This window comes from Platalea leucorodia, assembly GCF_965183815.1.
Source record: "Platalea leucorodia genome assembly, chromosome: W".
NCBI lineage: Eukaryota > Metazoa > Chordata > Aves > Pelecaniformes > Threskiornithidae > Platalea > Platalea leucorodia.
In genome coordinates, this window is record NC_138859.1 from 12783381 (window position 1) to 12855469 (window position 72089).

Consider the following 72089-nt stretch of genomic DNA (forward strand, 5'->3'; position numbering starts at 1 on the left):
CTCCTTCATTACAACAACTTTTCAGTATCTTGAACATCCTTGGGTAGTTAAGATATATCTATTGATAGTTCTTGGGAATATTGTTTCGGTTTTGTCTAAGGTTAATAAGCATTTTAAGAATATCATCCAGAGATCTGCCCCAAGGCTGGATAGTTATGAGTGGCAGGGTGTGTGGGAGAGTATGGGCAGATGCCTAGGACGGTGGGCCCCTCCAGTGTTTTGGAATTTCACCCCTGAACAAGTGCAGAATCCTGAAAAATTAGTAGAACATTTAGAGAAAGTATGCTGTCATCCTGACAATTCTAGGGAGACACAAATCACTGCAACATGCTGGGGCCTGGCCCATGCCTATTGAGCCATATTAAACACTATTCAGAACCCTCAAGGGGAAGAGAAGGTCTCTGGATCTGACAAACAAAACGACGGGCGCTGTGGTTATGCCAGCCCCGGCAACAGGCACTGCAGCTATACCGGTGCCGGTAACAGGCACTGCGGCTATACCAGACCCCATGACAGGCTTCGTGGCTATGCCAGTCCCGGTAACAGGCACTGTGGCTACACCAGAGAACCAATCTGTACCAGTATCAGTCGCCCCTATACAGAAGAAAAAATACACGAGAAAATCAACTCGTTTAGTAAGGGCTGATGATGAACCAGGGCCATCACAAGAACAGGAGGAGGAAGAGGCAGAACCCAAAAATGAGATGGTAACAACCCGATCTCTGTCCCTGAGTGAGCTGCGAGATATGCGAAAAGATTTTAGTCGTCATCCAGGCGAGCACATCATCACTTGGCTGCTCCGATGCTGGGATAATGGGGCCAGTAGCCTGGAATTAGAGGGTAGGGAAGCCAAGCAGCTGGGATCCATTTCTAGGGAAGGGGGCATTGACAAAGCGATTGGAAAAGGGGCACAAGTCCTCAGCCTCTGGAGGCGACTTCTGGCAGCTGTGAAGGAAAGGTATCCCTTCAAGGAAGATTTTTTATGTCACCCAGGCAAGTGGACCACCATGGAGAGAGGTATCCAATACCTGAGAGAATTAGCCGTGCTAGAGGTGATGCATAATGACTTAAACAATAAGCAGTTATCCAAAGATCCAGATGAAGTCCAGTACACACAACCCATGTGGCGGAAGTTTGTACGGGGCGCACCATCATCGTATGCAAACTCTTTGGCAGTAATGACCTGGAAAGATGAAGAGGCACCAACAGTGGAAGGATTGGCTGGCCAACTCTGACAATACGAAGAAAGTCTCTCTTCCTCCCTACGGGCCTGCGTCTCGGCTGTGGAGAAACTGCCTGATGTGATAGATGAGAAATTGTCCCGGGAGTTCCAGTGATTCAAAGAGGACATGTCCTACTCATCACCTGTACGGACCAGTATCTCAGCCATCAGGAGTAAGCATCCCTCTCTTCAGGAGAGAAGATATAGTGGATATACACCACGGGCCACCCTGTGGTTTTAGCTGCGTGTAAGAAATGTTTTGTTAATCTCTCAGATTAACAGCAGTTTGTATATCTAACCGTGGTAGAAGTTTCATTACCCTTTATATTCCCTGGCTTTCCGGAGATTAACTATCATCTTGGTTATTTTATAGATCCAAACTTTAGCACCGAGTTCTGTATAGCTTTGCTGTATGAGTTTTGAAAAGTTGGTTCAGCTATCCATACTACACTTTTCTCATTTGTAAAAACTGGGACAAATACTGTATTTTGAAATTACTGTAAGGTAACTGTTAATATTATACATTTTTGGCAGTTAACTGGATTTAGACTTTAAACTTTAGTTTAACTTGAACTTTTTAAACTTAAGGTTTCATTTCTAAAGTAATATCTAGTTTATACGGTAGACTTTATCATTGGAAGTGGTTGCACTGGCATGCATAAACCAGAAATGTGAATTTTTGCATTATTGTATATGCAATTGTTTCTTTATATATGTGCCATCTTGAAAGAGAGGTGATCAAGAAGCAACGGTGGATGAATTGGCTGGCCAACTCCGACAATACGAAGAAAGTCTCTCTTCCTCCCTACGGGCCTGCATCTCGGCTGTGGAGAAACTGCCCGACGTGCTAGCTGAGCAATTGTCCCGGGAGTTCCAGCGATTCAAAGAGGACATGTCCTACTCCTCACCTGTACAGACCAGTATCTCAGCCAGTAGGAGTAAGCGTCCCTCTCTTCAAGGGAGACGATATAGTGGATATACACCACGGGCCACCCTGTGGTTTTAGCTGCGTGACCACGGCGAGGACATGAGGAAGTGGGATGGAAAAATCTACCTCGACCCGAGAGGCACGAGTATGTGAGTTGCAAGGAAAAACAATAACACAAGAGGGTTCTTCCAGGAAAATTGCTGCTCCAGTTTCCAGTGAGCAGCTCCCCAGACAGAGCAGAAGGGCTGATTTTGCTTCCGATCTTAATAAAGGGACTTTTGATTCGCATTGACAAGAAGTGAGTAACGAGTGCTGTGACCAGGACTAGAGGGGCCCTGCCTCCAGCCAGGTGGAGGAAAGGGACAACCGGGTGTACTGGACCGTGTGGATTCGATGGCCTGGCACATCAGACCCACAGGAGTAGAAGGCTCTAGTGGACACGGGTGCACAGTGTACCCTCATGCCATCAAGCTATGAAGGGGCAGAACCCATCTGTATTTCTGGAGTGACAGGGGGATCCTAACAGCTGACTGTATTGGAGGCTGAAGCGAGCCTAGGCGGGAACGAGTGGCAGAAGCACCCCATTGTGACTGCCCCAGAGGCTCCGTGCATCCTTGGCATAGACTACCTCAGCAGAGGGTATTTCAAAGACCCAAAAGGGTACCGGTGGGCTTTTGGCATAGCTGCCTTGGAGATGGAGGAAATTAAACAGCTGTCTACCCTGCCCGGTCTCTCGAAGGACCCTTCTATTGTGGGGTTGCTGAGGGTCAAAGAACAACAGGTGCCAATCGCTACCACAACAGTGCACCGGCAGCAATATCGCACCAACAGAGACTCCCTGATTCCCATCCATAAGCTGATTCGTCAACCGGAGAGCCAAGGAGTGAGCAGCAAGACTCGCTCACCTTTTCACAGTCCCATATGGCCAGTGCGAAAGTCTAATGGAGAGTGGAGACTAGCAGTAGACTATCGGGGCCTGAAGGAAGTCTCGCTGCCGCTGAGCGCTGCCGTGCCGGACATGCTAGAACTTCAATACGAACTGCAGTCAAAGGCAGCCAAGTGGTATGCCACCATTGACATCGCGAATGCGTTTTTCTCAATCCCTTCGGTGGCAGAGTGCAGGCCACAGTTTGCTTTCACTTGGAGGGGCGTCCAGTACACCTGGAATCGACTGCCCCAGGGGTGGAAACACAGCCCCACCATTTGCCATGGACTGATCCAGACTGCTTTGGAACAGGGTGGGGCTCCGGAACACCTGCAGTACATTGATGACATCATTGTGTGGGGCAACACAGCAGCAGAAGAGGTTTTTGAGAAAGGGAAGCAAATAGTCCAAATCCTTCTGGAGGCCGGCTTTGCCATAAAACCAAGTAAGGTCAAGGGACCTGCACAGGAGATCCAGTTTTTAGGCATAAAATGGCAAGATGGGTGTCATCAGAGCCCAATGGATGCGATCAACAAAATAACAGCCATGTCCCCACCAACCAGCAAAAAGGAAACGCAAGCTTCCTTGGGCGTCGTGGGTTTTTGGAGAATGCGTATTCCAAATTACAGTTTGATCGTAAGCCCTCTCTATCAAGTGACCCGGAAGAAGAACGATTTCAAATGGGGCCCTGAGCAACGAGAAGCCTTTGAACAAATTAAACGGGAGATAGTCCACGCAGTAGCCCTTGGGCCAGTCCGGGCAGGACAAGATGTAAAAAAAATGTGCTCTACACCGCAGCCGGGGAGAACGGCCCTACCTGGAGCCTCTGGCAGAAAGCACCGGGGGAGACTCGAGGTCGACCCCTAGGAGTCGGGGATACAGAGGATTCGAGGCTGGCTATACTCCAACTGAAAAAACGATATGAGCAGCATATGAAGGGGTTCGAGCCGCTTCGGAAGTGGTCGGCACTGAAGCACAGCTCCTCCTGGTCCCCTCTACACGTCATGCAACTGATGCTACGTGGAGTAAGTGGGTCGCACTGATCACACAACGGGCCCGAATAGGAATCCCCAGTCGCCCAGGAATCTTGGAAGTGATCATGGACTGGCCAGAAGGCAAGGATTTCGGAATATCGCCAGAGGTGACGCGTGCTGAGGAGGCCCCACCGTATAATAAACTGCCAGAAAATGAGAAGCACTATGCCCTGTTCACTGATGGGTCCTGTCGTCTTGCGGAGAAGCATCGGAGGTGGAAAGCTGCTGTATGGAGTCCTGTACGACAAGTTGCAGAAACTGCTGAAGGAGAAGGTGAATCGAGTCACTTTGCTGGTCAATGTCCGACTTAAGCCAAATTTGGAAGAAACTAACATATGCAATCGGTATGTAAATTTGACTATGAGTCAATCATCTTATCCCCATAAATAGTGAGCAGCCCAAGAGCCCTTTAAGCTCTCCTGCACGGCAGCGAGCTGCACGCCAGGATCTCCCCTTGAGTAGGGACACCTCTCAAGGTTCCTCCTTGAGGTTGAGAGATTCCTTGCCACGACAGATCCTCGGTAAGTGACTAATAGCATGCTAAACTTAGCGGGCTGCACCAGACTCTCCCTCTGAGTGGGACGTCTCTCAGAGCTGCGAACTCTTAAGTTTGCATGAGCTGATCTCCGGCACTCCTTGCTCCTCGAGGTTCAACTTTCGCCCATTGAGACAGTCATTTAAAGTGAGTATTTCACTAAACCCAGCGGGGAATTTTTATTGGTGCCTTTAACTGCGCATATTTCAATAGGCACCTTTAACTGCGCATATAATGAGTATTTAGGCCTATTGTGTGTGTGTGTGAATCGATTCAAATTATTATAGTAAACCTCATTTAATCACTTTGTAGATGCTAGTTTAATTAATGATTAGTTATTGCTAAATTTTTGTGATTCTCTCCTTGCTGCAAACAAACCTTAAACTGCTGCTAAACATATAATCCCTAGACATAAACCGTTGACCAAGTCTGAGACTAGGATTGGATCCAGCCGCACCTAGGCTCCTCTCTGAGAAGGACTTTAGAAAGCAAGGGGGCCCATTCTGAACCTCGTGACTCAATGGGAGGGCTCCCCTTTTCCTCCTCCGTGTATTTTCTTCGGGCTCGATTTCCTCTTTCTTTCAATTTTTATATATATATTCCATTCATTTAATAAGTAATAGAGCGAACCTTGCCATCGAACGCTGTTAAATCACACTTTTATAAATTTCTATTAAAATCACTATTTGCAAATATCTTTGATGGTGATTTTTAAGCGGCCTAACCACTCATCCGTGACAATAGTATAGCTGAAATAGCAGGGAAATTACATACAGGCTGGATATACACTAGTTTCTGTGGCGAGGCTAGCAAGTGACTCAAAATGCACTGGGTATCCTTGAGACTGAGCAAATAATAAAGATAATCAATAAGTATCCATGGGCTTCCGTGATCTGTATGAAAGAAGGGCAGAATGACAAACATCAGAATATTTTGGTGAAAAAAAAAAAAAATTTATGACAGTGTTCTTGTGCTTTTTAAAATCACTGTCGTGGATGGAGTGAGAGTGCACTTGTAAGAGCAATATGTTTATTGATAACAAAGTTTGATAGTAAATGCGACAGTGGTTTAACAAGATTTGATGGCAAGATATACTTGATTATTTACTGCATGGGGACAGGGTCAGACAAGACTGTCAGGGAGACCCTCCCATTGAGTCATGAGGTTCAGAGAGGACTCCCTTGCTTTCTAAACTCCTTCTCAGAGAGAAGTCTAGGTGCAGCTGGATCCAATCCTAGTCCCAGACTTGGTCAACGGTTTATGTCTAAAGGATTATATATGCGCAATAAATCCTTTATATCACTTAGCTAAGACTTCAAAAGTTTAGCATGCTATTAGTCACTTACCGAGGATCTGTCGTGGCAAGGAATCTCTCAACCTCAAGGAGGAACCTTGAGAGGTGTCCCTACTCAAGGGGAGATCCTGGCGTGCAGCTCGCTGCCGTGCAGGAGAGCTTAAAGGGCTCTTGGGCTGCTCACTATTTATGGGGATAAGATGATTGACTCATAGTCAAATTTACATACCGATTGCATATGTTAGTTTCTTCCAAATTTGGCTTAAGTCGGACATTGACCAGCACTGTGGTTAGGTGGACACATTGCCATAAATTAGCCCTTGGCTATTGCATTGTTATCTGTCTCCCCCGAATCCACTTTGAGCTGGATGCATCCATCATGACTGCCACTGGTGATTATCGCTTGAGCAGGGTTACGGGAAAAGGTCAAGTGGTGGTGGGGGGGGGTGTCAGGGGAAGCACACCGCCACAATCACAGATACTTAATTTGATAATTGATCATGCTTAGAATCTTCAGCAATACAGGAAAAGCAATGAGGATTAATTGGACAGCAAAAGACAAATTTCCTGACACTCTCCTAAGGTGTTGTCTTGATTGGAAATCAAATTCCTTGCCTGGTAAGACAGCTTTGGAAGTCACAAACAAATCCTGACGTTTTCTTGGCTCAGTGCAGATTTTTGTCACCTTAATATTTATCAGACTCAAGCTAAGACCTCTTGAGCATTGGCTAGACATGGTATGTTTACCCCTTAATCACATAACTGAGTAATTTAGGTCCGTTACTCAATCTATTCTTAGCCTTTCAGAGAATGTATTTAGAAATTTTACCATCCAAATTGTGACCCGAGGACAGCGTTGGCTCTGCTTACAATAGTCTGTTATGCTCATCTCAGCCAGCATATAATACAATGACACAAGCCCTGCAGAATCTTGCAGGTGTCAGATGGCCTGGAAACATACTGGAAATATGAGTGATTCATCCAGCGTTCAAAGTTTTTCTCCCTCAGGCCAAAGGAACAACAGCTTACATGTTTATGGGAAATGCCAGGATTGCACACTAAAAAGCTAAGTGGTCTTCAATCCATTCTTTTCACCCAAAATATATTTCACCCAGATATCCTCAGATAAATCTTTTTCCATACATTCAAATTATTTTAGTATAGGCCTGGTGTGATCTTGCAGACAGACCAGGACTGTCAGCCTATCGATCTCTCCATTGGTATATCAGGGATAGAGAGGATGGAACCTCTAAGGCTACTTAAAAACATCTGAATTGTTTTCTTGTCATACGTTCCACTGATTAATCAGAAGGCAGACTGTATTCACTACCACAGGAACTATAATTTCCATTTTTTAGATTCATGTAGGTATTTTGTCTGTTATAACTGAATGTGTTTGTGGCTTCCCCTGTCTAGTTACAAATGTTCTTGATTGACTGAGCTGAAGTGTGGATGTGGCTAAACATATTGCTTCCTCTTTCCTTGAATAACATCTTCCAATGCTCCACTATAGTCTTGATATTGCTGCACAGCTCAGTACACTGTATTCAGAGCCAAGTAGGCATTTCCTTTATAAATCTATTTTGAGGAATCTCAAAATATTATGACTTGACGTTTTCACTCTTGTCCTCAAAGAAAATATGATTTTTGGGGAACTGCTTAATAAAATTATCTTTGTTTAATTATGAGATATTAAGCATGAAAAAAAAAAATATTAAAGTTAGAAATATTGCTTGCATTTTTGCACTTAACGCAAAAATCAAATACTTTTAAAAACCTCTTAATTTCTCACAGCTACAAATTGTTCTTTCTGTCACCAGGATAATTTTCCCTATCCCCATGTACTTGGGTGGAGCACCTTAGAATATGGTTTCTGTAACCAAACAAATTGAAGAATTGCTTTGTAAACAACTAGAGAGCTGCAAGCACCATCATTCCTAACTCATCCAGCCTGCAAGACAGGACTGCTCCAATTGTCTCTCATGTTGCAAACTGTTTTTTATCTCCCACAGAGACTACTGATTACTTTCATAAAATTTTGTAAAATTATTATTACTTAAACTTAGAATTTTCTCACTACAATGTCACATTTAAATTGGAAACTTAGGTTTTGTATCATCTGAGCTTTCAAAGAGGGATTCTTGAGTATTACCAACATAATTTTTCTCCATTAAGTTCATTCTGCCTTTCACGTAATCAGACAAACTAACTTTGTCGGTGTATTTGTTTGCCCAAAAGGGAGAAGATTAACTTTTATGAATGATTCCTTTCAAAGAAAGATTGATTTATATTTAAAATACTGGGTCCCCTCAGCAGTAAGTGAGAGATTACATTACATGTACAGTTTATCACACATTTGTAAAGCTTACCACATAGTAATAACTCCTGGTTTCAGCTGGGATGGAGCTAATTTTCTTCCTAGTAGCTGGCATAGTGCTCTGTTTTGGATTTAGGATGAGAATAATGTTGATAACACACTGATGTTTTAGTTGTTGCTAAGTAGGGCTTACACTAGTCAAGGACTTTTCAGCTTCCCATGCTCTGCCAGGTGCACAAGAAGCTGGGAGGGGGCCCAGCCAGGACAGCTGACCCAGACTGGCCAAAGGGCTATTCCGTACCGTATGACGTCATGCTCAGTATATAAACTGGAGGGAGTTGGCTGGGGGACAGTGATCGCTGCTCAGGGATGGGCTGGGCATCAGCCAGCAGGTGGTGAGCAATTGCATTGCACTTGTAAGAGCAATATGTTTATTGATAACAAAGTTTGATAGTAAATGCGACAGTGGTTTAACAAGATTTGATGGCAAGATATACTTGATTATTTACTGCATGGGGACAGGGTCAGACAAGACTGTCAGGGAGACCCTCCCATTGAGTCATGAGGTTCAGAGAGGACTCCCTTGCTTTCTAAACTCCTTCTCAGAGAGAAGTCTAGGTGCGGCTGGATCCAATCCTAGTCCCAGACTTGGTCAACGGTTTATGTCTAAAGGATTATATATGCGCAATAAATCCTTTATATCACTTAGCTAAGACTTCAAAAGTTTAGCATGCTATTAGTCACTTACCGAGGATCTGTCGTGGCAAGGAATCTCTCAACCTCAAGGAGGAACCTTGAGAGGTGTCCCTACTCAAGGGGAGATCCTGGCGTGCAGCTCGCTGCCGTGCAGGAGAGCTTAAAGGGCTCTTGGGCTGCTCACTATTTATGGGGATAAGATGATTGACTCATAGTCAAATTTACATACCGATTGCATATGTTAGTTTCTTCCAAATTTGGCTTAAGTCGGACATTGACCAGCAAAGTGACTCGATTCACCTTCTCCTTCAGCAGTTTCTGCAACTTGTCGTACAGGACTCCATACAGCAGCTTTCCACCTCCGATGCTTCTCCGCAAGACGACAGGACCCATCAGTGAACAGGGCATAGTGCTTCTCATTTTCTGGCAGTTTATTATACGGTGGGGCCTCCTCAGCACGCGTCACCTCTGGCGATATTCCGAAATCCTTGCCTTCTGGCCAGTCCATGATCACTTCCAAGATTCCTGGGCGACTGGGGATTCCTATTCGGGCCCGTTGTGTGATCAGTGCGACCCACTTACTCCACGTAGCATCAGTTGCATGACGTGTAGAGGGGACCAGGAGGAGCTGTGCTTCAGTGCCGACCACTTCCGAAGCGGCTCGAACCCCTTCATATGCTGCTCATATCGTTTTTTCAGTTGGAGTATAGCCAGCCTCGAATCCTCTGTATCCCCGACTCCTAGGGGTCGACCTCGAGTCTCCCCCGGTGCTTTCTGCCAGAGGCTCCAGGTAGGGCCGTTCTCCCCGGCTGCGGTGTAGAGCACATTTTTTTTACATCTTGTCCTGCCCGGACTGGCCCAAGGGCTACTGCGTGGACTATCTCCCGTTTAATTTGTTCAAAGGCTTCTCGTTGCTCAGGGCCCCATTTGAAATCGTTCTTCTTCCGGGTCACTTGATAGAGAGGGCTTACGATCAAACTGTAATTTGGAATACGCATTCTCCAAAAACCCACGACGCCCAAGGAAGCTTGCGTTTCCTTTTTGCTGGTTGGTGGGGACATGGCTGTTATTTTGTTGATCGCATCCATTGGGCTCTGATGACACCCATCTTGCCATTTTATGCCTAAAAACTGGATCTCCTGTGCAGGTCCCTTGACCTTACTTGGTTTTATGGCAAAGCCGGCCTCCAGAAGGATTTGGACTATTTGCTTCCCTTTCTCAAAAACCTCTTCTGCTGCTGTGTTGCCCCACACAATGATGTCATCAATGTACTGCAGGTGTTCCGGAGCCCCACCCTGTTCCAAAGCAGTCTGGATCAGTCCATGGCAAATGGTGGGGCTGTGTTTCCACCCCTGGGGCAGTCGATTCCAGGTGTACTGGACGCCCCTCCAAGTGAAAGCAAACTGTGGCCTGCACTCTGCCACCGAAGGGATTGAGAAAAACGCATTCGCGATGTCAATGGTGGCATACCACTTGGCTGCCTTTGACTGCAGTTCGTATTGAAGTTCTAGCATGTCCGGCACGGCAGCGCTCAGCGGCAGCGAGACTTCCTTCAGGCCCCGATAGTCTACTGCTAGTCTCCACTCTCCATTAGACTTTCGCACTGGCCATATGGGACTGTGAAAAGGTGAGCGAGTCTTGCTGCTCACTCCTTGGCTCTCCGGTTGACGAATCAGCTTATGGATGGGAATCAGGGAGTCTCTGTTGGTGCGATATTGCTGCCGGTGCACTGTTGTGGTAGCGATTGGCACCTGTTGTTCTTTGACCCTCAGCAACCCCACAATAGAAGGGTCCTTCGAGAGACCGGGCAGGGTAGACAGCTGTTTAATTTCCTCCGTCTCCAAGGCAGCTATGCCAAAAGCCCACCGGTACCCTTTTGGGTCTTTGAAATACCCTCTGCTGAGGTAGTCTATGCCAAGGATGCACGGAGCCTCTGGGGCAGTCACAATGGGGTGCTTCTGCCACTCGTTCCCGCCTAGGCTCGCTTCAGCCTCCAATACAGTCAGCTGTTAGGATCCCCCTGTCACTCCAGAAATACAGATGGGTTCTGCCCCTTCATAGCTTGATGGCATGAGGGTACACTGTGCACCCGTGTCCACTAGAGCCTTCTACTCCTGTGGGTCTGATGTGCCAGGCCATCGAATCCACACGGTCCAGTACACCCGGTTGTCCCTTTCCTCCACCTGGCTGGAGGCAGGGCCCCTCTAGTCCTGGTCACAGCACTCGTTACTCACTTCTTGTCAATGCGAATCAAAAGTCCCTTTATTAAGATCGGAAGCAAAATCAGCCCTTCTGCTCTGTCTGGGGAGCTGCTCACTGGAAACTGGAGCAGCAATTTTCCTGGAAGAACCCTCTTGTGTTATTGTTTTTCCTTGCAACTCACATACTCGTGCCTCTCGGGTCGAGGTAGATTTTTCCATCCCACTTCCTCATGTCCTCGCCGTGGTCACGCAGCTAAAACCACAGGGTGGCCCGTGGTGTATATCCACTATATCGTCTCCCTTGAAGAGAGGGACGCTTACTCCTACTGGCTGAGATACTGGTCTGTACAGGTGAGGAGTAGGACATGTCCTCTTTGAATCGCTGGAACTCCCGGGACAATTGCTCAGCTAGCACGTCGGGCAGTTTCTCCACAGCCGAGATGCAGGCCCGTAGGGAGGAAGAGAGACTTTCTTCGTATTGTCGGAGTTGGCCAGCCAATTCATCCACCGTTGCTTCTTGATCACCTCTCTTTCAAGATGGCACATATATAAAGAAACAATTGCATATACAATAATGCAAAAATTCACATTTCTGGTTTATGCATGCCAGTGCAACCACTTCCAATGATAAAGTCTACCGTATAAACTAGATATTACTTTAGAAATAAAACCTTAAGTTTAAAAAGTTCAAGTTAAACTAAAGTTTAAAGTCTAAATCCAGTTAACTGCCAAAAATGTATAATATTAACAGTTACCTTACAGTAATTTCAAAATACAGTATTTGTCCCAGTTTTTACAAATGAGAAAAGTGTAGTATGGATAGCTGAACCAACTTTTCAAAACTCATACAGCAAAGCTATACAGAACTCGGTGCTAAAGTTTGGATCTATAAAATAACCAAGATGATAGTTAATCTCCGGAAAGCCAGGGAATATAAAGGGTAATGAAACTTCTACCACGGTTAGATATACAAACTGCTGTTAATCTGAGAGATTAACAAAACATTTCTTACTGCATGCCAAATAGATCCTGCAGTGAGCTCCAATTTTTCCAGCAGAATGACATCCTTCAAGCCAGCCTTAGCCAAGTGATAGGCTAGACTCACACCAACACAACCATTTCCAGTGATCACTGTCTGCTCTGTCTTTCCCCAAGAAAGGAGATGGGGTTTCGCTCCCGGGAAAAAAAATTACAGACAGTTACAAAAAGACAGTTGCACTTTTGTTTATAGCTCCAATCATAATATAACTTGGTCCCTGCTTGGCAGTCTAAGTGACACACCTCACTTAAGACCTAACCTGGTCATTCTTATCTTCTTTTAAAGTAAATGTTCTTAAAGGGTCATATACATAAACAGTAGTAATACAAAAAGCAACGCAAGGTTGCTTCCACTCACAACTTTAAATCTTTGTTATTTGTCCAATATACCCTTATGCGTAGAACCTAGTTCTCAATGAGAAACTGTACCCCTGAAATGACAGTGTCAAAACCTGGCATTTCAAAAGTGCTATAGTATATGCGACACAAAGAGAAAGTCTTTAAAAAAATGTCTGCTTAGTAAAGCTCCTTAAAATATTTCTAAAGCCAAATGTCAGCAGACTACATCAGTCTACGTGTTCACGAACAATAAAACTGAATATATATTTTCACATCCCGTCTATTTTGACATGTTCTACTTTGCTCGAGTCAAAACACTATAGAAACAGGGTTTTGTCAATGGCTCACACCTGCTACTACACTACGCTACAGTTTCACAACCCCTTTAAGCCAGCATAAACCAGGACTGCTGCCATAGGCAGCCCCATTCTCACTGTCTTGTCTGATCCTCCTCTCTACTGCCCCTCCCACAGACAGCAAGCCAGATCAGGAAATTTATCCAAATTTTAAAAAGCCATGTTTTTGGATGTAAGACAAGGTAGGACCTCTTAGTACAGCAGCAGTACAAACTACTGTGAAACCACAGTATCATCTTTCCCTTCAGGACACTTAATCGATACTCAATTTTTATCTCCCCCTCCTTGTACATTTGCTTTTGCAACGCCTCTGGCAAAAGGCTGTCTAACGTGTAACTAGTCTTCCACCCATCCTCCATTCAGAAATCAAAGCTATTAGTTGCATGTATTATGAATGAAGATCTTTTAAAATAATATGACATGTTAAATGCAAATGCAGGAGGAATATGCACCATGCGGCAACGAATGAAAAGGAAAATAAATGGGAGCACTGGACACCACAGGTTTTCTGTATTTGACCCATACACACTTCTACGTGTTCTTTTTTGAGATTACATATTCATTTTTGCAAGTTAACAGTAACCTGTTTACTAGCCAGATGCGAGACACTTACCCCAGCTCCTCTATCAAATTTTATGAGGATAGTTAATCAAGGTCAAGCGTGGTTTTCTCATGCTTCTTTTATGCTTTGAATTTGAGACTTCCTCACATGACTTTCCCTTCGGCTGGGGCTGCACGGCTAGAAGGCGCGTCCCCTGGGTGGTGGATAGGGGATCCCTCTCTGGAGGGTGCACCGGATAAAATTGAAGAAGGTGCCGCGAACCAGCGCAGCCTAAGGGAAGGCCACCCTGACAGAAAAACCACTGGCCCTCCAAGTCATGGGGGTTGGGCAGGAGGCCAACTACCTCCTCCCGGAAGAAGAAGAAAAAAAAAAAAAAAAAAAAAAAAGCTGCAGAAACGACGAGCATCAACTCGGAGATGGAGAAAATCAGTAATGAAGTGAGGAGGAGGAGATGGAACTGGATCGGTCGTGTCTTGAGGAAAAAACCAACAGAAGACTGCGCTGTGGCCCTTGGGACTCCAGAGCACGCAGCCGCAGACCGATCGAAGTGGAAGAACGATGTTCGCGCCTTGTGTGCCTCCTGGCACTGAGAGAATTCAGATCAGATCAGATCACATGACTTTCAGCTCTTTTCAAACGTTTTCTTTCAAACGCAGGAGCCTGGTAAGAATCCGGGGAGCACCTTTCCTGTGAACTACGCGGTTCACCCAGATGTTTGCTCGTGCCAGGTAAAATAGGTCATTTTGTGCTCATCGCTATGGCCCAGAACACAACAGGAGGGATCTCTCTATACCAGGTCAGCTACTTACCCCGGGCTGAGTCTGGTCTTTGACAGAGAAATGCGAGGCACGGGGGGAGGGGGGGGTGGGAAATGCACCTCCTGCCCACAAGGAGAGGCCTTCGCGGCCCGGTGACCCTGACCGGCACCTGGTGGAGCACTGCAGGCCGGCAGAAGGAGCTGTATTCCCCTTACCTTCCCCCCCCCGCCCCCCGCCAGATAGCTTTACACTTCTGGGGCCGCGCCCTGGGGCAGCACCGCCCGCGCGGAGGCCACGCGCTGAGAGCCGTGACCGTTAACAGCTCCTCTGCCAGCGCCTCCCCACCGCATCCCGCCCGGAGCTCCTCACCGCCCCCGCGCCCAGCCCGGCCCGGCCCGCGCGTGCCCGCGCCGCCGCCGAGGGGCCGCAGGGCAGCCGCGGCGGCGGCGGGGGGGGGTCGGGCCGGCCGCCGCGGCGGGAGGTCGCAGCCGTCGCAGGGCTCTCCGCAGCACCGCGCTCATCCCGCGCGCAGCCCGCCCGCAGCAGGGATGGAGAGCGCTGGCCAGCCCCTTGGCCGAGGGGGCAGCCCGGAGGAGCTACCGGGCGCCTCCCGATCCCCACCCCCAGTGCTCGTCCCCGAGCCAGGCGGGGGCGGTGGCGGGAGGGGGCGGGTCAGTCCCGGGCCGTGCCAGGGCGCCCCGCGGAGGCAGGGGCCGGGCCGGCCGGGGGTGTCGCTCGCAGCGCTGCTCACCGCGGCCCGCCTCCTCCCCGCGTTATAAAAGTGCGGGCTGAGCGCTCGGGTTATCTTCTGCTTCGTGCCGAGTCGTCTGGGTAGTCTCAGGTAGCCAGCGTCCTTTGGCGAGGAAAATGCTGCCGATCAGGAAGACCACGAAACAGGGCAAAAGGATAATTCCCCCACCTCCCTCCCCTGCTCGGCCCCGGTCCCCTGCTCTCGGCGGGCCCGTTCCCCTGTCCGGCGTGGGGGCAGCGGCGGGCGCTGGGAGGGGTGCCCCTGCCGCGGTGCGGGCGCTGCCCTAGCGGGACCACGCGGTAGGGCAGAGGCAGCCTCGCGCCGGTGCTGCGAGGCGCGCAGGCGGGGAGCGGCGGGAGCTTCCCAGCGGCACAGGGCAGAGCTCGACTCTGGGTCGGGCTGGGGCTCCGCTGTACCCGGCCGCCTCTCCCGCCCCCTCGGGGTCCTGCCCGGAGGCTTTCCTGGGGAGCTGCTGCAAAACTGGCACAACCCGCAAACCGCACTTAACCTCCAAGTAAGGTACTCGGTATTTCTGCGGGTAAGGGCATATTGTGAAAAGCTAAAGTAAAGACGTAATAATAACTATACCTATTCAGCATCAAACCATTAAAGACATTTGGACACTGTTATGAGATAGATAGATTAGATTCAACTTAATGCTGTAACAGCTCACAGAATCTTGATTTCTCTCAACACATAGATTGAAGCCACCAAAGTTCAAAACCATTTTGCTTAATATTATTTGATATGCAAACTAAGCAGTGCTCACAACACATTAAAATTGTAAATATTGTAAGCATAAACCTTCATTGGATGGGATTCCTGTCTCCAGCGTCCTGACAACTCTAAAAGCCCCAAATTGCTCTTCCCTTTATTTATATGACTGAATACCAACAGTGTTTGTAATAGGAGCGCAGTCTCCAATATATGCATGCCCTTCGCACTCTCATTTAGCTAAAGAAATAAGCCAGTATAAAAGGTTATTCAGGCATCAGCCATTCTGGCCATCAAGATAAACATTTGAGCAATATCTAAATCAGACTCTCTGACATATACCAGTACTGCTACCCTGCAGTGCTGCTTGGGAGGGTCAGTGGAATCATGTATTCTACCTTCTGTTTGGAAGGACAGTATTATTAGTAGGACACTGGACACTTCTTACTCAGAACTGTTTTTATTTGGTTTTATATGTAGCATATAAGTCTAGAGTAAGAGAACAGAAGGATATGGGAAGAAGTCTATGAACTCTATGCCTTTCAGGTAGCTCAGTTATAAAGGAAGGAGGTGAGGAGGTATTTGTTCTGCTGCTTATTTTTTGGCACATGCCACCTAACTTCAGACACCTAGCAGAAGGCAATTGCCCTAGGTTCTCCTACAGGCAATGGACAGAGATAAGCCTTTCTTGAGGGCTCACTTAAGATCTGAATAGTTATTTTGAGATGCTTTTTTTCTCTCCACCGATGGAAAGATAGGATATAGGTAGACCAAGCAGGCTTTTCACTTATATGGTTCGGTTACATTCTTAAAGTTGGTTGGGGGAATATCTTCATACAGTCATTTGCACTCCTTCCGTGGATAGATGTATGGACTGTGGTGCAACTTTGTTCATGGTAGCAAAAGTGAAGCAGTGAAAAGATGGCTCAAAAAAGCCCTGGTTAGCTTTTTACAGATACTATTTCTTGTTATTTAATACCAGATCTGTGTACTACTGGATCACTTGACAGTACAATTTTGATCTGGATTGGGCATGAGCACACAGTTGTAGTTCTCTGGGGCAGAACAAAACAATGTTGATGCTGAACTCATGCTAGCTATATGCTGTTTGAACCAATGGTATTTTATCCAGTATAGATAAAGTAAAAATGGTGTGAAGAGATGATATCAGACCTATAATAAAGTCCGCAAAAAAGTTATTTCCATTTTGAGCCAATCTGAACTGACAAAGTAAGTTTAAGCACTTTGTGCTTTATAGTTATGTCACCTGCTATTAGATGCCCTGATGCTAGGTTTAATATATCACAATATATTATATATTAAGATACCACAATCTATTCAGTCATGGCTTATGTTGCTTCTGTGTGTCAAAAGTGAAGATTATTTTAAAGTGCAGTTTAAAAAAGCTAGAACTGTGAAGGGAAACTGCTGTTAAATCCTAGAAGGGACTTGAAAAAAAAAACCTGTTGATTGTAGTGCATTTAAATATATCTATATATTGTGTCAACATGTATCTATTGTAATGTAATCTTCAGTTAACAAGCAACAACTGAGGTTGCTTATACATTTAAGATTTTTTTTTTTTGTTTTCCCCTCTGCACTCCTGTTCTCTGCATATTAAACTTCTGAAGCAGGCTCTGTCTGTAAAAGATTCCTTGGCAGGCAGAGGAAGCAGGGACTCAACCAGTGATCCCTTGGGTGCCTTTCTCTGGCCCCATTTGAGGCATTCTGTTACAACTGCAAATTAGTTAATTGCAAACACAATCTTTACAAAGCCTCCTGACATTTACACTTACAACAGAATTGCCCTAATAGACAGGCACGACTTGTAGACTTATTGAAAATTACTGAGTTTTGGAGACTGAGTATTGTAGATTGAGTTTTGCCCTGGTCCTGCTGAAATAAAGATAAAAGCTTGCACTTTTTCTTAACGTTGTAAAGTTAATTACGTCAATATTTTGGAAAGTCCAGAATGTGCAATGGAATGTGATGCAGACATCTGCAAGCCAACACTTGGCCTAGCTCATATATCTGCACAGCAACACTGTGCAGAGAAGCCCCATCACCTTGCTGCTATGTCAGTGCCTGGGCCAAAAACGCCGACCCTCTCAGCCAGGCTTTGTGGCCTCCAAGTAGCCTTACACTGCTATGCTTGGTACTGGAACTGGCATAGTTGGCACAGTGCACCTTCTTGTTGGAAAGGCATACTCTCATGCTGCCTAAAGGGCAGTGCTGAGATGTTATAAGTGTTTTTCTTTCCTGGATGTATGGTGTGAGATAATTGAATGAATGAAGGAGAAATTATCAAGAAAGATAATCTACTAAAGGTTGGAGGCTAATTGTTAAAAAACCCTTCCTCTCAACACAAAAAAACACACTCAACTCTATGTCCGCAAGGTGCTTTTTTTTCCCCTACTCCCTCAAATTTCATCTACTGAAACGCTAGTAGGCCATCAGGAAAAGATAACTATGGACAGCAATTTCAGTCTTACCTTTGATTTTTTAAAATCTTTTTCTGTACCCACTACCTTTGTTAATGTAATGGGTCTGCATTAATCCACTTTTTAAAGTCAAATAGAATTATGTTTGTAATCTACTGGCAGAATTTAGTACTATTTAGTATAACAGCAAGGTACTTTTTTGAAAATTTGAACAATCCAATGAAGCAATGAAAGGAATACAAAAAATAATATGTATTAGGTGCAATCAATATATTTTGTATTCATGTTTTTCATTTTACAAAAAAAAATAATTACCACTTTCCTTGTGTTAGTGTAGAGTTCAAGGCAGAAGCAAGGTTAATCACAGGGTGCTGTAAGGTTTGTAATTTGGCATCTTAAAACATTTCTGGGCTGTGCAAAAGAAGCAGGATTTTCTTTCATTTTGTAAGTCTAGGTAAGGAAACCCAGGCCAGTGAAAAGTCTGTCAGAAAATGGAGGCCAGCATTCTGAGATGTGTCTTATTTGCTAGGAAAATGTTACATGCTTACTTTTTTTGATGCTTGTTGTGCCATCTTGTGTCACAAGCTACTTGTGCTGAGGCTCTGTCATGATGGCATTTGTAGCTAAAGAGCAAATGAGCTAATGAAGAGGTCAGTGATACTAGTGTTTCATTTTAAAAAGTTTCACATATATTTTACAGGAGAATTTGAGACTGTGTTTTACTTTCATAGGAATGGAATTAGACCATTGACTTCTAGTTCTGGGGACTATATCTCTGGAATACAATAAACTGAATAATTAAAAGTCTTATGTAATATATATGCATATATTAACGCCTTATGTTGTAAAACAGATCACCTACTATTCTTTAAAGAGAATTTCAAGAAGGAAATGGATTACTTCTTATTATTATGGCAAAGATGTTTCTGGTAGCCCACAAATAATTATATCTGCTTTGCAAATACAGGAAATGTCAACAAAGGAAGCCCACAAAACTGAAGAACTGTAATTATTAACCTTTCTTCCTGCTTTCTGCAGGGTATTCTAGAGCGTTTAGATGCTGGAGAATTTGTGATTGGAGATGGAGGATTCGTCTTTGCTCTTGAAAAGAGGGGGTATGTAAAAGCTAGGCCTTGGACTCCCGAAGCAACGGTAGAACACCCAGAAGCAGGTCAGTTTTACTGGGAAATGGTGATTCTATAGTGAAGGTAAACATGGTTGGATAAATAATAAATATATAGGAACTTGTAGTGGGTTGCTTGACAATGTAGAATTACACACTGTTAAGAATAGTCTAAGAATCTATAGACCCCCTAATCATCGTACCCCTTATTCTTGCTCTAACACTGGTCAAAAGCAGTTGGTTGGGAAAGAATATGAGTAGTGCAAACATACAGTGATACCTCTCCAGAATGCTTTCCCAGTCTTCAGTAATTTGTAACCCAGGGACTTTTTGACACAGATATGGTATCTTTGTATTTAATAACATTCAGTGATTTCTCTCTCATGGACATGTCCAGTCTGTCCTTGAGCTGATATCAAGTTTATCCTTCACAACATCTTGTGACAAAAAATTCTGCAGTTAACTATCTGTTTTGTTGTGTTCTGACCATTATAAATGAATACAGTTTGTTTATTAATTCCTTCAGGAAAACGGCAGCTTTTAATAAACAATGGAATGGAAGAGGAGTATTTAATGTATCTGGCTCCACTGTGAAATGAGGATTGATAAACCTCATAAGAACCTAAGAATTGCAATAAAATTGCATCAGTTGCTGTGCCAAGGGTGTTAACTCAACTTCTGCCTATCCCATTTAATGGAGTGACTGTCTACAGTGGAGGGGGGCAAAATGAGCAATCATTCTATGCCTTACAGCATAAAGATTATAGTGTTTAGCATAAATAGTGCAAAAGCAGGTGCTATTATCTATTTATGTATGCTTCATTACAATAAAGCATTTGCCCTAGTAATATCATGTGCAGTTAATCCCACAAGCTAATTCAGAATGTCCTGGGAAAAAAATTTTCTTTGTTCTGTCTTAAGTGTATGTCCTTCCAAATTAGTCTTTTTCCTCTATAAAGGGGGAAGAAGGAAGAAGAGGAGAAGGAGAAATAGAGATCTTAGCCCTCTCTATTACATTGCTTTGTACACCTTACCTATTTTTTCCCCTAATCCTTCTCAGCCTTCAAGTGTTACTTTGTGTAGCATGCCTAACTTAGGGTCATGGACAGCCTTAGATAATGCAGTGCTCCAGCAAAGGTTTAAAGGGTGATGACCTAATTTGTTGAACCTCATCTCCCAAAAATACATCCTATCACCTCTCTCTTTCTCTCCACCTGTACCTTTTTCTGCCCCTGCGCATTCCATCTTACAAATCGTAGCGCTTATACCATGCTCTTTGTTTCCCCTTTGCTTATTTCTTTTGTACCACAAAAGTCTTTGACCCTCTCCACATGCCTTCTCAGGAAGTGTAGGTCTCGGTCCATGGGGAATGCAAGACATTACCTTACATAGAGGCAGTTGCAGATGGCTTAAATAGGCTAAATTGGCACACAGATTTGTTTTAAACAAGTGATCAGTAGTCATAGGTTAGCCCAGCCTTCTAAGAATTACTACTGATTTGCTAGAACATATTGCTCATGCCTGTAACATAACACTTTTATAAGCCCTTTGTAGGCTATTTATAAATACACCCTTAACTGGAAATGTGTTCATTTCTTTCAGTGCAGTGTGCTGCCTCCCCTCTGTTATTGCTCTTTGCTCCTGCATGCTCAAGGGTCATGTTATTTTGAAAGCAGGTGTAAAGAACAGAAGGACCAACTGTCTGAGCCAGCTGGTGTAAAAAACCATACAACTACCGGCCCTTCTTGTCTTTGTAAGGAATGAGGGAGGTTCTGAGATTGCAGCAAGGAATGATGGAGGAAAAAAAAAAAAAAAGAAAGAAAAAAAAAAAAAAGTGAGTTGAAGGCCATTATCTCCGTTACAAGGGAGGAGAAGTTTTGCCAGACTGACAAGTTTAGAAATGAGATCTAAATATTTCTTCTGAGCCAGATCAGGTATCTGAGCTACTGCTCTGTACTGAGCAATATGCATATGCACTTACTGCCCCCATCTGCTGTTAGCTTAAGTCTGTGTCTTTTGTGAAATGTCCAACTCATGGTAGATTGAAATGAAAACTCAGTGTTGTATGTCTGACTCCTAAAATGCATCAAATTTAATAATTGTTTAGCCTCATATGTGGCTGTTACCTCATTTCTCAAATAGTGGAAGAAAACATAGCTTCAGTAACATGCTAGAAGTCACACAAGAAGTAAATTAGAGTGGTTTGGGTTTTTGATAGCATCATGCAGACTACTGTGGGCTTGATAATACTAAGTGTATTCTAGTGGTAAAAATGATTTGCCTGGGATTGAATGAGATTCAGGCTGATACTTTACTTATAATGCTATTCTTTCCCTCCAAATGCAGACCCATTCAAGAGTCTGCTGTTCACATACCTGATAGTTTGGGATATAAAGTTCCTTATTCATACGTGTTAGATTATGTTTCATTTGCCTACCAATGTCTCCATCCTTATTCACACAAATCCCAAACATTCTTCTAGGAATGCAGGAACCATATTTAAAGAGCACTAACCATGGGGGTAAATAAATCTAGTTTATTATGGAAATGTCATAAAGCATTTGTGAAAATATTTGTAGATTATTTTTTCCTTTTCACATTTCCTGACTAGTGTTCATCAATGATTTTTCATGGGGGCGAATAGAAAAACAAACTACAGAACACTAGAAACATACAGAGACAGTCCTTTTAGTTGGGCTCAGTAGCCTGTTTTAATGATGTAGGAAAAAGAATACTCTCTGCACTAGGAATGTTTTGACTGTGTAAAGGCTGTAAAACTGAAATTTGATCCCGATAGTTCAGGCAAATTCCAGGGACTCTTTGAATTGTAGCTCTGCTAGAATCTATGTTCCTGGATAGTTCTTTGTGACTGCTGTGTTAAATCACAGTGTGGTTACCCAAGGCTGTAATTAGAAATGAAATACTGTACTAGTAGAGAAAAGCAAGGGACACCACACTGTTCCTTCACTGAAAGCAGATGTGCTGCTGTGTGTGCAGATTGACTCTAGCAACTCAGACTACCGTTTGAGCTTCTCTGGCATAGAATGCTGTGTTTGTTGTAGCTGAAGGCAGTAATTTTATTCTCGTGACACATTAACATGTTTCCCTAATGACACAGATTGTCTGTAGACAATGAGGTATGATGAACCAAGACTTCAGGAAAGCTTTTCCAAACATCTGCCATAGAAACTGCAGTGTTCTCATGTCTCTATACAATATCTAGGGAATAAATTATTCCTGTATTTGCTATAAGCTGTTGAGCGTTTTAACTCTGTTTTACATGATAAGTAGTGTTCTAGAAATTATTATAATTATTGTTTTGTGGGTTGTTGTGGTTTAGCCCCAGCCACCAACTAAGAACCACACAGCTGCTCGCTCCCTCCCTTCTCCCTGATGGGGTGGGGGAGAGAATCGGAAGAGTAGAAGTGAGAAAACTCATGGGTTGAGATAAGAACAGTTTAATAACTGAAATAAAATAGTAGTAATAATAATATTATTATTAAAGCAAGTAATGCATGATGCAACTGCTCACCACCCACTGACCGATGCCCAGCCAGTCCCCGAGCAGCGATCCCTGCCCCCCGGCCAACTCTCCCCAGTTTATATACTGAGCATGACATCATATGGTACGGAATAGCCCTTTGGCCAGTGTGGGTCAGCTGTCCTGGCTGTGCCCCTTCCCAGCTTCTTGTGCACCTGGCAGAGCATGGGAAGCTGAAAAAAGTCCTTGACTAGTGTAAGCACTACTTAGCAGCAACTAAAACATCAGTGTGTTATCAACATTATTCTCATCCTAAATCCAAAACACAGCACTGTGCCAGCTACTAGGAAGAAAATTAGCTCTATCCCAGCTGAAACCAGGACAGTATCCACCCCTTATTCTATACCATCTATGTCATGCCCAGGTCCTATCCTTTCCAATACATTCCAATTAATCACCACCACTTTTCCAGTCTTTTGATATGTACACACAGATATCATTCCCTTAGTCCATGGGCCATCCCTCTAAAATGTCCGTTGAGTTCATTCGGTCCATGACTTTGGGCTTCATCTCTCATAACAGTCCTATAGGGCAGGAGAGATGGTGTGTGGTGTTGGGTTGTTGCATGCTGAAGCCAGTTATGGTTCTATCACCGCTGCACTTTGCTCGGTTCCATCAAAGTTCATTCTTCATTAATCTGGGTGATTCTTACTGTGATTCTGTTGATATAGCATATAGCCACCATAGAAGTGATGACATACAGTATTATATAGCAATTAACATCATACCATTCAGTTCATTGGCTATTTTCACCCAAAATCAAATCCCCTTGAGGTACACATTGCAGTGCATGTTTCGCATTCATGGATAACCTGTGCAATAGCGTCCATGGTCAGGTCCAGCCCTCGATCGCGAGCCCATTTGTCTGTTGCATCTCTTCCTTGATGGCCTGAGGTGTCATGGGCCCACCGAGCTATAAACAATCCACCCTCATGTTGCCAGTCCAGATCCACCTGAGCCACTTCAATCTTAGCAGCCCGATCCACCTGCTGGTTGTTTTGATGTTCTTCAGTGGCCCGACTCTTGGGTACGTGAGCATCTGAATCTACTGATGAACTAAATATAGAAATCTTCAGTCATTCTTAGCAGAGAATAACTAAGAAGGAAGTTTTCTACCTAATGTTCTAAGAGTGGGAAGAAAGGAATTCTACACAGACTGGGGTACTGCTTCTACTCCCTCATAATGGCTCTTCTAGTAAACACAGTATCACTTCTTTTACAGTAACATTAATTCAATAAACATTTAGTTTTGGGATAATAATAGTAATAACTGTACCAAACATCTCTTCTTTGTCTCTTTTAATTCTTTGCAGTTTGTCAGCTTCACCGGGAATTCCTCAGAGCTGGATCCAATGTTCTGCAGGCATTCACATTTTATGCCAGTGAGGACAAACTAGAGAACAGGGGCAATTATGTAGCTGAGAAAATAAGTGTGAGTAAAATACTATTTTGATGGAGATATGAAATAAGTGTATTCATTTCAAAAGGTTTAATAGAAAGAATTATCAAGTATTTTCACAGTTTGTCATAACAGTTTTGGTTATATTTGAGGACCAAAGAATGAGATGGTGCAATTTCAGAATTTGGAATAGTAAGAAAGACAAGGTTAAAGGGGAAAGAAAAAAAAAAAATAACAAAATGGGGCAAAGATGAAGAGAGGAAAAAGGATGCCCACATCTTATTTTTCCCATCTGAGGAGATAGTTTACTGGAGTTTTCATACAAAGTATAGGGAGGACTAAATGCACAGAGAGCAAAATCAATTGTAAAAAAAGAAATGCTTTAGCATCCAGAGAAACAAATCAACTGCAAAAATGGTGAAGAATCCTGGAGAATAATGACTTGCTAATAAGAACTGAATGTTTTTTTAGGACCATGTCTTCAATAAAATATCAACTAAAAAATCCAAGGTATACACTGTGGTCAGTATTCCCCTTCTCATGTGTAAGGGTAATCTGGTACAGTAACAGAAGTACTGTGTTGGTGTTTTCTTACCCCCTACACAGAGGAGTTGTAGGATGTTGGGTGCCTTCACTAGATGCAGGCCCCATCTCCACTGGGACTTCTGGCACAAACATTTCTAGATAGTTCCTTTGAGACTAGAAGATTTGTCGTTGGGTGTTTTCTCTGATCTTTTCCCCTTTGGTCCTATTGTCTATTATTTCAGCCTCTGGAAAATAGAGAAGATTCTCCAGGGCGCAGAGAGGAAGGAATATATTTATGTGAAGATATCCCAAGTCAGAAACTAGAGCAATCTGGACACTAGGGAAACACTTGAGGCTTAATTAAGAGGTTAAGACATTAAAATGTCATATGACCAAATTTATCTGAAATGCTGTACCTTTACATTCAATAGATGCAACATCGAAATGTCTGAAGTGATATCCCAGAAACATAGTGCCTCTGGAACTAGCCATGCTGCAACGAAAAATGATAAGAGGGGTTGGGAAAGCAACTGGAAACTGGAATGCATTGCAGCAAAACTTTCAAGCTTGATTTGCTGCCAGTTCTAGAAGCAGTTTCCTCCAGGCTCTAACTGGTTTATGGCTCCAGCTCCTGGTGTTCCCAAACACGTACCTGAGCAGAAGTGCAAATGGAAGACACTCTGTCAGCAATAGCCTTAAAAATCATCTGGATGTTTTGAGGCAGCCATGGAAAACTTCAGCTGAGAGAAACCTATGTAGATTCTAAGTAGCCCATGGGCCACAAAGAAACCTGCTCTAATCAGTCCTTGTTATCTATCCCAAATAATGATTCTTTTCCAAAAATCTTTTTTTCCCAGCTTAACCTCTTTCACAAGCTGTTCTAGTCATCCTGGTTTGGGTATACAGGGAATGTGTCTTTCAGTCTAGGTGATTAATTAATCATATATAGTGATAAGTTTCCCTTTGCTATTCTTAAATTGGTAACTTTAACATCAGGTAATTAATGACATCCTTTTAAAAGTGCCTTAAATGACTCTATATCATATCATAGCTTAAATTTTGAAAATTATCAAAATACTAAAATAATACATTAAGAAACAGAATGAAAAATCAATTGAAATTACTACTCTTTTTTTCCATCCACAAAATCTCAGAATAGAAGCAGACACTTAAGTGTAACTAACTAACTTATTTTCTAAGAGGAAAAAAAAATTCTGCTTCACACCAAATATTTGCTTTTTTATAGACTATTTGTGTAAGATGTATTAAAGGTAATATGTTTTTGTATTAGTGTTTGATAATATGATAACTTATAAGTTGCAAGAAATCTGTTTCTTAATGTTTGTTATTTTTTTGAAAAATGCTGATCTTCCTAATCAATATTATAGAAAAATACATTTAAATTATAAATGAATATGAAGAAGTCATTATGGCTTTTGACTCTTTTGTCCTTTTTGTGCTCTGAAATTACATGCATATCTCTGACCAGGTAAAAATGATGTAATCTATATTCATATAGTGCCAGAAAGTGAATGAAGCTGCTTGTGACATTGCAAGAGAAGTGGCTAATGAAGGTGATGCTTTAGTGGCTGGAGGACTCAGTCAAACACCATCATACTTAAGCTGCAAGGATAAAGCAGAGGTTAAAGCAGCCTTTCGAAAGCAACTAGATGGCTTTATGAAGAAGAATGTTGACTTCCTAATTGCAGAGGTAAATCTGTAAAAAAGTACATGCCTTCAGCTGGCACAGTGTGTTAACTTTAAGATGTCTAGTCTACTTTAGGGAATACAAGTATATATTGCTTCCTTCTTTAAAATTTTCTGTTATACTTTTATTCCAGTAGAATCAGATGTTTTCTAAATGCACAGCAGTATCTGCAAGCGTCCTAGAATAGGACCTTGAACCCTAAATTTCTATCATCTCAGTCAAGTCAAATTCTGTACCAGTACAAAGAGGATAGATTAATGTGATCTTGATTAGTTCCTGTTTCCTCCTGTACTCCGTAAGTAACCAACCCATGGTGACTTTTCTAGATGAAAATAGTTCTTCAGGGATAAATCCCTGATTAACCCCCTGTATGGGCATTCTTATTCTGAAACATGAGTATCTTTTTATTTTGGATTTAGTTTTCCTTCTGACTTTTTAAAATCCTTTTTTAACTGTGTGGTCAGTGAACTCAACTGAATTCTGTTAGTGTAAATCAGAAAAGAATCAAGTCATTGTATTGCTGGTGAATTTGGGGTCTGGATTAATGTGTTTATGTTTCATCTCCAAGAAACGAAAGTAGTCCACTTTTAATTTCTTTCAGTATTTTGAACATGTTGAAGAAGCTGTCTGGGCTGTTGAAGTCCTAAAAGAATCTAGGAAGCCAGTTGCAGCTACAATGTGCATTGTCCAGAAGGAGACATGCATGGCGTGCCCCCCGGACAATGTGCTGTCCGACTGGTAAAGGCTGGTAAGAATCTGTTTTAATCTGCACTTTAAAAGTATGGAACAAAGTTAAGTCCTTAATCATTGAGATAAATGGATGTGTATCTCAAGTAGATAGCTTCCCAATTATACTTGATGAAAGTTTTGAGCCTGTGGAAGAGTTTCTATGTGTACTTTACTAGAGCAGTCTTGTAAAAAAAAGTATGAAAATGCAGCTATAAAATCCTTATTAACCAGGATGGTATTGGGAGCAATAGCCACAGGCAGCTGATACTGAGTAGAACAAAATCCTAAAACTATTCAAAGTTGATTACAGACCCAGCCCCAAATTCTGGGCTCAGGATTATGAAACATAAGCAGAATCCAAAGCCGCCTTTGATTCTCTGCTCATGTTTTTAGAAATGTGTGGAGCACAGTTCAAATCCAGGATGAGAGAATAAGAGAATGAAAAAATTAATCTTATTGCCTATCAAATGCTGTGTTTTCTGCAGGACAAAGGGAAGGGCAGAAGGAATTAATCAGGGGCATGATGGACCGACCATACAGGGGTTTTATTATATCTGTTCTGAACTACTCTTTTCCTTTGGAGTTAAGAGTTGAAATCCAAAGGCAGAACCTGTGTTAGGAACCTGTTAGCTATTTGTATATGTGGCTGTACATAATCAGTCTTCACTGATTGAGCACTGATGAGAAAAGCAACTGCATGAGGGTGGGAGATGTGATTCCTCATCAGGAAGGTAAAGAGTGCAACTGAGATGTAAATGGAATGATCAGCCTCAGGAGAGTTGAGGCTGGCTCTAATCCAACTACCTTGTTGTCGTGGTTTAACCTCAGTCGGCAACTAAGCACCACACAGTCACTCGCTCACCCTCCTCCCCTTCCTGGTGGGATGGGGGAGAGAACTGAAAAAAAAAGTAAAACCTGTGGGTTGAGATAAAGACAGTTTAATAGGACAGCAGGAAGAGAAAATAATCATCATCATCATCATCATCATCATCATAAAAGAATATACAAAACAAGTGATGCACAATGCAATTGCTCACCACCTGCTGACCAATGCCCAGCCTGTCCCCGAGCAGCGATCCCTGCCCCCCGGCCAACTCCCCCCAGCTTATATACTGAGCATGACGTCATATGGTACGGAATAGCCCTTTGGCCAGTGTGGGTCAGCTGTCCTGGCTGTGCCCCTTCCCAGCTTCTTGTGCACCTGGCAGAGCATGGGAAGCTGAAAAGTCCTTGACTAGTGTAAGCACTACTTAGCAGCAACTAAAACATCAGTGTGTTATCAACATTATTCTCATCCTAAATCCAAAACACAGCACTATGCCAGCTACTAGGAAGGAAATTAGCTCTATCCCAGCTGAAACCAGGACGCTTGTGTTCATAGTGCTGGTGTACAGATGGACTGCTCTGCTTATGGAGTGCTGTGGCTAAGAACTTTCACCTCCCACTTCCTAGGGAGATGTGACTTGAACTTATTTATTTTCCTCCTCCTAGGTGCTTCTATTGTTGGAGTCAACTGCCATTTTGACCCAGATACCTCCCTGGAAACTGTGAGACTGATGAAAGAGGGCTTGCACGCTGCTAAACTGAAAGCTCACCTGATGTCCCAACCACTTGCTTTCCATACACCTGATTGTGGGAAGCAAGGATTTATTGACCTTCCAGAATTTCCCTTTGGTAAGACAAGGGTATCTTTTTTTTTTTTTTTTTAAATTTATTTACTGTCTGTTCCTTTTTTTCCCCTAGCTTTTAGCAAAGCTGAAACTGCAAGGCATCCTCCTGTACAATAGGATCAGTCTCAATTATCCTGTCTGGCATTCTGCATAGATGGATTGGGTTAAAGATCATCCAGATAATGAGAGTATTTCAGCAGTATCACAGCATGTGACTGAAAGTGAAATTATGATGAAAACAGTTAAAGTGCCACAACCTAAATCAATTAAAAAAAAATGTTGTTTTTTTTTTCTTGTGCTATAGAACCTTGTTCAGGACAGCTGTAAAATAGTCCAAAGAAATTAACAAGAGCAAATACACTAAAAACAACCCAGACTTTAAATGCCTTTGGACTGGAGCTCCCCAGCATTCTCGGTTGTGACGTCTAGCCCATGAGCCCTATAATGTTTACCTGCATAGGGATTTAATGTATAATGCATATGCGGAGCTGGATCATTAGTATAGGTGCATGATTCTTGCACTCATAATGGTTCAGTCTTGCAAGTGTAACTGTCTAAGATAAGTGAGATTAGAGAGAAAGCAGAAGAGGGAATATGTTCTTTGATGTTGCTTACAAATGGATTAGCAGTTTGGAGATGGATTCATCACTCTTATGCTCAGCAGAAATTCTACCCAAAAGACCGAAAGATTCAGCCACTTTATGCGTATATAAGGCTTGTGTATTTAGGGCTTATTCCCACCTGGGATGTAGAAGGTCACATCCTCTTAAGATAAGAGGAAAAAAGCAGCCTAAACATTTTAAAATTGATTAGAAAAATGCCTTCATTTTCAGATATCATACATTCTTCTTTTCAAGATCAGCCTATAAAATAAGGTATTAAAACAACTGAAACTTGAATTTTTAGGAAAAAAAAAAAGATATGGATGTGATTTTCAGGAAGATATTTTATTTTAAAAGTCCTCTCTACGTAAATGAAGGAAAAAGAATAAAGCATGAGCCTGAGGCATTCATTAGATAATAACAACATGTCTGGGTTCTGAAAATACTCTGGGATGTTTAAAAGTGTCAGGAACTCATTTATCCTATTCATTCCTTCGTATAACTCCTCTGATTGCAAGCAAAAATGATAGAACAGATGCAGTAAGTAATCAAGTTAATTGAAGGATTCACTCTTTGGTTTGTTATGGTTCTTGGTTTGTATGTTATAAGCAAACTGTATGAGATGTCAGTTTTCAGAAATTTCATGAGTCAATTGGAGAAGCCTGGTTCTGTGAATGTTTGCACTACCCAGAAGGAGCAACTGATCACTTGATGGCAGAGAAGTAGTTTGGTAAATCATTGTTAAACTGACCCAGTTGACTCTGCTTTTTGTGGAAGGCAATATGCACAAAGAGGCATTTAGGTATTTGAAGTGTACATAACCTCTGTACAGGCCAACAAGATCTCAGTTTCTAGAAAAGCATTGGCTATGTTGTATTGGCAAACTCCAGCATCTAGATACCAGCAGTATTTATTTATCTTTAGAACTTTTTCCAGTTTTCTGTGTTTTTCCCTTCTGTGTTACTGCAATTGCTCTCAAATGTCACCAGTTAAGCAAGGACAATGTTTTAGACAGAAAAGTCCTGGTCAGTCAAAGCATACCCAGTTATCTCAAGAGTAGACGTACAGAGGGGCTAAATCTAGGCGCACATTACAATCTTCTCATCAGAAGTTGATGAAAATTTCAATATCTTTTTACTGTAAATGATAACATAAACTGTTAAGCTAGAGATATTTAATTCTGAATAAAGCCAAGAAAAATACTGTACATTGACAGGCACGGAAAATAGAATGTTAGTCATTTTTGGGAGGGGGGAAGAAAACCCCACAAAACGTGATCTATGTGGCAACTTCTTTTCGTAGCATACTGCTTGTTTTCAATCACCATGTTTCACCATGTGTGGCCAGTTCTTATGGCGGAGTCTATCCATGTTTCTTCAGAGCTGTTAGGTTGGTGCTGTCCTTATGCTCCTGAAACACAAGGACTGATTGTGACAGGGTGGGTGACGGAGAAGACAGGGAAACACCCTATACTGTTCTCCTGGAGTTTAGTTGCTTATACGGGTATAAATTGAGTGCAAGATGCTGCATTCTTACTGTTGATCGTTTTGTATCAATTTTGCATTAGCTTTTTAATGATATATGAGAGACAAGGAAATCATGAATTGATGCTTCTGATGCTTTCTCTCACATCTGCAGGACTGTACACAAACTTTTATTTAAACAGCTTTCTAAGATAGCTTAATCTGGTTTTCCTTCTGATATTAGACCATCTATTTTTCCGTTGTCCAGTCTTTCCCTCTGAGACCAATAATTTTCTGTTTAAGACCATTTCATTTTTTTCCCTTCTGTTTTTTATTTTCTGACTCTGTCTCTTTAACTACTCACTGGACTTTGAGCAGATCTGCTTTGCATCACCTTCTTGCATATTAGGCATTTCTGGGACAGGATGTAGGAAGAAGAATCCTACTTCTGCTGTGGTGCTGGAACCTTACTACCTCACCACGGCTTCTTTGCCTAGAGGAATGTTCAGTGCCCAGACATCATGCTGCACTCTCCTCATAACCAAGCTGATTCATCTCCTGCAGATGTGCATAAAGAAGTGGGAGGATTTTTATTCCTTTATTCCTGTATTTTTATTCCTTCAAGTTTCTTCTCCAGTCCCTGGTCTTTTCTTTCCAGTTCTGCAACTCCTGTGCCTCCTTCCCTTTCAGGTGTGCTTTTCCTTGTTCTTCTCACTTTCTGTTCCTTTCCTTCCACACGTCTTTCCTCTCAGCTCTGGCGTCCCTCCGCTCTGCTTACCACAACCTGCAACACGAAGAGGGGTTCAAAAGAAAGGTTGCATCTTAGCCATCCTAAGTCATCTACACACAGAACTTTCCACAAGGAAGTGGCTTGAGGCAGCAAACTGCTTATGGATGGGCTTATAACTAAGTAAGGGATGGGCTAAGAAATAGCTACAGATCCCAGCTGTCAGCGAAACAACTGCCTGCCATTAGCTGGTCATGGAAAAAAGTGTAGTAAGCATTCCTGAGGAATAACAAGCAGGCTTATTCCTGTTGCAGGTAGGCTGATGATACCTTCTCCTTTCACAGATTAGAGTACTGTAATCAGATTTCCCAGATATTGATTGTTCATTAAGAACTCTTTGGACTTGTGGGCATAACATTGAAAGTGCTCCAGTACTTCAGCTAAGAACTCTGGCAGAATGGCAAGCATGTGACTTAGGGCTTGATCAGTCTCAGAAGATATTAGGTGCTGTTTTTCAAAGCCAAAGCAGCTTACAACAAGCATAGCTCAGCAAAGCATAACAGAATCTAAAAGCTAGACTCCTGAAAGTTTGCATTATTAATTCTAGCTCAGACAGCTCAAACATCTACATCTACAACCAGTTTTGCAAATAGTGTGCAAGTGTCTCAATAATGTGATTTCTTACAAAAAAATGCGGTGAACTGGAGCATGGTGAAAATTTAAGATATGAATGTCTTTGCAGGTCTGGAGCCAAGAATTGTAACTAGATGGGATGTTCAAAAATATGCAAGAAAGGCCTATGATTTAGGAATTCATTTCATTGGAGGCTGCTGTGGATTTGAGCCATATCACATCCGAGCAATAGCTGAGGAGCTGGCTCCTGAAAGAGGATTTTTGCGAGAAGCTTCTGAGAAACATGGCAGCTGGGGCAATAACCTGAGCATGCATACCAAACCCTGGGTCAGAGCAAGGTATGTATATCTGAACTGGAAAGCACACCAGCACCCTCCTTATAAAGGCTTACATTGGTCCATGCAGCAGACTAGCTTAACCAATATGGAGGTCTAAATATAACCGTAAACATTCTGTGTTAATAATTTTGAAGAATTAAATTTGATCTGGGAGCAGTAAAAGGGGCAAAGGGGCAGTAGGAGAGCTACAAAAATTCTCATCCCTCTTCAAAATGAACATTTGGTCTGAATTAATGTGAAAGTAATGAAAGTTTTGTAATATTTCCTTTTCTTTCTTTAGGGCAAGAAGAGAATACTGGGAGAATCTGAGGCCTGCTTCAGGCAGGCCATATTGTCCTTCAGTCTCAAAGCCAGATGGCTGGGGGGGGGGGGGGGTAACCAAAGGAACCAGAGAGCTGATGCAACAGAAAGAAGCAACAAGTGAACAACAGCTGAAAGAGCTCTTTCGGAAACAGTTGTTCCAATCCACTGCAGTTGTCTAAATGTTAGAATGATTTATCTACAGACCATCTCATGCTTCACAAGAAAAATCTGTGAAGATGAGTGCCCCGTTGATTTATCAGTTAACATCTAATGAAAGAGACAAAATGCAAAAATAATGTGATTACAGATTAATATGTCAAACTGATAATAAAATCTTTCTCTGGACGAATAGTTTAGAGAAGACACAGTCAGAAGGAGTTTTGGATTCTCATAACAACTGAGCTTCTTGTTAGCTAGGTGCCATCAACTGGGTAGACACAGAAATACGTGGAAAGTAATAATTGACTCAACTCACCTGTGAAAAGAGAAAAAGCCATCTATAAATACAGTATCCATGGACTTCCACTCCTGAGTCTGTTTTCAGTTTGGGATTATGTAGGAATTTCCTCAGGATTTGTTGAAGGCTACTTCAGGGACACACAAGCTGCCAATGCTTCAGACACACAGTTATCTGTAGCCACTTTCTTGACTTCAAGAGAATAAAAGTAAACTAGAAAAATGCATCTTATAAATGGAATCAAAAGATAAGGAAAATGAGAATGAGCTCTTGCAGGAATTTCTTACATGCAGGAGAAAGGTTCAGAGAACTTTTAGGAAAGAAAAATGACAGGTAAATAACTCACTGTTTTTGTCTCAGGGTACCATGTACACAAGATTTACTTCTCTGGAGACTAAAACGGTTAAGAGATTATTCTGAAATTTTGAAAAGTCAAATAAATTAAAAGTAATATGATGGAATAGTATTGTATTATCTTCACACCTTAAATCATGAGAGCTCAAACAGAATAACGTATCTCCAGTAAACCACTGTAATTTTCAAATGATCCAGCTGATTTCTGGATATCTCACTTGAAACACTTGGTTATCTCAAAATAGCATTTAAAACTGAAGCTTCCTAAAATATAACTCCTGTATATAAGCGTAGTAAAACATTCCATGATTCTGTTTAAGCTGATTGATTCAGTCTAGAGAAAATTAGCTATAAGAAGAGATGAAAAACCCTGTTAGGAAATAGATTAATCCACCTAAGTTAAGAAAACCCAAGGACATCTGTACGCTGAATTTGTTGAGAAGCGTTTTCTTACAAAGGATATCACTACACTTGGAAACCATAAAGGACACGTTTCCATAGTTAATTTTTGTGAATTACCACACAACTTTCAGATTTCTCTCTAGAATCCCATTCCCACCCATTCTACATTAAAGCCACTACTTTTATGAAAAATATGATTCTTGAAGTTAGAGTGTTGAAAGCTTTTGTTGGGCTACTTTTTATGTATAAGCTTATTTCATTATTTCTATCCGTGTTGATATGCTGCAGTTCAGGAAACTTATAAACATGCAACACTTTAGTGGGAAACTTCAAATATCCTTTTCAGACTGTTATTGGCAGACAGATTTTTAGAGAAAGCCATCTGCCTTCATCATGCTTATAACAAATTGAAATAGTTACTAGCTGGAATTTTTGCCTGAAAGCCAAAAGTAGACAAATCAAGAAAGTGGATATTTTAAAATGTAGATTATTTGGAAAGCATCCATGTAAGTATATATGCACTACATTAAACTTCTTCCTAAACCCTTCCGGAAGTTCTCCCTGCGTAAAGCAGAATAACGCAAAATCTGCAAAACAAAAGGGGCAGATCTTTGATCGCCACCAAAATGCATGCATGCAAAAGACATATGCATGATAAAGAGGCTTAAAATACAAGCTACAATTGCTACATAAGTGTTTTGAACGATCATTACCAGTTTAGAGACTTCCTGTGGCAAAGGATGCAGCTTGACCATCATACTATATGTAAGCAGCTGGACTGATTTTTTTTTTTAAAACAGTCCAAGCATATAAAAATTCCTATTGAAGTGAATGAGTTCACAACAGACTATTTAAGAACTATGGTATTTAAGAAGATGATAAAATATGATTTTAAGCACTTAATTTTAGATACTCAGTTTAAAAAGGGCCAAATTTTAACAGACACTAATCATGATGAGAAACACTGAAAAGGAGTTTTGAAGTCATTCAAACTAAGAGCTGACACAAGGGGGGAGCTATACAAGCCCTATTTGATTCATATCACAGGCTGGGCTTAGAAAGAAATTGACAATGGGATGAAAATAAGTTGACAGGGTGCTTTATTGATCACTACAGAAGCCCCAAACTCTCTGGGGGAAAAAAAAAAAACAAAAAACCACAAAGCAACCAAAAAAAGGCAAAGCACGCAAGACTGAGAAGCAAAGTCAACAAAGCTTTATTTCCCATTTCTTTCTGTGTAACATTTTGGAGAAGGGTAACGGAACTGTTAGATTTGTTAAAGCTTTCTAATGGCTTATTACATGACTTGTGAAGGAAATAAGACACAGGCTGGCAGCGCAATCCTAGGAAATTTGTTTCCTTAACAAAGCTTGCCTGAAAACTTAGATAAGTGGAAGTGAAAGGGTTTTTAGAAGTTCACCTCCTATATTTAGTACCCTAAGGCAGGATCAGCTACTCATAGGAGATAGTTGTTTAACCTGTGTGGCTATGCACCTAATGATGGAGCTTCTGTGCCAACCTCAGGCACTGTGGTAACGTCACTCTTCTTAACAAATTTTTCCTAATTTGACTATTCCTTGATGGGATTTAAATCCATTATTTCTTTTCAGCTCATTACAGACACGAAGAATTTATTCCCTTTGTCTTTGCTGAAGTCTTTTATGTATTTGAAGATTTGCATACATTCCTTGTTTCTCTCTCTCAATTGAACAGACCCTGTTCATTCGTTCTTTCCCTGTGGCCTCCGAGTCTGTGAATCATCATAAACCCAGAGATCACCTCCATCAGATCTTTTCTCGGCGCTTCCTAGCTCTATGTTTGTGGGGTTTTTTTTTGTTGGTGGTGTTGGTTTTTTGGGTTTTTTTTGGTTGTTTTTTTTTTTTAACCTGGAAGCAAAAGTGAAGTGATCTGAACCTTGGAAGTTCAGATCCGGAAGAGAAAATCCAAAGTCTTTGATATCTAAAGAATAAACCTTTACTCACAAGGCTGAATGTAAGGACAAGAGAGTGAGGAGGAAGGAGCGGCAGAGACAATGTGTAATGAACTGACCACAACCTCCATTCCCAGTCCACCTGTGCTGCTTGGGGGTAGGAGGTAGAGAAATCGGGAGTAAAGTTAAGCCCGGGAAGAAGGGAGGGGTTGGGGGAAGGTGGTTTAAGATTTGGTTTTATTTCTCATTATCCTACTCTGAGTTGATTGGCAATAAATTAAATTAATTTCCCCAAGTCGAGTCTGGTTTGCCTGTGATGGTAATTAGTGAGTGTCCTTATCTCGACCCATGAGCCTTTCATCATATTTTTTTTTTTTTTTCTCCCCCATCCAGTTGAGGAGGGGGAGTGATAGAGCAGCTTGGTGGGCACCTGGTGTCCAGCCAAGGTCAACCCGTCACACTGTTCTTTTGAGAAGAGAGTTTTCTAGGAGTCCTGCCGAATCTGAAATCTCCATGTACCACAAATTTCTTCCTAAAGCAGTTGGTAGCGCAAGGCTTCTTTTTCAACTCTATACACGAATGCAGTGGTAGGTTCAGCGACAATTTTTAACCTAAACATTACAAGAAGTGGATTCATATAGCTGTCTTGTTCTACGCCATTGACTTTATAAAATATCTAACAAACTAATCTCATTTCATCCTGCAATGTGTTAAATTATTTTAAGTATAGATACCATTGAAATAGGATGGGCAGAATATTATCATAAAGTATATTATTTCAGCATCTTGCTTTACTACAAAAATTCTTCTGTATTACTTTTTCTTTATGTTCCACTTTATTGACAGAGATGTTATCTGACAAGTTTTATATGAGCTATCAACCTCCACTACATACAATTACATGGAATTATGATACTAAATTTGGTCAACAGTGTATACATCTGTATACACACAGCTCCTGAGACACACAGTAATCAATTAAATCCCAAATTTAGGAATCTGAAGATGGAATTTCCATATATTTTAGTCAACTTCACCTCAGAGCTTCTGTGTCCGGTAAAGGTGTAAATCTGAAAAGAAAAGCAAATTTGGGTAACAGGACTTGATGCAATCAGAGTGAAGGACAGTTGCAAAGAAATGGATTTCAAAGCAGATTCAAGAAATGTATGTTTGGAATAGGGAGACGAAGCACGATTCTATCATCTCATGACTAACAAAGCAACAGCAAACGCATCGATCAAAGGATGCTTTACAAGCATTACCAGTTATCGATGGGTGGTTCAAGAGCATGGGCGTTTTGTAGCATTCATTTGCAAACATTTGCATGTCATTATTTCAGTGCCGTTGAAGAAAGAGACCAACTGGCAACTAAAACACGGGAGGGAAATGGTCAAAAGCAAATAAGCCCTGCTTTGCGATTTACCTGCTTGCAAATCAAGAGAGTGCTATAAAGAGACCGAACCTGTTCAGCCCAGTAGGCTGGTCTTTGCCTTTTGGCAGAGAGAGTAGCAAGCTTTGTAGCAGGTGCTATGCAAAATCCCTTGATTTTTATTTCTAATCAAACAAAAAAGTAGGGCAGTTCCACCCAAGAAAAAAAAAGAATAAAAAGACCGTACTATTCTTTGGGTCAAGCAGCAGTGTTCTTCTGCCACATTGGGAAGGAAGGGAAGTCTTTTCCTGTAAAGGGAAAGGCTTGTATGCAAGTAAGCTTGCACGTTCTTTTCAATTATGTCAGTTGGCCTGCTGGAAGATCCTCCTGGCTCTTCCTACAAACCTTTCTGTAAAAAGGCATTTCTTAGTAGTATCACAGTACTACAGCGTCAAGAAAAAGCAAAGATGTGTCCTCTTAAGGCAAAAGCTCTATAAAATCTTTAATTTTTTAAAAAAAATCTTGTTTCTCACCATATAATTTCTGCTCAGACTTTCTATAGGAAGAAATGTCATCAAATTGTACTTTAAATACAGAGGCTTGTAGCAATCTGTGCAAATACTGCCTCCTGGCGACTCTTTGTATGGCTACACGATGGAGGAAGGTGGACTCTCAAATGGCTTCTCAAATTTGTATACACAGACAGAAATCAGAAGAGCAATTAATTTCTATTTAATTTCAGAACAGACTTAATTACACCTGTATTTGTTACTTAACAAGGAAGTTTTTTCTTTATAAGCACTGTCAAAGCTAATTACGTCTCCAGTTGTGCAACATTTCATTCTTATTTTACTGCCGGAATAAAAGGGCTGGACTGAAGTTTTTCTTTGAATATGGCTAGATCAGCTCTTTATTTTAAAAATACCTCTCTCCATGGTGGTCCACTTGCCTGGGTGACATAGAACATCTGCCTTGAAGGGATACCTTTCCTTCACTCCTGACAGGAGTCGCCTCCAGAGGCTGAGGGCTTGTGCCCCTTTTCCAATCGCTTTGTCAATGCCCCCTTCCCTAGAAAGGGATCCCAGCTGCTTGGCTTCCCTAGCCTCTAATTCCAGGCTACGGGATGGGGGAGAGAATTGAAAAAAAAAGGGGAAAAAAAAAAAAGGAAAATTCGTGGGTTGAGATAAAGACAGTTTAATAGGACATAATGGAAGGGAAAATAATAACATTAATGATAAAAGAATATACAAAACAAGTGATGCACAATGCAATTGCTCACCATCTGCTGACTGATGCCCAGCCAGTCCCCGAGCAGTGATTGCTGCCCCCCCAGCCAAATCCCCCCAGCTTATATACTGAGCATCACGTCATATGGTATGGAATAGCCCTTTGGCCAGTCTGGGTCAGCTGTCCTGGCTGTGCCCCTTCCCAGCTTCTTGTGCACCTGGCAGAGCATGGGAAGCTGAAAAGTCCTTGACTAGTATAAACACTACTTAGCAGCAACTAAAACATCAGTGTGTTATCATCAACATTATTCTCATCCTAAATCCAAAACACAGCACTATGCCAGCTCATAGGAAAAAAAAAATTAACTCTATCCTAGCCGAAACCAGGACACAGAGAAAAAGGTAAACCCAGCTGTGAGGATTGTTCTGTGCCAGGGAAGGAAAACGTCCTATATACATGTCAAATGTGTGTCACAAATAAAGGCTGGCAGATGTGGGATCCAGCAGAAAAGAACCTACAAGATGTCCCTTCTAAATTTAAAACTGCAGCAGAGAACAAAATAGAAAAAAAATTAACAAAGGTATTTTGGACTCTTGAAACTTTAAGCAAAGGGAAGAGTCTGCCAAAGCAGGACTCCCTGTAGCAAACCTCAAGATAATGCACTTCAGTCTCAACACACCATAACCATCCATATATGTCTGGAAACTAATAACACACTGGCAGTCTGGGCCCTAAATTCTATCTTTAGGCACTATCTGCCTGCCCTTCAACAAAAAACTTGAGACTTAAATAATGAAAATATTGATCAAATTCACTAGACACTCAATGGGAAAAGAAAAACTAGAAAAGTCGAGCTGAAATTTTGAAATTAATGACATTTTTTAGGAAAAATTTCAGCTCGACTTTTCTAGTGCATTAAAATATGTGGCGTTCAGACAATCCAGTGCTCACTGAAGAGCAATACCAGAAGTAGAACTAAAGCCTTGTGGTTTACTCAGTTTCCTACAATAAAGCCATAAAAATATCATGTAGTTCTCCATCAGCTAAGTTCCCAGTGAATGAGTCTATGATCTGTGGGCAATTGCGGCACTTCGCTGAAGTTGCTGGCATGCTAATTATCTTCCACTCAGCCTATTTGAGGAACCAATTTAGAGGGACCCCTTTGTTTAGCGATGGCGAAAATTGCAGCAAATCAGTCCCACAGAGACTAAGCCACGCTGAGGGTGGGGCAACAGCTGAGCTGTAGGGTCCCATGGGTTCTCCTCGAGTATGGGAAGTAGCACAGATGTATGGGATTGATTTGAATGCAGAACATTATGTGTCTGTATAGGCATGCATAAGCATACATGTTTTTAACAAACAGTGCAGTGAAGAGAAACTGTGCAGATGCAGACAAACAAGTCAGCAAAAAAAAAGCAAGACGTGACCAGAGAAACAGCAGCAGGACCACTACCATGAACAAAACTAAAGCAGCTTTTGAGCTGTCTGTGCTGAAAAAGGCTTGGAACTGAGAACAGAGAAACTTGCTCCTGTTACTTGAGTTCAAATATACTAAAAGAAATACACAGCCTCTCTAAAAGCACTGGATTGCATTAAAAAATACCTAGCTACATCTTCCGTTTCTTCTTTTACTGGAAATAGCCCCTGAGATTCCTCCCAAACGGATTCATTATTCATGCTGAAACGGAGAAACAATATTAAGGTAGAAAATTTGGGAAGCCGTACAGGAATTGGAACTAAAATCTGAAATCAGAAGACTATCTGGAACGTCTCTGCAACCAGTTTAATTTCTGTGTTTTGGGTGTATGCTTTTGAAACTGAAATAAGGAACGCCTTCAACTACTTGATTTATGAAAGTTGCACAATGTCATGTCTGTACTTTATGTCTATATAAAACTGTTGACTAAAAAAAAAACCTGGGTTGGAATTTAGTTTTGATGGCAACAGACCTCCTTAGTGCTCTCTCTAGCAACCTAACTGCTACCTCCAGAATGCAGACTGATGTCTTAGTCTCACCTGCTCCTTCCTCGTCTTGCCTGTCTATCAGGAAGCAAACAGAATGCACATACCGACAGCGTTAGTGAGAACAATACGAGTTGTTACTGAACGAAATCACTGTATTGGAAAAGAAAATATACCACATAACACATATATATTACAAATTAATTACACAATTTGCTCTGTTTCCTTTAACAACAACAACAAAAAGTTAAAAAGAAGAAACAATGCAGTGATTCAACCAGACCCATATATTATATTGTATTTCAGGGTATCATCTGTGCTGCTCCAGACACTGCTTTGGTTGAGGTACAAAGCTATGTACTTGCTGAACACTGGAATATACTCAGAATATTATTTTTCTCCCTATTGTTATTGCAAGAGTTTACAAGAGGTTGTAAATGATGCCCCTTTCAGAGATGCCTCCACATCGGAATCAAAAGGTCTCACAGGAACTGGGAGTTGTAGCTAGAAATCACAAATAACCTTGCAATTGGAAGTGCGGACTGCAAAATGAAAGAGAATGGAAGTAAAAAGTATGCAGAGAAGAGCTGGTCAACGATAAATGCACAAAGATTATTGCTTTGACTTAAATTTTAATGATTTTTGAGGGAAGAAGATAAGAAAATAAAATATCTTTATAATGTATATACTCATGAGCAAGGGAGAAAACAATTTGGAAATTTTAGAAAATATTTTAGGGTCAAAATTTCAGTTCATTTTTGTCACAAGCCAAAGACATTTTAAGTCAAATTACATTTTCTAAGGAAAATGTAGTAGAGAAAAATCCCTTTTTTTAATCCAAAAGTGTAGCTAGATTTTTAACTGGTGCACCCAAAGGTGGCCAAGCAACAAGAATACAAGTGATGGAATTAGCGAGGAAAGAGGAAAACAATAACCAAATTAGGAAGAAAACAAAAGCAGGGAAAGTCGAACAGGAGGAAAGAGTGAAACAAACTGCTTACCTCTTGCTGCAGTGCTCTGAAAGGTTTTCTGTTTCACTTGTCTTTCACGCTCACCGTGTCCTCCCCAAGGATCTCAGTGTTTCACAAGTGTAGAGATGCATCATCATAAAAATGCATTTGCATCACAGCACATCCTACATTTTTTTTAACCTTCCTTTTTCTTGACTTGCTTCACACCTCCATCATTGACTACAGTCCATTAAAATTATTTAGAATGTATTTCTGATCCATCAGTCTGTCTGCAACACACTCATCACTGCAGATTCCCACCCAGCAGTTTCCTGCCCCTCTACAGCTGCACCTTCCATTTCCTTCCAGGCTACAGCGCCTCTCATTGATAGAGTTCGTAGGTGGTAAAATGTATTCGTGTGGCTAAACTGGAGAAACTGCTTCTTTAAAGGCAGTGGGAGATCTAATTACAAAACAGTCCTTAGCCTTTACTCGGGCACCAATTAATTCTTCCTGGGCCCCAAAACCTTTTTGTCTCATAGGTCGAAGGCACAATAGCTCCCATTGCTTCTTTGCCCTTTACAAGCCACAGTATTCCAGCAAAATAAATTTGAAACTGGTCAGTATTTCACAAGGACAATGTTTATATTATTTTAAAGAGTCACAAAATTTCATTTTCGTAATGAAATAAAAATGCTTTCCTCTGACCTTTGAGAAGGAAATGCAAAACATAAAATAATTTTGTTTACATTTCCATCTAACGCCACTGAAACAGTTTTTATTTCCAGTCAAAGTGAAGAAGAAATTTGAATAAAACAAAAAAAAGTCTTTGGTTTTCTTCAAATATTTTCATACAAAATCGGCTGGTTTTTGCCTACAAGCCCAACGGAGTGAAGGGGCTTGGCCTCCCACCGAGGCCCTGGGCTGCGGGGCAGAAACTTATGTCCCGAGTTGTCCAAAGTACAAAAGTCCAGCTCAGTCGGTATGAACAAGTTATGCGGTTAATCCAAAATTGTACGGTAAAGATGGGAACTAAGTAGACTGTAGGATGGGATATGTAATTAAATGTAGGTTAAGAGAACATTTGCTGCTGGATGAAAAGAAACATGGGGGCTTGAGTTCCTGTGTAGAAGCCCAGCCAGACCAACTGCTTTGAACACCAGGGAACAAAGAAAGGTAGAGAGGTCATTTGGTCCTAACAGAGACACAGCAAAATAAACATGAAATAAACTTTCATTAAATGCTTTACTATGAAGGTGGTGAGGCACTGGAACAGGTTGCCCAGAGAAGCTGTGGATGCCCCATCCCTGGAAGTGTTCAAGGCCAGGTTGGATGGGGCTTTGAGCAAGCTGGTCTAGTGAAAGATGCCGCTGCCCATGGCAGGGGGTTGGAACTAGATGACCTTTAAAGGTCCCTTCCAACTCAAACCATTCCGTGATTCTCTGATTCTGTGATTTTCTTATGAAATGAGGTTTTCTTCCCAAGGCAAGGAAGAAAATGCTTAATGAGGGCTAGTTGATGTTTATCCTGTATCCATTCCAGCTCAAATAAAAGTGTAAAAGTTCTTTAAAGAAAACACAGTCAGTAGCACAGTCAATCATGGTAGTTGAAGTTATGCATGGCTCTCAAACTGTAATAGGAACAGCAGCTCAGATTGTCTGATTATCTGATATTCAAAGGCACGTGCCCTGAGAGAAGCTCAGACAGGGAAAAGACAGCCAGGAACTATCAGTGTTTGAGCAGAGGTAGCAGGCTGTAAAACAGTATTGTCTATAAAAGTCAGAAAAGATTAAAGCTAGAAAGGTCTCCAGGTACCCATCCAAGGACCATGAAATGATTGTGTGGCAAATATAGATCCACTGTGACCCCTCTGGGTCTCCTTTCCTCAGTCCTAAGAAACACCCTGACAAGAGCAGTGCCGAGAGCTTCAGCAAAGGCAGCTGCTGGAAGACAACTTGCATTCCTGCTGTCACACCTTTTCACTTGTGCCCCTTTTCTTCCCCAATGTGTATCTTCTTCTATCTGCTCCTCTTCCTATGCATTTAGCTTATGTCTTAGCTGGCCAGCTCACTCTTTTTGGCAGCATTGATGCAAGTCTAAAACAGGGAGGCAGAGGAAAGCAATGCCTTAAAACAGCTCAATGCTCGCAAAAGCCAAACCTTGGAGTCACCATGCGCTATGCTCAGTCTCCTCTAGCAACAATGTTGTAAATTAAAGTCAGGAGCAAAAAACAGAAGGTGCATTTTCTAACTTGTGGGGTTTTTTTCCTTTCCTGTTTTGTGTGCGCTTGTCTTAATTTATCATTGAGGAGGCAAATTCAGGCTTTTCCCACATCAGTAATAACAGCAGTTCTGGCTCATCATCTTAACTCTTTGAGAGCCATGCATAACTTCATCTACCATGATTGACTGTGCTACTGACTGTGTTTTCTTTAAAGAACTTTTACACTTTTATTTGAGCTGGAATGGATACAGGATAAACATCAACTAGCCCTCATTAAGCATTTTCTTCCTTGCCTTGGGAAGAAAACCTCATTTCATAAGAAAATCACAGAATCAGAGAATCACGGAATGGTTTGAGTTGGAAGGGACCTTTAAAGGTCATCTAGTTCCAACCCCCTGCCATGGGCAGCGGCATCTTTCACTAGACCAGCTTGCTCAAAGCCCCATCCAACCTGGCCTTGAACACTTCCAGGGATGGGGCATCCACAGCTTCTCTGGGCAACCTGTTCCAGTGCCTCACCACCTTCATAGTAAAGCATTTAATGAAAGTTTATTTCATGTTTATTTTGCTGTGTCTCTGTTAGGACCAAATGACCTCTCTACCTTTCTTTGTTCCCTGGTGTTCAAAGCAGTTGGTCTGGCTGGGCTTCTACACAGGAACTCAAGCCCCCATGTTTCTTTTCATCCAGCAGCAAATGTTCTCTTAACCTACATTTAATTACATATCCCATCCTACAGTCTACTTAGTTCCCATCTTTACCGTACAATTTTGGATTAACCGCATAACTTGTTCATACCGACTGAGCTGGACTTTTGTACTTTGGACAACTCGGGACATAAGTTTCTGCCCCGCAGCCCAGGGCCTCGGTGGGAGGCCAAGCCCCTTCACTCCGTTGGGCTTGTAGGCAAAAACCAGCCGATTTTGTATGAAAATATTTGAAGAAAACCAAAGACTTTTTTTTGTTTTATTCAAATTTCTTCTTCACTTTGACTGGAAATAAAAACTGTTTCAGTGGCGTTAGATGGAAATGTAAACAAAATTATTTTATGTTTTGCATTTCCTTCTCAAAGGTCAGAGGAAAGCATTTTTATTTCATTACGAAAATGAAATTTTGTGACTCTTTAAAATAATATAAACATTGTCCTTGTGAAATACTGACCAGTTTCAAATTTATTTTGCTGGAATACTGTGGCTTGTAAAGGGCAAAGAAGCAATGGGAGCTATTGTGCCTTCGACCTATGAGACAAAAAGGTTTTGGGGCCCAGGAAGAATTAATTGGTGCCCGAGTAAAGGCTAAGGACTGTTTTGTAATTAGATCTCCCACTGCCTTTAAAGAAGCAGTTTCTCCAGTTTAGCCACACGAATACATTTTACCACCTACGAACTCTATCAATGAGAGGCGCTGTAGCCTGGAAGGAAATGGAAGGTGCAGCTGTAGAGGGGCAGGAAACTGCTGGGTGGGAATCTGCAGTGATGAGTGTGTTGCAGACAGACTGATGGATCAGAAATACATTCTAAATAATTTTAATGGACTGTAGTCAATGATGGAGGTGTGAAGCAAGTCAAGAAAAAGGAAGGTTAAAAAAAATGTAGGATGTGCTGTGATGCAAATGCATTTTTATGATGATGCATCTCTACACTTGTGAAACACTGAGATCCTTGGGGAGGACACGGTGAGCGTGAAAGACAAGTGAAACAGAAAACCTTTCAGAGCACTGCAGCAAGAGGTAAGCAGTTTGTTTCACTCTTTCCTCCTGTTCGACTTTCCCTGCTTTTGTTTTCTTCCTAATTTGGTTATTGTTTTCCTCTTTCCTCGCTAATTCCATCACTTGTATTCTTGTTGCTTGGCCACCTTTGGGTGCACCAGTTAAAAATCTAGCTACACTTTTGGATTAAAAAAAGGGATTTTTCTCTACTACATTTTCCTTAGAAAATGTAATTTGACTTAAAATGTCTTTGGCTTGTGACAAAAATGAACTGAAATTTTGACCCTAAAATATTTTCTAAAATTTCCAAATTGTTTTCTCCCTTGCTCATGAGTATATACATTATAAAGATATTTTATTTTCTTATCTTCTTCCCTCAAAAATCATTAAAATTTAAGTCAAAGCAATAATCTTTGTGCATTTATCGTTGACCAGCTCTTCTCTGCATACTTTTTACTTCCATTCTCTTTCATTTTGCAGTCCGCACTTCCAATTGCAAGGTTATTTGTGATTTCTAGCTACAACTCCCAGTTCCTGTGAGACCTTTTGATTCCGATGTGGAGGCATCTCTGAAAGGGGCATCATTTACAACCTCTTGTAAACTCTTGCAATAACAATAGGGAGAAAAATAATATTCTGAGTATATTCCAGTGTTCAGCAAGTACATAGCTTTGTACCTCAACCAAAGCAGTGTCTGGAGCAGCACAGATGATACCCTGAAATACAATATAATATATGGGTCTGGTTGAATCACTGCATTGTTTCTTCTTTTTAACTTTTTGTTGTTGTTGTTAAAGGAAACAGAGCAAATTGTGTAATTAATTTGTAATATATATGTGTTATGTGGTATATTTTCTTTTCCAATACAGTGATTTCGTTCAGTAACAACTCGTATTGTTCTCACTAACGCTGTCGGTATGTGCATTCTGTTTGCTTCCTGATAGACAGGCAAGACGAGGAAGGAGCAGGTGAGACTAAGACATCAGTCTGCATTCTGGAGGTAGCAGTTAGGTTGCTAGAGAGAGCACTAAGGAGGTCTGTTGCCATCAAAACTAAATTCCAACCCAGGTTTTTTTTTTAGTCAACAGTTTTATATAGACATAAAGTACAGACATGACATTGTGCAACTTTCATAAATCAAGTAGTTGAAGGCGTTCCTTATTTCAGTTTCAAAAGCATACACCCAAAACACAGAAATTAAACTGGTTGCAGAGACGTTCCAGATAGTCTTCTGATTTCAGATTTTAGTTCCAATTCCTGTACGGCTTCCCAAATTTTCTACCTTAATATTGTTTCTCCGTTTCAGCATGAATAATGAATCCGTTTGGGAGGAATCTCAGGGGCTATTTCCAGTAAAAGAAGAAACGGAAGATGTAGCTAGGTATTTTTTAATGCAATCCAGTGCTTTTAGAGAGGCTGTGTATTTCTTTTAGTATATTTGAACTCAAGTAACAGGAGCAAGTTTCTCTGTTCTCAGTTCCAAGCCTTTTTCAGCACAGACAGCTCAAAAGCTGCTTTAGTTTTGTTCATGGTAGTGGTCCTGCTGCTGTTTCTCTGGTCACGTCTTGCTTTTTTTTTGCTGACTTGTTTGTCTGCATCTGCACAGTTTCTCTTCACTGCACTGTTTGTTAAAAACATGTATGCTTATGCATGCCTATACAGACACATAATGTTCTGCATTCAAATCAATCCCATACATCTGTGCTACTTCCCATACTCGAGGAGAACCCATGGGACCCTACAGCTCAGCTGTTGCCCCACCCTCAGCGTGGCTTAGTCTCTGTGGGACTGATTTGCTGCAATTTTCGCCATCGCTAAACAAAGGGGTCCCTCTAAATTGGTTCCTCAAATAGGCTGAGTGGAAGATAATTAGCATGCCAGCAACTTCAGCGAAGTGCCGCAATTGCCCACAGATCATAGACTCATTCACTGGGAACTTAGCTGATGGAGAACTACATGATATTTTTATGGCTTTATTGTAGGAAACTGAGTAAACCACAAGGCTTTAGTTCTACTTCTGGTATTGCTCTTCAGTGAGCACTGGATTGTCTGAACGCCACATATTTTAATGCACTAGAAAAGTCGAGCTGAAATTTTTCCTAAAAAATGTCATTAATTTCAAAATTTCAGCTCGACTTTTCTAGTTTTTCTTTTCCCATTGAGTGTCTAGTGAATTTGATCAATATTTTCATTATTTAAGTCTCAAGTTTTTTGTTGAAGGGCAGGCAGATAGTGCCTAAAGATAGAATTTAGGGCCCAGACTGCCAGTGTGTTATTAGTTTCCAGACATATATGGATGGTTATGGTGTGTTGAGACTGAAGTGCATTATCTTGAGGTTTGCTACAGGGAGTCCTGCTTTGGCAGACTCTTCCCTTTGCTTAAAGTTTCAAGAGTCCAAAATACCTTTGTTAATTTTTTTTCTATTTTGTTCTCTGCTGCAGTTTTAAATTTAGAAGGGACATCTTGTAGGTTCTTTTCTGCTGGATCCCACATCTGCCAGCCTTTATTTGTGACACACATTTGACATGTATATAGGACGTTTTCCTTCCCTGGCACAGAACAATCCTCACAGCTGGGTTTACCTTTTTCTCTGTGTCCTGGTTTCGGCTAGGATAGAGTTAATTTTTTTTTTCCTATGAGCTGGCATAGTGCTGTGTTTTGGATTTAGGATGAGAATAATGTTGATGATAACACACTGATGTTTTAGTTGCTGCTAAGTAGTGTTTATACTAGTCAAGGACTTTTCAGCTTCCCATGCTCTGCCAGGTGCACAAGAAGCTGGGAAGGGGCACAGCCAGGACAGCTGACCCAGACTGGCCAAAGGGCTATTCCATACCATATGACGTGATGCTCAGTATATAAGCTGGGGGGATTTGGCTGGGGGGGCAGCAATCACTGCTCGGGGACTGGCTGGGCATCAGTCAGCAGATGGTGAGCAATTGCATTGTGCATCACTTGTTTTGTATATTCTTTTATCATTAATGTTATTATTTTCCCTTCCATTATGTCCTATTAAACTGTCTTTATCTCAACCCACGAATTTTCCTTTTTTTTTTTTCCCCTTTTTTTTTCAATTCTCTCCCCCATCCCGTAGCCTGGAATTAGAGGCTAGGGAAGCCAAGCAGCTGGGATCCCTTTCTAGGGAAGGGGGCATTGACAAAGCGATTGGAAAAGGGGCACAAGCCCTCAGCCTCTGGAGGCGACTCCTGTCAGGAGTGAAGGAAAGGTATCCCTTCAAGGCAGATGTTCTATGTCACCCAGGCAAGTGGACCACCATGGAGAGAGGTATTTTTAAAATAAAGAGCTGATCTAGCCATATTCAAAGAAAAACTTCAGTCCAGCCCTTTTATTCCGGCAGTAAAATAAGAATGAAATGTTGCACAACTGGAGACGTAATTAGCTTTGACAGTGCTTATAAAGAAAAAACTTCCTTGTTAAGTAACAAATACAGGTGTAATTAAGTCTGTTCTGAAATTAAATAGAAATTAATTGCTCTTCTGATTTCTGTCTGTGTATACAAATTTGAGAAGCCATTTGAGAGTCCACCTTCCTCCATCGTGTAGCCATACAAAGAGTCGCCAGGAGGCAGTATTTGCACAGATTGCTACAAGCCTCTGTATTTAAAGTACAATTTGATGACATTTCTTCCTATAGAAAGTCTGAGCAGAAATTATATGGTGAGAAACAAGATTTTTTTTAAAAAATTAAAGATTTTATAGAGCTTTTGCCTTAAGAGGACACATCTTTGCTTTTTCTTGACGCTGTAGTACTGTGATACTACTAAGAAATGCCTTTTTACAGAAAGGTTTGTAGGAAGAGCCAGGAGGATCTTCCAGCAGGCCAACTGACATAATTGAAAAGAACGTGCAAGCTTACTTGCATACAAGCCTTTCCCTTTACAGGAAAAGACTTCCCTTCCTTCCCAATGTGGCAGAAGAACACTGCTGCTTGACCCAAAGAATAGTACGGTCTTTTTATTCTTTTTTTTTCTTGGGTGGAACTGCCCTACTTTTTTGTTTGATTAGAAATAAAAATCAAGGGATTTTGCATAGCACCTGCTACAAAGCTTGCTACTCTCTCTGCCAAAAGGCAAAGACCAGCCTACTGGGCTGAACAGGTTCGGTCTCTTTATAGCACTCTCTTGATTTGCAAGCAGGTAAATCGCAAAGCAGGGCTTATTTGCTTTTGACCATTTCCCTCCCGTGTTTTAGTTGCCAGTTGGTCTCTTTCTTCAACGGCACTGAAATAATGACATGCAAATGTTTGCAAATGAATGCTACAAAACGCCCATGCTCTTGAACCACCCATCGATAACTGGTAATGCTTGTAAAGCATCCTTTGATCGATGCGTTTGCTGTTGCTTTGTTAGTCATGAGATGATAGAATCGTGCTTCGTCTCCCTATTCCAAACATACATTTCTTGAATCTGCTTTGAAATCCATTTCTTTGCAACTGTCCTTCACTCTGATTGCATCAAGTCCTGTTACCCAAATTTGCTTTTCTTTTCAGATTTACACCTTTACCGGACACAGAAGCTCTGAGGTGAAGTTGACTAAAATATATGGAAATTCCATCTTCAGATTCCTAAATTTGGGATTTAATTGATTACTGTGTGTCTCAGGAGCTGTGTGTATACAGATGTATACACTGTTGACCAAATTTAGTATCATAATTCCATGTAATTGTATGTAGTGGAGGTTGATAGCTCATATAAAACTTGTCAGATAACATCTCTGTCAATAAAGTGGAACATAAAGAAAAAGTAATACAGAAGAATTTTTGTAGTAAAGCAAGATGCTGAAATAATATACTTTATGATAATATTCTGCCCATCCTATTTCAATGGTATCTATACTTAAAATAATTTAACACATTGCAGGATGAAATGAGATTAGTTTGTTAGATATTTTATAAAGTCAATGGCGTAGAACAAGACAGCTATATGAATCCACTTCTTGTAATGTTTAGGTTAAAAATTGTCGCTGAACCTACCACTGCATTCGTGTATAGAGTTGAAAAAGAAGCCTTGCGCTACCAACTGCTTTAGGAAGAAATTTGTGGTACATGGAGATTTCAGATTCGGCAGGACTCCTAGAAAACTCTCTTCTCAAAAGAACAGTGTGATGGGTTGACCTTGGCTGGACACCAGGTGCCCACCAAGCTGCTCTATCACTCCCCCTCCTCAACTGGATGGGGGAGAAAAAAAAAAAAAAAATGATGAAAGGCTCATGGGTCGAGATAAGGACACTCACTAATTACCATCACAGGCAAACCAGACTCGACTTGGGGAAATTAATTTAATTTATTGCCAATCAACTCAGAGTAGGATAATGAGAAATAAAACCAAATCTTAAACCACCTTCCCCCAACCCCTCCCTTCTTCCCGGGCTTAACTTTACTCCCGATTTCTCTACCTCCTACCCCCAAGCAGCACAGGTGGACTGGGAATGGAGGTTGTGGTCAGTTCATTACACATTGTCTCTGCCGCTCCTTCCTCCTCACTCTCTTGTCCTTACATTCAGCCTTGTGAGTAAAGGTTTATTCTTTAGATATCAAAGACTTTGGATTTTCTCTTCCGGATCTGAACTTCCAAGGTTCAGATCACTTCACTTTTGCTTCCAGGTTAAAAAAAAAAAACCAACCAAAAAAAACCCAAAAAACCAACACCACCAACAAAAAAAAACCCCACAAACATAGAGCTAGGAAGCGCCGAGAAAAGATCTGATGGAGGTGATCTCTGGGTTTATGATGATTCACAGACTCGGAGGCCACAGGGAAAGAACGAATGAACAGGGTCTGTTCAATTGAGAGAGAGAAACAAGGAATGTATGCAAATCTTCAAATACATAAAAGACTTCAGCAAAGACAAAGGGAATAAATTCTTCGTGTCTGTAATGAGCTGAAAAGAAATAATGGATTTAAATCCCATCAAGGAATAGTCAAATTAGGAAAAATTTGTTAAGAAGAGTGACGTTACCACAGTGCCTGAGGTTGGCACAGAAGCTCCATCATTAGGTGCATAGCCACACAGGTTAAACAGGTTAAACAAATATCTCCTATGAGTAGCTGATCCTGCCTTAGGGTACTAAATATAGGAGGTGAACTTCTTTCACTTCCACTTATCTAAGTTTTCAGGCAAGCTTTGTTAAGGAAACAAATTTCCTAGGATTGCGCTGCCAGCCTGTGTCTTATTTCCTTCACAAGTCATGTAATAAGCCATTAGAAAGCTTTAACAAATCTAACAGTTCCTTTACCCTTCTCCAAAATGTTACACAGAAAGAAATGGGAAATAAAGCTTTGTTGACTTTGCTTCTCAGTCTTGCGTGCTTTGCCTTTTTTTGGTTGCTTTGTGTTTTTTTTGTTTTTTTTTTTCCCCCAGAGAGTTTGGGGCTTCTGTAGTGATCAATAAAGCACCCTGTCAACTTATTTTCATCCCATTGTCAATTTCTTTCTAAGCCCAGCCTGTGATATGAATCAAATAGGGCTTGTATAGCTCCCCCCTTGTGTCAGCTCTTAGTTTGAATGACTTCAAAACTCCTTTTCAGTGTTTCTCATCATGATTAGTGTCTGTTAAAATTTGGCCCTTTTTAAACTGAGTATCTAAAATTAAGTGCTTAAAATCATATTTTATCATCTTCTTAAATACCATAGTTCTTAAATAGTCTGTTGTGAACTCATTCACTTCAATAGGAATTTTTATATGCTTGGACTGTTTTAAAAAAAAAAATCAGTCCAGCTGCTTACATATAGTATGATGGTCAAGCTGCATCCTTTGCCACAGGAAGTCTCTAAACTGGTAATGATCGTTCAAAACACTTATGTAGCAATTGTAGCTTGTATTTTAAGCCTCTTTATCATGCATATGTCTTTTGCATGCATGCATTTTGGTGGCGATCAAAGATCTGCCCCTTTTGTTTTGCAGATTTTGCGTTATTCTGCTTTACGCAGGGAGAACTTCCGGAAGGGTTTAGGAAGAAGTTTAATGTAGTGCATATATACTTACATGGATGCTTTCCAAATAATCTACATTTTAAAATATCCACTTTCTTGATTTGTCTACTTTTGGCTTTCAGGCAAAAATTCCAGCTAGTAACTATTTCAATTTGTTATAAGCATGATGAAGGCAGATGGCTTTCTCTAAAAATCTGTCTGCCAATAACAGTCTGAAAAGGATATTTGAAGTTTCCCACTAAAGTGTTGCATGTTTATAAGTTTCCTGAACTGCAGCATATCAACACGGATAGAAATAATGAAATAAGCTTATACATAAAAAGTAGCCCAACAAAAGCTTTCAACACTCTAACTTCAAGAATCATATTTTTCATAAAAGTAGTGGCTTTAATGTAGAATGGGTGGGAATGGGATTCTAGAGAGAAATCTGAAAGTTGTGTGGTAATTCACAAAAATTAACTATGGAAACGTGTCCTTTATGGTTTCCAAGTGTAGTGATATCCTTTGTAAGAAAACGCTTCTCAACAAATTCAGCGTACAGATGTCCTTGGGTTTTCTTAACTTAGGTGGATTAATCTATTTCCTAACAGGGTTTTTCATCTCTTCTTATAGCTAATTTTCTCTAGACTGAATCAATCAGCTTAAACAGAATCATGGAATGTTTTACTACGCTTATATACAGGAGTTATATTTTAGGAAGCTTCAGTTTTAAATGCTATTTTGAGATAACCAAGTGTTTCAAGTGAGATATCCAGAAATCAGCTGGATCATTTGAAAATTACAGTGGTTTACTGGAGATACGTTATTCTGTTTGAGCTCTCATGATTTAAGGTGTGAAGATAATACAATACTATTCCATCATATTACTTTTAATTTATTTGACTTTTCAAAATTTCAGAATAATCTCTTAACCGTTTTAGTCTCCAGAGAAGTAAATCTTGTGTACATGGTACCCTGAGACAAAAACAGTGAGTTATTTACCTGTCATTTTTCTTTCCTAAAAGTTCTCTGAACCTTTCTCCTGCATGTAAGAAATTCCTGCAAGAGCTCATTCTCATTTTCCTTATCTTTTGATTCCATTTATAAGATGCATTTTTCTAGTTTACTTTTATTCTCTTGAAGTCAAGAAAGTGGCTACAGATAACTGTGTGTCTGAAGCATTGGCAGCTTGTGTGTCCCTGAAGTAGCCTTCAACAAATCCTGAGGAAATTCCTACATAATCCCAAACTGAAAACAGACTCAGGAGTGGAAGTCCATGGATACTGTATTTATAGATGGCTTTTTCTCTTTTCACAGGTGAGTTGAGTCAATTATTACTTTCCACGTATTTCTGTGTCTACCCAGTTGATGGCACCTAGCTAACAAGAAGCTCAGTTGTTATGAGAATCCAAAACTCCTTCTGACTGTGTCTTCTCTAAACTATTCGTCCAGAGAAAGATTTTATTATCAGTTTGACATATTAATCTGTAATCACATTATTTTTGCATTTTGTCTCTTTCATTAGATGTTAACTGATAAATCAACGGGGCACTCATCTTCACAGATTTTTCTTGTGAAGCATGAGATGGTCTGTAGATAAATCATTCTAACATTTAGACAACTGCAGTGGATTGGAACAACTGTTTCCGAAAGAGCTCTTTCAGCTGTTGTTCACTTGTTGCTTCTTTCTGTTGCATCAGCTCTCTGGTTCCTTTGGTTACCCCCCCCCCCCCCCAGCCATCTGGCTTTGAGACTGAAGGACAATATGGCCTGCCTGAAGCAGGCCTCAGATTCTCCCAGTATTCTCTTCTTGCCCTAAAGAAAGAAAAGGAAATATTACAAAACTTTCATTACTTTCACATTAATTCAGACCAAATGTTCATTTTGAAGAGGGATGAGAATTTTTGTAGCTCTCCTACTGCCCCTTTGCCCCTTTTACTGCTCCCAGATCAAATTTAATTCTTCAAAATTATTAACACAGAATGTTTACGGTTATATTTAGACCTCCATATTGGTTAAGCTAGTCTGCTGCATGGACCAATGTAAGCCTTTATAAGGAGGGTGCTGGTGTGCTTTCCAGTTCAGATATACATACCTTGCTCTGACCCAGGGTTTGGTATGCATGCTCAGGTTATTGCCCCAGCTGCCATGTTTCTCAGAAGCTTCTCGCAAAAATCCTCTTTCAGGAGCCAGCTCCTCAGCTATTGCTCGGATGTGATATGGCTCAAATCCACAGCAGCCTCCAATGAAATGAATTCCTAAATCATAGGCCTTTCTTGCATATTTTTGAACATCCCATCTAGTTACAATTCTTGGCTCCAGACCTGCAAAGACATTCATATCTTAAATTTTCACCATGCTCCAGTTCACCGCATTTTTTTGTAAGAAATCACATTATTGAGACACTTGCACACTATTTGCAAAACTGGTTGTAGATGTAGATGTTTGAGCTGTCTGAGCTAGAATTAATAATGCAAACTTTCAGGAGTCTAGCTTTTAGATTCTGTTATGCTTTGCTGAGCTATGCTTGTTGTAAGCTGCTTTGGCTTTGAAAAACAGCACCTAATATCTTCTGAGACTGATCAAGCCCTAAGTCACATGCTTGCCATTCTGCCAGAGTTCTTAGCTGAAGTACTGGAGCACTTTCAATGTTATGCCCACAAGTCCAAAGAGTTCTTAATGAACAATCAATATCTGGGAAATCTGATTACAGTACTCTAATCTGTGAAAGGAGAAGGTATCATCAGCCTACCTGCAACAGGAATAAGCCTGCTTGTTATTCCTCAGGAATGCTTACTACACTTTTTTCCATGACCAGCTAATGGCAGGCAGTTGTTTCGCTGACAGCTGGGATCTGTAGCTATTTCTTAGCCCATCCCTTACTTAGTTATAAGCCCATCCATAAGCAGTTTGCTGCCTCAAGCCACTTCCTTGTGGAAAGTTCTGTGTGTAGATGACTTAGGATGGCTAAGATGCAACCTTTCTTTTGAACCCCTCTTCGTGTTGCAGGTTGTGGTAAGCAGAGCGGAGGGACGCCAGAGCTGAGAGGAAAGACGTGTGGAAGGAAAGGAACAGAAAGTGAGAAGAACAAGGAAAAGCACACCTGAAAGGGAAGGAGGCACAGGAGTTGCAGAACTGGAAAGAAAAGACCAGGGACTGGAGAAGAAACTTGAAGGAATAAAAATACAGGAATAAAGGAATAAAAATCCTCCCACTTCTTTATGCACATCTGCAGGAGATGAATCAGCTTGGTTATGAGGAGAGTGCAGCATGATGTCTGGGCACTGAACATTCCTCTAGGCAAAGAAGCCGTGGTGAGGTAGTAAGGTTCCAGCACCACAGCAGAAGTAGGATTCTTCTTCCTACATCCTGTCCCAGAAATGCCTAATATGCAAGAAGGTGATGCAAAGCAGATCTGCTCAAAGTCCAGTGAGTAGTTAAAGAGACAGAGTCAGAAAATAAAAAACAGAAGGGAAAAAAATGAAATGGTCTTAAACAGAAAATTATTGGTCTCAGAGGGAAAGACTGGACAACGGAAAAATAGATGGTCTAATATCAGAAGGAAAACCAGATTAAGCTATCTTAGAAAGCTGTTTAAATAAAAGTTTGTGTACAGTCCTGCAGATGTGAGAGAAAGCATCAGAAGCATCAATTCATGATTTCCTTGTCTCTCATATATCATTAAAAAGCTAATGCAAAATTGATACAAAACGATCAACAGTAAGAATGCAGCATCTTGCACTCAATTTATACCCGTATAAGCAACTAAACTCCAGGAGAACAGTATAGGGTGTTTCCCTGTCTTCTCCGTCACCCACCCTGTCACAATCAGTCCTTGTGTTTCAGGAGCATAAGGACAGCACCAACCTAACAGCTCTGAAGAAACATGGATAGACTCCGCCATAAGAACTGGCCACACATGGTGAAACATGGTGATTGAAAACAAGCAGTATGCTACGAAAAGAAGTTGCCACATAGATCACGTTTTGTGGGGTTTTCTTCCCCCCTCCCAAAAATGACTAACATTCTATTTTCCGTGCCTGTCAATGTACAGTATTTTTCTTGGCTTTATTCAGAATTAAATATCTCTAGCTTAACAGTTTATGTTATCATTTACAGTAAAAAGATATTGAAATTTTCATCAACTTCTGATGAGAAGATTGTAATGTGCGCCTAGATTTAGCCCCTCTGTACGTCTACTCTTGAGATAACTGGGTATGCTTTGACTGACCAGGACTTTTCTGTCTAAAACATTGTCCTTGCTTAACTGGTGACATTTGAGAGCAATTGCAGTAACACAGAAGGGAAAAACACAGAAAACTGGAAAAAGTTCTAAAGATAAATAAATACTGCTGGTATCTAGATGCTGGAGTTTGCCAATACAACATAGCCAATGCTTTTCTAGAAACTGAGATCTTGTTGGCCTGTACAGAGGTTATGTACACTTCAAATACCTAAATGCCTCTTTGTGCATATTGCCTTCCACAAAAAGCAGAGTCAACTGGGTCAGTTTAACAATGATTTACCAAACTACTTCTCTGCCATCAAGTGATCAGTTGCTCCTTCTGGGTAGTGCAAACATTCACAGAACCAGGCTTCTCCAATTGACTCATGAAATTTCTGAAAACTGACATCTCATACAGTTTGCTTATAACATACAAACCAAGAACCATAACAAACCAAAGAGTGAATCCTTCAATTAACTTGATTACTTACTGCATCTGTTCTATCATTTTTGCTTGCAATCAGAGGAGTTATACGAAGGAATGAATAGGATAAATGAGTTCCTGACACTTTTAAACATCCCAGAGTATTTTCAGAACCCAGACATGTTGTTATTATCTAATGAATGCCTCAGGCTCATGCTTTATTCTTTTTCCTTCATTTACGTAGAGAGGACTTTTAAAATAAAATATCTTCCTGAAAATCACATCCATATCTTTTTTTTTTTCCTAAAAATTCAAGTTTCAGTTGTTTTAATACCTTATTTTATAGGCTGATCTTGAAAAGAAGAATGTATGATATCTGAAAATGAAGGCATTTTTCTAATCAATTTTAAAATGTTTAGGCTGCTTTTTTCCTCTTATCTTAAGAGGATGTGACCTTCTACATCCCAGGTGGGAATAAGCCCTAAATACACAAGCCTTATATACGCATAAAGTGGCTGAATCTTTCGGTCTTTTGGGTAGAATTTCTGCTGAGCATAAGAGTGATGAATCCATCTCCAAACTGCTAATCCATTTGTAAGCAACATCAAAGAACATATTCCCTCTTCTGCTTTCTCTCTAATCTCACTTATCTTAGACAGTTACACTTGCAAGACTGAACCATTATGAGTGCAAGAATCATGCACCTATACTAATGATCCAGCTCCGCATATGCATTATACATTAAATCCCTATGCAGGTAAACATTATAGGGCTCATGGGCTAGACGTCACAACCGAGAATGCTGGGGAGCTCCAGTCCAAAGGCATTTAAAGTCTGGGTTGTTTTTAGTGTATTTGCTCTTGTTAATTTCTTTGGACTATTTTACAGCTGTCCTGAACAAGGTTCTATAGCACAAGAAAAAAAAAAACAACATTTTTTTTTAATTGATTTAGGTTGTGGCACTTTAACTGTTTTCATCATAATTTCACTTTCAGTCACATGCTGTGATACTGCTGAAATACTCTCATTATCTGGATGATCTTTAACCCAATCCATCTATGCAGAATGCCAGACAGGATAATTGAGACTGATCCTATTGTACAGGAGGATGCCTTGCAGTTTCAGCTTTGCTAAAAGCTAGGGGAAAAAAAGGAACAGACAGTAAATAAATTTAAAAAAAAAAAAAAAAAGATACCCTTGTCTTACCAAAGGGAAATTCTGGAAGGTCAATAAATCCTTGCTTCCCACAATCAGGTGTATGGAAAGCAAGTGGTTGGGACATCAGGTGAGCTTTCAGTTTAGCAGCGTGCAAGCCCTCTTTCATCAGTCTCACAGTTTCCAGGGAGGTATCTGGGTCAAAATGGCAGTTGACTCCAACAATAGAAGCACCTAGGAGGAGGAAAATAAATAAGTTCAAGTCACATCTCCCTAGGAAGTGGGAGGTGAAAGTTCTTAGCCACAGCACTCCATAAGCAGAGCAGTCCATCTGTACACCAGCACTATGAACACAAGCGTCCTGGTTTCAGCTGGGATAGAGCTAATTTCCTTCCTAGTAGCTGGCATAGTGCTGTGTTTTGGATTTAGGATGAGAATAATGTTGATAACACACTGATGTTTTAGTTGCTGCTAAGTAGTGCTTACACTAGTCAAGGACTTTTCAGCTTCCCATGCTCTGCCAGGTGCACAAGAAGCTGGGAAGGGGCACAGCCAGGACAGCTGACCCACACTGGCCAAAGGGCTATTCCGTACCATATGACGTCATGCTCAGTATATAAGCTGGGGGGAGTTGGCCGGGGGGCAGGGATCGCTGCTCGGGGACAGGCTGGGCATTGGTCAGCAGGTGGTGAGCAATTGCATTGTGCATCACTTGTTTTGTATATTCTTTTATGATGATGATGATGATGATGATGATGATGATGATGATGATTTTCTCTTCCTGCTGTCCTATTAAACTGTCTTTATCTCAACCCACAGGTTTTACTTTTTTTTTCAATTCTCTCCCCCATCCCACCAGGAAGGGGAGGAGGGTGAGCGAGTGACTGTGTGGTGCTTAGTTGCCGACTGAGGTTAAACCACGACAACAAGGTAGTTGGATTAGAGCCAGCCTCAACTCTCCTGAGGCTGATCATTCCATTTACATCTCAGTTGCACTCTTTACCTTCCTGATGAGGAATCACATCTCCCACCCTCATGCAGTTGCTTTTCTCATCAGTGCTCAATCAGTGAAGACTGATTATGTACAGCCACATATACAAATAGCTAACAGGTTCCTAACACAGGTTCTGCCTTTGGATTTCAACTCTTAACTCCAAAGGAAAAGAGTAGTTCAGAACAGATATAATAAAACCCCTGTATGGTCGGTCCATCATGCCCCTGATTAATTCCTTCTGCCCTTCCCTTTGTCCTGCAGAAAACACAGCATTTGATAGGCAATAAGATTAATTTTTTCATTCTCTTATTCTCTCATCCTGGATTTGAACTGTGCTCCACACATTTCTAAAAACATGAGCAGAGAATCAAAGGCGGCTTTGGATTCTGCTTATGTTTCATAATCCTGAGCCCAGAATTTGGGGCTGGGTCTGTAATCAACTTTGAATAGTTTTAGGATTTTGTTCTACTCAGTATCAGCTGCCTGTGGCTATTGCTCCCAATACCATCCTGGTTAATAAGGATTTTATAGCTGCATTTTCATACTTTTTTTTACAAGACTGCTCTAGTAAAGTACACATAGAAACTCTTCCACAGGCTCAAAACTTTCATTAAGTATAATTGGGAAGCTATCTACTTGAGATACACATCCATTTATCTCAATGATTAAGGACTTAACTTTGTTCCATACTTTTAAAGTGCAGATTAAAACAGATTCTTACCAGCCTTTACCAGTCGGACAGCACATTGTCCGGGGGGCACGCCATGCATGTCTCCTTCTGGACAATGCACATTGTAGCTGCAACTGGCTTCCTAGATTCTTTTAGGACTTCAACAGCCCAGACAGCTTCTTCAACATGTTCAAAATACTGAAAGAAATTAAAAGTGGACTACTTTCGTTTCTTGGAGATGAAACATAAACACATTAATCCAGACCCCAAATTCACCAGCAATACAATGACTTGATTCTTTTCTGATTTACACTAACAGAATTCAGTTGAGTTCACTGACCACACAGTTAAAAAAGGATTTTAAAAAGTCAGAAGGAAAACTAAATCCAAAATAAAAAGATACTCATGTTTCAGAATAAGAATGCCCATACAGGGGGTTAATCAGGGATTTATCCCTGAAGAACTATTTTCATCTAGAAAAGTCACCATGGGTTGGTTACTTACGGAGTACAGGAGGAAACAGGAACTAATCAAGATCACATTAATCTATCCTCTTTGTACTGGTACAGAATTTGACTTGACTGAGATGATAGAAATTTAGGGTTCAAGGTCCTATTCTAGGACGCTTGCAGATACTGCTGTGCATTTAGAAAACATCTGATTCTACTGGAATAAAAGTATAACAGAAAATTTTAAAGAAGGAAGCAATATATACTTGTATTCCCTAAAGTAGACTAGACATCTTAAAGTTAACACACTGTGCCAGCTGAAGGCATGTACTTTTTTACAGATTTACCTCTGCAATTAGGAAGTCAACATTCTTCTTCATAAAGCCATCTAGTTGCTTTCGAAAGGCTGCTTTAACCTCTGCTTTATCCTTGCAGCTTAAGTATGATGGTGTTTGACTGAGTCCTCCAGCCACTAAAGCATCACCTTCATTAGCCACTTCTCTTGCAATGTCACAAGCAGCTTCATTCACTTTCTGGCACTATATGAATATAGATTACATCATTTTTACCTGGTCAGAGATATGCATGTAATTTCAGAGCACAAAAAGGACAAAAGAGTCAAAAGCCATAATGACTTCTTCATATTCATTTATAATTTAAATGTATTTTTCTATAATATTGATTAGGAAGATCAGCATTTTTCAAAAAAATAACAAACATTAAGAAACAGATTTCTTGCAACTTATAAGTTATCATATTATCAAACACTAATACAAAAACATATTACCTTTAATACATCTTACACAAATAGTCTATAAAAAAGCAAATATTTGGTGTGAAGCAGAATTTTTTTTTCCTCTTAGAAAATAAGTTAGTTAGTTACACTTAAGTGTCTGCTTCTATTCTGAGATTTTGTGGATGGAAAAAAAGAGTAGTAATTTCAATTGATTTTTCATTCTGTTTCTTAATGTATTATTTTAGTATTTTGATAATTTTCAAAATTTAAGCTATGATATGATATAGAGTCATTTAAGGCACTTTTAAAAGGATGTCATTAATTACCTGATGTTAAAGTTACCAATTTAAGAATAGCAAAGGGAAACTTATCACTATATATGATTAATTAATCACCTAGACTGAAAGACACATTCCCTGTATACCCAAACCAGGATGACTAGAACAGCTTGTGAAAGAGGTTAAGCTGGGAAAAAAAGATTTTTGGAAAAGAATCATTATTTGGGATAGATAACAAGGACTGATTAGAGCAGGTTTCTTTGTGGCCCATGGGCTACTTAGAATCTACATAGGTTTCTCTCAGCTGAAGTTTTCCATGGCTGCCTCAAAACATCCAGATGATTTTTAAGGCTATTGCTGACAGAGTGTCTTCCATTTGCACTTCTGCTCAGGTACGTGTTTGGGAACACCAGGAGCTGGAGCCATAAACCAGTTAGAGCCTGGAGGAAACTGCTTCTAGAACTGGCAGCAAATCAAGCTTGAAAGTTTTGCTGCAATGCATTCCAGTTTCCAGTTGCTTTCCCAACCCCTCTTATCATTTTTCGTTGCAGCATGGCTAGTTCCAGAGGCACTATGTTTCTGGGATATCACTTCAGACATTTTGATGTTGCATCTATTGAATGTAAAGGTACAGCATTTCAGATAAATTTGGTCATATGACATTTTAATGTCTTAACCTCTTAATTAAGCCTCAAGTGTTTCCCTAGTGTCCAGATTGCTCTAGTTTCTGACTTGGGATATCTTCACATAAATATATTCCTTCCTCTCTGCGCCCTGGAGAATCTTCTCTATTTTCCAGAGGCTGAAATAATAGACAATAGGACCAAAGGGGAAAAGATCAGAGAAAACACCCAACGACAAATCTTCTAGTCTCAAAGGAACTATCTAGAAATGTTTGTGCCAGAAGTCCCAGTGGAGATGGGGCCTGCATCTAGTGAAGGCACCCAACATCCTACAACTCCTCTGTGTAGGGGGTAAGAAAACACCAACACAGTACTTCTGTTACTGTACCAGATTACCCTTACACATGAGAAGGGGAATACTGACCACAGTGTATACCTTGGATTTTTTAGTTGATATTTTATTGAAGACATGGTCCTAAAAAAACATTCAGTTCTTATTAGCAAGTCATTATTCTCCAGGATTCTTCACCATTTTTGCAGTTGATTTGTTTCTCTGGATGCTAAAGCATTTCTTTTTTTACAATTGATTTTGCTCTCTGTGCATTTAGTCCTCCCTATACTTTGTATGAAAACTCCAGTAAACTATCTCCTCAGATGGGAAAAATAAGATGTGGGCATCCTTTTTCCTCTCTTCATCTTTGCCCCATTTTGTTATTTTTTTTTTTTCTTTCCCCTTTAACCTTGTCTTTCTTACTATTCCAAATTCTGAAATTGCACCATCTCATTCTTTGGTCCTCAAATATAACCAAAACTGTTATGACAAACTGTGAAAATACTTGATAATTCTTTCTATTAAACCTTTTGAAATGAATACACTTATTTCATATCTCCATCAAAATAGTATTTTACTCACACTTATTTTCTCAGCTACATAATTGCCCCTGTTCTCTAGTTTGTCCTCACTGGCATAAAATGTGAATGCCTGCAGAACATTGGATCCAGCTCTGAGGAATTCCCGGTGAAGCTGACAAACTGCAAAGAATTAAAAGAGACAAAGAAGAGATGTTTGGTACAGTTATTACTATTATTATCCCAAAACTAAATGTTTATTGAATTAATGTTACTGTAAAAGAAGTGATACTGTGTTTACTAGAAGAGCCATTATGAGGGAGTAGAAGCAGTACCCCAGTCTGTGTAGAATTCCTTTCTTCCCACTCTTAGAACATTAGGTAGAAAACTTCCTTCTTAGTTATTCTCTGCTAAGAATGACTGAAGATTTCTATATTTAGTTCATCAGTAGATTCAGATGCTCACGTACCCAAGAGTCGGGCCACTGAAGAACATCAAAACAACCAGCAGGTGGATCGGGCTGCTAAGATTGAAGTGGCTCAGGTGGATCTGGACTGGCAACATGAGGGTGGATTGTTTATAGCTCGGTGGGCCCATGACACCTCAGGCCATCAAGGAAGAGATGCAACAGACAAATGGGCTCGCGATCGAGGGCTGGACCTGACCATGGACGCTATTGCACAGGTTATCCATGAATGCGAAACATGCACTGCAATGTGTACCTCAAGGGGATTTGATTTTGGGTGAAAATAGCCAATGAACTGAATGGTATGATGTTAATTGCTATATAATACTGTATGTCATCACTTCTATGGTGGCTATATGCTATATCAACAGAATCACAGTAAGAATCACCCAGATTAATGAAGAATGAACTTTGATGGAACCGAGCAAAGTGCAGCGGTGATAGAACCATAACTGGCTTCAGCATGCAACAACCCAACACCACACACCATCTCTCCTGCCCTATAGGACTGTTATGAGAGATGAAGCCCAAAGTCATGGACCGAATGAACTCAACGGACATTTTAGAGGGATGGCCCATGGACTAAGGGAATGATATCTGTGTGTACATATCAAAAGACTGGAAAAGTGGTGGTGATTAATTGGAATGTATTGGAAAGGATAGGACCTGGGCATGACATAGATGGTATAGAATAAGGGGTGGATACTGTCCTGGTTTCAGCTGGGATAGAGCTAATTTTCTTCCTAGTAGCTGGCACAGTGCTGTGTTTTGGATTTAGGATGAGAATAATGTTGATAACACACTGATGTTTTAGTTGCTGCTAAGTAGGGCTTACACTAGTCAAGGACTTTTCAGCTTCCCATGCTCTGCCAGGTGCACAAGAAGCTGGGAAGGGGCACAGCCAGGACAGCTGACCCACACTGGCCAAAGGGCTATTCCGTACCATATGATGTCATGCTCAGTATATAAACTGGGGAGAGTTGGCCGGGGGGCAGGGATCGCTGCTCGGGGACTGGCTGGGCATCGGTCAGTGGGTGGTGAGCAGTTGCATCATGCATTACTTGCTTTAATAATAATATTATTATTACTACTATTTTATTTCAGTTATTAAACTGTTCTTATCTCAACCCATGAGTTTTCTCACTTCTACTCTTCCGATTCTCTCCCCCACCCCATCAGGGAGAAGGGAGGGAGCGAGCAGCTGTGTGGTTCTTAGTTGGTGGCTGGGGCTAAACCACAACAACCCACAAAACAATAATTATAATAATTTCTAGAACACTACTTATCATGTAAAACAGAGTTAAAACGCTCAACAGCTTATAGCAAATACAGGAATAATTTATTCCCTAGATATTGTATAGAGACATGAGAACACTGCAGTTTCTATGGCAGATGTTTGGAAAAGCTTTCCTGAAGTCTTGGTTCATCATACCTCATTGTCTACAGACAATCTGTGTCATTAGGGAAACATGTTAATGTGTCACGAGAATAAAATTACTGCCTTCAGCTACAACAAACACAGCATTCTATGCCAGAGAAGCTCAAACGGTAGTCTGAGTTGCTAGAGTCAATCTGCACACACAGCAGCACATCTGCTTTCAGTGAAGGAACAGTGTGGTGTCCCTTGCTTTTCTCTACTAGTACAGTATTTCATTTCTAATTACAGCCTTGGGTAACCACACTGTGATTTAACACAGCAGTCACAAAGAACTATCCAGGAACATAGATTCTAGCAGAGCTACAATTCAAAGAGTCCCTGGAATTTGCCTGAACTATCGGGATCAAATTTCAGTTTTACAGCCTTTACACAGTCAAAACATTCCTAGTGCAGAGAGTATTCTTTTTCCTACATCATTAAAACAGGCTACTGAGCCCAACTAAAAGGACTGTCTCTGTATGTTTCTAGTGTTCTGTAGTTTGTTTTTCTATTCGCCCCCATGAAAAATCATTGATGAACACTAGTCAGGAAATGTGAAAAGGAAAAAATAATCTACAAATATTTTCACAAATGCTTTATGACATTTCCATAATAAACTAGATTTATTTACCCCCATGGTTAGTGCTCTTTAAATATGGTTCCTGCATTCCTAGAAGAATGTTTGGGATTTGTGTGAATAAGGATGGAGACATTGGTAGGCAAATGAAACATAATCTAACACGTATGAATAAGGAACTTTATATCCCAAACTATCAGGTATGTGAACAGCAGACTCTTGAATGGGTCTGCATTTGGAGGGAAAGAATAGCATTATAAGTAAAGTATCAGCCTGAATCTCATTCAATCCCAGGCAAATCATTTTTACCACTAGAATACACTTAGTATTATCAAGCCCACAGTAGTCTGCATGATGCTATCAAAAACCCAAACCACTCTAATTTACTTCTTGTGTGACTTCTAGCATGTTACTGAAGCTATGTTTTCTTCCACTATTTGAGAAATGAGGTAACAGCCACATATGAGGCTAAACAATTATTAAATTTGATGCATTTTAGGAGTCAGACATACAACACTGAGTTTTCATTTCAATCTACCATGAGTTGGACATTTCACAAAAGACACAGACTTAAGCTAACAGCAGATGGGGGCAGTAAGTGCATATGCATATTGCTCAGTACAGAGCAGTAGCTCAGATACCTGATCTGGCTCAGAAGAAATATTTAGATCTCATTTCTAAACTTGTCAGTCTGGCAAAACTTCTCCTCCCTTGTAACGGAGATAATGGCCTTCAACTCACTTTTTTTTTTTTTTCTTTCTTTTTTTTTTTTTTTCCTCCATCATTCCTTGCTGCAATCTCAGAACCTCCCTCATTCCTTACAAAGACAAGAAGGGCCGGTAGTTGTATGGTTTTTTACACCAGCTGGCTCAGACAGTTGGTCCTTCTGTTCTTTACACCTGCTTTCAAAATAACATGACCCTTGAGCATGCAGGAGCAAAGAGCAATAACAGAGGGGAGGCAGCACACTGCACTGAAAGAAATGAACACATTTCCAGTTAAGGGTGTATTTATAAATAGCCTACAAAGGGCTTATAAAAGTGTTATGTTACAGGCATGAGCAATATGTTCTAGCAAATCAGTAGTAATTCTTAGAAGGCTGGGCTAACCTATGACTACTGATCACTTGTTTAAAACAAATCTGTGTGCCAATTTAGCCTATTTAAGCCATCTGCAACTGCCTCTATGTAAGGTAATGTCTTGCATTCCCCATGGACCGAGACCTACACTTCCTGAGAAGGCATGTGGAGAGGGTCAAAGACTTTTGTGGTACAAAAGAAATAAGCAAAGGGGAAACAAAGAGCATGGTATAAGCGCTACGATTTGTAAGATGGAATGCGCAGGGGCAGAAAAAGGTACAGGTGGAGAGAAAGAGAGAGGTGATAGGATGTATTTTTGGGAGATGAGGTTCAACAAATTAGGTCATCACCCTTTAAACCTTTGCTGGAGCACTGCATTATCTAAGGCTGTCCATGACCCTAAGTTAGGCATGCTACACAAAGTAACACTTGAAGGCTGAGAAGGATTAGGGGAAAAAATAGGTAAGGTGTACAAAGCAATGTAATAGAGAGGGCTAAGATCTCTATTTCTCCTTCTCCTCTTCTTCCTTCTTCCCCCTTTATAGAGGAAAAAGACTAATTTGGAAGGACATACACTTAAGACAGAACAAAGAAAATTTTTTTCCCAGGACATTCTGAATTAGCTTGTGGGATTAACTGCACATGATATTACTAGGGCAAATGCTTTATTGTAATGAAGCATACATAAATAGATAATAGCACCTGCTTTTGCACTATTTATGCTAAACACTATAATCTTTATGCTGTAAGGCATAGAATGATTGCTCATTTTGCCCCCCTCCACTGTAGACAGTCACTCCATTAAATGGGATAGGCAGAAGTTGAGTTAACACCCTTGGCACAGCAACTGATGCAATTTTATTGCAATTCTTAGGTTCTTATGAGGTTTATCAATCCTCATTTCACAGTGGAGCCAGATACATTAAATACTCCTCTTCCATTCCATTGTTTATTAAAAGCTGCCGTTTTCCTGAAGGAATTAATAAACAAACTGTATTCATTTATAATGGTCAGAACACAACAAAACAGATAGTTAACTGCAGAATTTTTTGTCACAAGATGTTGTGAAGGATAAACTTGATATCAGCTCAAGGACAGACTGGACATGTCCATGAGAGAGAAATCACTGAATGTTATTAAATACAAAGATACCATATCTGTGTCAAAAAGTCCCTGGGTTACAAATTACTGAAGACTGGGAAAGCATTCTGGAGAGGTATCACTGTATGTTTGCACTACTCATATTCTTTCCCAACCAACTGCTTTTGACCAGTGTTAGAGCAAGAATAAGGGGTACGATGATTAGGGGGTCTATAGATTCTTAGACTATTCTTAACAGTGTGTAATTCTACATTGTCAAGCAACCCACTACAAGTTCCTATATATTTATTATTTATCCAACCATGTTTACCTTCACTATAGAATCACCATTTCCCAGTAAAACTGACCTGCTTCTGGGTGTTCTACCGTTGCTTCGGGAGTCCAAGGCCTAGCTTTTACATACCCCCTCTTTTCAAGAGCAAAGACGAATCCTCCATCTCCAATCACAAATTCTCCAGCATCTAAACGCTCTAGAATACCCTGCAGAAAGCAGGAAGAAAGGTTAATAATTACAGTTCTTCAGTTTTGTGGGCTTCCTTTGTTGACATTTCCTGTATTTGCAAAGCAGATATAATTATTTGTGGGCTACCAGAAACATCTTTGCCATAATAATAAGAAGTAATCCATTTCCTTCTTGAAATTCTCTTTAAAGAATAGTAGGTGATCTGTTTTACAACATAAGGCGTTAATATATGCATATATATTACATAAGACTTTTAATTATTCAGTTTATTGTATTCCAGAGATATAGTCCCCAGAACTAGAAGTCAATGGTCTAATTCCATTCCTATGAAAGTAAAACACAGTCTCAAATTCTCCTGTAAAATATATGTGAAACTTTTTAAAATGAAACACTAGTATCACTGACCTCTTCATTAGCTCATTTGCTCTTTAGCTACAAATGCCATCATGACAGAGCCTCAGCACAAGTAGCTTGTGACACAAGATGGCACAACAAGCATCAAAAAAAGTAAGCATGTAACATTTTCCTAGCAAATAAGACACATCTCAGAATGCTGGCCTCCATTTTCTGACAGACTTTTCACTGGCCTGGGTTTCCTTACCTAGACTTACAAAATGAAAGAAAATCCTGCTTCTTTTGCACAGCCCAGAAATGTTTTAAGATGCCAAATTACAAACCTTACAGCACCCTGTGATTAACCTTGCTTCTGCCTTGAACTCTACACTAACACAAGGAAAGTGGTAATTATTTTTTTTTTGTAAAATGAAAAACATGAATACAAAATATATTGATTGCACCTAATACATATTATTTTTTGTATTCCTTTCATTGCTTCATTGGATTGTTCAAATTTTCAAAAAAGTACCTTGCTGTTATACTAAATAGTACTAAATTCTGCCAGTAGATTACAAACATAATTCTATTTGACTTTAAAAAGTGGATTAATGCAGACCCATTACATTAACAAAGGTAGTGGGTACAGAAAAAGATTTTAAAAAATCAAAGGTAAGACTGAAATTGCTGTCCATAGTTATCTTTTCCTGATGGCCTACTAGCGTTTCAGTAGATGAAATTTGAGGGAGTAGGGGAAAAAAAAGCACCTTGCGGACATAGAGTTGAGTGTGTTTTTTTGTGTTGAGAGGAAGGGTTTTTTAACAATTAGCCTCCAACCTTTAGTAGATTATCTTTCTTGATAATTTCTCCTTCATTCATTCAATTATCTCACACCATACATCCAGGAAAGAAAAACACTTATAACATCTCAGCACTGCCCTTTAGGCAGCATGAGAGTATGCCTTTCCAACAAGAAGGTGCACTGTGCCAACTATGCCAGTTCCAGTACCAAGCATAGCAGTGTAAGGCTACTTGGAGGCCACAAAGCCTGGCTGAGAGGGTCGGCGTTTTTGGCCCAGGCACTGACATAGCAGCAAGGTGATGGGGCTTCTCTGCACAGTGTTGCTGTGCAGATATATGAGCTAGGCCAAGTGTTGGCTTGCAGATGTCTGCATCACATTCCATTGCACATTCTGGACTTTCCAAAATATTGACGTAATTAACTTTACAACGTTAAGAAAAAGTGCAAGCTTTTATCTTTATTTCAGCAGGACCAGGGCAAAACTCAATCTACAATACTCAGTCTCCAAAACTCAGTAATTTTCAATAAGTCTACAAGTCGTGCCTGTCTATTAGGGCAATTCTGTTGTAAGTGTAAATGTCAGGAGGCTTTGTAAAGATTGTGTTTGCAATTAACTAATTTGCAGTTGTAACAGAATGCCTCAAATGGGGCCAGAGAAAGGCACCCAAGGGATCACTGGTTGAGTCCCTGCTTCCTCTGCCTGCCAAGGAATCTTTTACAGACAGAGCCTGCTTCAGAAGTTTAATATGCAGAGAACAGGAGTGCAGAGGGGAAAACAAAAAAAAAAAATCTTAAATGTATAAGCAACCTCAGTTGTTGCTTGTTAACTGAAGATTACATTACAATAGATACATGTTGACACAATATATAGATATATTTAAATGCACTACAATCAACAGGTTTTTTTTTTCAAGTCCCTTCTAGGATTTAACAGCAGTTTCCCTTCACAGTTCTAGCTTTTTTAAACTGCACTTTAAAATAATCTTCACTTTTGACACACAGAAGCAACATAAGCCATGACTGAATAGATTGTGGTATCTTAATATATAATATATTGTGATATATTAAACCTAGCATCAGGGCATCTAATAGCAGGTGACATAACTATAAAGCACAAAGTGCTTAAACTTACTTTGTCAGTTCAGATTGGCTCAAAATGGAAATAACTTTTTTGCAGACTTTATTATAGGTCTGATATCATCTCTTCACACCATTTTTACTTTATCTATACTGGATAAAATACCATTGGTTCAAACAGCATATAGCTAGCATGAGTTCAGCATCAACATTGTTTTGTTCTGCCCCAGAGAACTACAACTGTGCCCAATCCAGATCAAAATTGTACTGTCAAGTGATCCAGTAGTACACAGATCTGGTATTAAATAACAAGAAATAGTATCTGTAAAAAGCTAACCAGGGCTTTTTTGAGCCATCTTTTCACTGCTTCACTTTTGCTACCATGAACAAAGTTGCACCACAGTCCATACATCTATCCACGGAAGGAGTGCAAATGACTGTATGAAGATATTCCCCCAACCAACTTTAAGAATGTAACCGAACCATATAAGTGAAAAGCCTGCTTGGTCTACCTATATCCTATCTTTCCATCGGTGGAGAGAAAAAAGCATCTCAAAATAACTATTCAGATCTTAAGTGAGCCCTCAAGAAAGGCTTATCTCTGTCCATTGCCTGTAGGAGAACCTAGGGCAATTGCCTTCTGCTAGGTGTCTGAAGTTAGGTGGCATGTGCCAAAAAATAAGCAGCAGAACAAATACCTCCTCACCTCCTTCCTTTATAACTGAGCTACCTGAAAGGCATAGAGTTCATAGACTTCTTCCCATATCCTTCTGTTCTCTTACTCTAGACTTATATGCTACATATAAAACCAAATAAAAACAGTTCTGAGTAAGAAGTGTCCAGTGTCCTACTAATAATACTGTCCTTCCAAACAGAAGGTAGAATACATGATTCCACTGACCCTCCCAAGCAGCACTGCAGGGTAGCAGTACTGGTATATGTCAGAGAGTCTGATTTAGATATTGCTCAAATGTTTATCTTGATGGCCAGAATGGCTGATGCCTGAATAACCTTTTATACTGGCTTATTTCTTTAGCTAAATGAGAGTGCGAAGGGCATGCATATATTGGAGACTGCGCTCCTATTACAAACACTGTTGGTATTCAGTCATATAAATAAAGGGAAGAGCAATTTGGGGCTTTTAGAGTTGTCAGGACGCTGGAGACAGGAATCCCATCCAATGAAGGTTTATGCTTACAATATTTACAATTTTAATGTGTTGTGAGCACTGCTTAGTTTGCATATCAAATAATATTAAGCAAAATGGTTTTGAACTTTGGTGGCTTCAATCTATGTGTTGAGAGAAATCAAGATTCTGTGAGCTGTTACAGCATTAAGTTGAATCTAATCTATCTATCTCATAACAGTGTCCAAATGTCTTTAATGGTTTGATGCTGAATAGGTATAGTTATTATTACGTCTTTACTTTAGCTTTTCACAATATGCCCTTACCCGCAGAAATACCGAGTACCTTACTTGGAGGTTAAGTGCGGTTTGCGGGTTGTGCCAGTTTTGCAGCAGCTCCCCAGGAAAGCCTCCGGGCAGGACCCCGAGGGGGCGGGAGAGGCGGCCGGGTACAGCGGAGCCCCAGCCCGACCCAGAGTCGAGCTCTGCCCTGTGCCGCTGGGAAGCTCCCGCCGCTCCCCGCCTGCGCGCCTCGCAGCACCGGCGCGAGGCTGCCTCTGCCCTACCGCGTGGTCCCGCTAGGGCAGCGCCCGCACCGCGGCAGGGGCACCCCTCCCAGCGCCCGCCGCTGCCCCCACGCCGGACAGGGGAACGGGCCCGCCGAGAGCAGGGGACCGGGGCCGAGCAGGGGAGGGAGGTGGGGGAATTATCCTTTTGCCCTGTTTCGTGGTCTTCCTGATCGGCAGCATTTTCCTCGCCAAAGGACGCTGGCTACCTGAGACTACCCAGACGACTCGGCACGAAGCAGAAGATAACCCGAGCGCTCAGCCCGCACTTTTATAACGCGGGGAGGAGGCGGGCCG

The 72089-nt window shown here is 40.9% G+C and overlaps 2 pseudogenes across 2 annotated transcripts; one reads left to right on the forward strand and one right to left on the reverse strand.

The window, feature by feature from the left end:
* The first annotated feature begins 15072 nt into the window (after nt 1-15072).
* Nucleotides 15073-33051, forward strand: LOC309601752 (betaine--homocysteine S-methyltransferase 1-like; annotated as a pseudogene). The gene is made up of 8 exons: nt 15073-15111; nt 19150-19282; nt 24089-24207; nt 26219-26410; nt 27009-27155; nt 28628-28810; nt 32341-32569; nt 32850-33051. The product of its transcript is annotated as a betaine--homocysteine S-methyltransferase 1-like (transcript).
* Nucleotides 33052-53996: 20945 nt separating this feature from the next.
* Nucleotides 53997-71975, reverse strand: LOC309601753 (betaine--homocysteine S-methyltransferase 1-like; annotated as a pseudogene). The gene is made up of 8 exons: nt 71937-71975; nt 67774-67906; nt 62851-62969; nt 60648-60839; nt 59903-60049; nt 58239-58421; nt 54479-54707; nt 53997-54198 (listed from the first exon to the last, which is right to left on the reverse strand). The product of its transcript is annotated as a betaine--homocysteine S-methyltransferase 1-like (transcript).
* Nucleotides 71976-72089: the final 114 nt, after the last annotated feature.